Source organism: Perissodus microlepis, chromosome 13 (genome assembly GCF_051167445.1).
Source record: "Perissodus microlepis isolate ML-2025 ecotype Zambia chromosome 13, ASM5116744v1, whole genome shotgun sequence".
Lineage (NCBI taxonomy): Eukaryota > Metazoa > Chordata > Actinopteri > Cichliformes > Cichlidae > Perissodus > Perissodus microlepis.
The window spans coordinates 29,459,253-29,523,843 of NC_140473.1; the positions used below are offsets into that span (position 1 = coordinate 29,459,253).

The following is a 64,591-nucleotide window of genomic DNA, read 5'->3' on the forward strand; positions in this document are numbered from 1 at the left end:
GCTGCGTTGCATGTCAGAAATGGAGAGCACAGCCCATCATTCCAAAAATGTCAGACTTGCCTGCTGCTCGTCTTAGGTTATTCAAACCACCTTTCTACTCCACAGGAATAGACTGCTTTGGACCATACATGGTCAAGACCGGCCGCAGATCGGAGAAAAGGTGGGGAATAATATTCAAATGTCTCACGACTCAGTGTATACATCTTGACCTCCTAAACAGCATGGATACCGACTCCTTCCTCATGGCCCTCCAACGATTCATTTCTCGACGAGGAACACCCCTGGAAATTATATGTGATCAAGGAACTAACTTCAAAGGAGGAGATAAGGAACTACGGGCTGCTTTTGACAACCTTGCTCCGACTCTACAGCCGGTCCTGATGACTAAAAGAATCCATTTCAAATTCAATCCCCCGCATGCACCCCATTTCGGTGGAGCCTGGGAGAGGGAGATACGTTCTGTGAAGAATGCTCTGAAGAGAACCATTGGTGCACAAATGGTCACTGAAGAGGTCTTAAGAACGGTCCTAATTGAGATTGAAGGCATTCTTAACTCAAAACCCCTAGGCTATGTATCCTCAGACATTGCGGATATTGATCCCATAACCCCAAACCTTCTCATTATGGGCCGACATGATTCGTCACTTCCCTTAGTATCCTATTCTGATTCTGACCTCCTAGGTCGACGACGATGGCGACATGCACAAATATTGGCAGATCACTTCTGGCGGCACTTCATAAAGGACTATCTACCATCCCTCCAAAGAAGACACAAATGGCAGAAGGAGAACCCAGATCTCACACTGAACTCTGTCGTAATGATCATGGATTCACGCCTTCCACGTGCCCTCTGGCCCATAGGCAGAGTGACACGCCTCCTGAAAAGCCCAGATGAACGCATCAGAACCGTGGAAGTCTTAGCACAGGATAAAACCTATATCCGCCCTGTCTCCTGTCTTATCCCCCTGCCCCCGCTTCCTGACGAAGACTGATCCTGATCATATCAACATATTTCTCACTAGAAATATGGGGGCGGCTGTTGTAGAGACCCACCTTTTAGCACATCCCAGCACACCCACTCACTTCACCAGATGCACCTTGTTTAGTTCTCTCACCTTTGATTGGGTGTGGTGCTTGTCCTTAATTGCACTCACCTGTCACACATTATATAAGGACTGCATTCACTTTAGGCTCACTCTTTCTTCACTCCCACACGGGGCGGCAGCAGAGGTTCTGTTCTGTTCTGGTTTTTCTTATTTTATGTATTGTTTAAGGTAATGAGTAACTTCTCTGTTTTCTTTCAGCATTGGCAGTCCATGTGTCTTTCTTTCCTTCCTTCTTTGCTTTATTGATTTGAGAATAAAAGGAGAACCCTGTGAATGATTAGATGACTGCTTATTCTTATCCTAATCGGATGAGCCCATGATGCTGATTACTCAACCCTGAGCCTTCCTTTCCTTCTCAACAATCACAGTTTATGTTGTAAAAGAGAAAGAATATTGGAAAGAAAGATCAACATTGTGATATTATTTCTTCCAAACTGACCAGAAACATGCTTGTCAGACTCTCACAGCAAAGGATCAGACTCACTGTGCATGACGGCTCAGGCCAATGATGTCTGTTAGATTGTCAGTTGTTTAGTGCTTCTGTACAGTTAGGGTCACCGTCTCTATTTCAGAATAATTAATATGCGGAAAACACTAAAAGTTGATTGTCTTCCAATATTCTAGCATAACTAAAAAACTTTGACTTTGTAAGTACATATTATTAGTCCTAATGCCAATATGATTCTTCATAACTCCTGCTTTGAAATACTGAACTTTAAAATTTACCTGATGAAAGATGATTTACAGTGGCACTCTGTCAGGATCATTCTGACTGTAAGATCACTGTATTAATCTGAATCCTTCTGAAATGTGCTGTGAATGAATGCTGATGCAACTCACTGTGGGAAAGCTGTTAATAAAATGAATCTGTGACACATGCAACACATTCACAGAGGAAGAGGACACAAAGGGAGGACACGCAGAGGCTGTGTTGAAGTCAGAAATCCAAATCTTTATTAAAAAACAGGCGGCGGTAACAAACAGGAAGACAAGAAGTCCATCAAACAGTCTACAGGGTCAAACATACAGAGAATTCAAACAGCAGTAAAAAATAACTGGACACTGAAAAACTTAAAGCAATGTGTGACGCAATAAAAGGAAGCAGCGCAGTATATTCACTGAATTAAAATAATCTAATTCTACTCTACCGTATGTGCTGAGACACTCATCCTTTTTACCAGAGACCTCGCGCTTCGTTCTCGCCCACGGCCTGAAGTCACTAAGGATCACGAGTGGTGTAAGTGGCGTATCAAACAGCGCCGGGCCGGCCTGACCTCCGTGCTCAGACAGTTTTCCCTTGTCGGCCTGCAAAAAATAAACCAAAAAACATATAGCTGTGATTAAAAACATCATCGACATTAAACCTATGGTATTATTGAACATTGTGATAGCCTTTTGAACTCTTTTCTCGTCACGAGTATCTGATTGTTGTGATGGCATGGTGTTGTGTGTAAGTTATGTTGTAGCAAAAAGTTCAAAGCCCTTTTTAGATGCTCAGTTTGGTGCCGCTCCCTTTCGCTGGCGCGGCGACTTCCTCCTAGGCTGCTCTTCTTTCTTCGACCTCCCGGGTAGACCACCGGTTGGCCCGTTGCACAGGTGTGAGGGTTTATTCTGCCTCTGAGTTTCACCTGTGTTGGGTGGAGATTGATTTCTCCCCACCAAGTCCTCGTGCGCCGCTGCGCACTGCGTCCAGTGATACCAGGCGTCGCCTTTCCCTCTCAGTTGAACCGCTGTAGCTGTCCGAGCCGACACCTCGTATGGACCAGTCCAACGGGGTTCCTTCCACTTGCGTTTGATGACCTTCAGCCACACTGCCTTTGCGTCCGGGACCTCTCCTCCTCCTGTGGGCTTTTCACAAGCCACCTGTTTGGTGAAACTGGACACCAGCGCCTTTAACTCGTTCCAATAGTCTGCGTGAGACCTGTTCCCTCTGGTGTCCTGTCCCACCGAGCCCACCGTCCAAGGGGCCGGAAACTGTCTCCCAGTTTGCAGCTCGTACGGTGTGAAGCCCACTTCCGGTTTGACCGCTGGCTTGGGATTGTGTGCGCCACAGATTAAACACATCCTGGCCTTTTCCCTTATCATTTCTTTCAACTCAGGATGCCACCAATGACACAAGTTTCTCTCCATCTGTGCTACCCCCACGTGGGCAAGTCCGTGGGCCTCCTCCACCTTCTGTTTTGCCATTTTGGCTGTCAACACGGGGCGCCCGTCTGGCCCCCTCCACAAGTGTCCATCCTGCCAGGCTCCTTTGTTTTTCCACACCCCCTTTTCCTCTGGGGATGCCTCCTCCTGAGCCTGTTTGACTTCCTCCGTCATGTTAGTGGATACTTCCTCTTCTGCAGTTACCTGTATCATTTGTTTCCGTCCTTTGTAGTCTGCCGCCTCTTTTGCGGCTTCATCTGCTTTCTGGTTTCCTTTTGCCACCATGCTGGTTCCTTGTGAGTGCGCTTTGCATTTTATGATACTCACTTCATCTGGGTCAGCCAAGGCCTTTTCCAGTTCCTCCATTTCACTTTTGTGGCAGATAGGTGCATTGGTTGCTGTTCTGAATCCTGCTCTTTTCCATTGAGCCAGCTCCACATGAGCTGCTCCGAATGCATACGCTGAGTCAGTGTAGATGTTCACTCTCCTATTCTTAGCTAATCTCAAGACTCGAGCTAGGGCTATCACTTCAGCTCTCTGTGCCGACTGCTGTCCCCCAATTCTTCCTGCTTCTTTGACCTGATACTCCTCTCCTACTCTGCAGACTACCGCATATCCTGCTTTCAGTCCTTCTTCGTCTCTGTGGCAACATCCATCAGTGAACCAGTCCTCAGCTCCAGGTATAGGTTCTGCCTTCAGGTCCTCTCTAATTTTTTCTTCAACCTGTGCTCTTCTGATGCAGTCATGGGGTTCCCCTGCTCCCATTAAATCTGCCATGTTTGCTCCTTCATGTGTGAATGTTAGATTTGGGGCCTCTAAGACTTTGCTCAATCTCTGTTGTGCCCGTGGTGACATACTAAATGCTTGTGAGTTCACGTATGCCACTATGCTGTGTGTAGCTCTACGTCACTTTACCTGGATGATGACTCCTCTCCCCCTCACTCAGAAACACTCCTAATATAACCAAGCAAATAAATAATATTGAAGATTTACTTACATCATTACAAAAACAGCAAAAACATCTCCCTTTGATTCTATTTCTCCATTCCTGCTGAACATCAGGCAACAAATATCTCAATAAATCACAGTAAAATGTAAAGCACATATTTTCTCTGCTTTGTCTAACCTCTGCAGAGCCTCTGTCAAGAAAAACATAACTGTAAGCATAAAACAAATATACATTTCATAACACGTCACTGGACAAACCTTGGTCAGTTGATTTCCTCTGTGCAGTGCAGACGAACATCAGTCAGCAAGTGACTCTGCTGGTTCTTCTGAGGAAACACCACCGTCTCTCCACACCGTCACCATCTGTGAGCACAAACTGCCGCTCTGCTCTGCCAGCATGTAGGAAATCACATATCACACACAGGGGTGAAGAAACATCAGAGCTCAACTTTGGATACTTTAGATCTTAACAGATCAAAGTAGCTCTTAGTTTCAGCAATCAGTGAGCAGACAAACAATGATACCATACTGATTCTGTATGAATACAATATGGTATTTTCAATACAGGTGTCAAATTAATTTATTAAAACTAATACAGATATATGTATATATTTTTTGATAAATTAGTTTGCTAAATTATAAGAATATTTTTTTTTTTTTTTTTTTCATTTAACAATTGCAACTGAAAGAAATTAAATATTGAACAAAAATATATTGTCACATTCTGAGCATGCTCAGCATGCTGACAGACTTGAAGTTGCTACAGATTTTAAGAAGTGATAATTATAGGGAAGAAACTTCTCTTTTTCATCCGTTTAATCAAACATTTGATGCCTCAGCTGTCTCAGTCCTATAGCGTTCTGCAACTACAACTAACCTGAAGCTTGGATTTGGCTGCAGGTGCCCCTGTACATCCTTCTCAGCAGCACACATGTGGGTACCATTTAATCACACTTCTTCCTGAGCTTTGCTTCATCACAAGACCAAAGGTGGCATCCCGTGTCACAGTCTTATCATCATCCAGAAGAAACATTTGAAGAAACATCATGGAGAAGAAACATTTACGCGCCTCCTGGTTTTGTTTTCTGATCCTGCGAAAAGACTGAGGACAACAAAGCCCAGAGAACACGAGATACACAACATCCAACATTCAGACTCAACAGCCTCCATAAATGAAGAGCACCAGGTTGGTTCAGTTATAGTAGATATAAGCATACTTCACATTACTGGGTATGAATAATAATGAGGAGGCAAACTTTGAAGATGCAGAGCATGATGTCCCATCATCAGACTGTAAACAAACATCCACCAGGCTTCTTTGTTGGCAAAATTGATGATTCTCCTATCAGGGATCAGTAGCGTGTATTAACCTGTGGTATAAGCAGCAGTCACTGAAATATTACTCTTTCAGATAAGAAATCTAGCACATAAAAGCCAGGGTGGGAGGGATCTCTGCAAACTGACTTACCTCTGCAAGTGTGAAGCTCAACAAAAATCTGACTCTCCAGTCACAGACAAACAAAAACCTCCAGTTGGGAGATAGAAAACGCTGTCTGGGTCTTGCTGGATGTTGCTGGTCAGAGTCCACACATTAGCAGAGTGCTTCTTGGTCCCACTGACCCATGTGGACAGCGACTGTGGAGAACTGTTCTGGAAAACAGAGAAGAGAATTAAAATAACAAAAAGCCAAACAGGATTTCCACAAAGACTCTCTTGGAATCAGCAATCAAAAAAACCACTGGTTCATATTTCAATTAAATATGAACAGGTTCCTCAAATGTAAGCAGTTCAGATCTGATTTAATTTAATTTCCTTCACACAGCACATTCGTCCAGGCTGACAGGTAAACATAGAATTAATCTCAGGTAACATGACTCATAGTAGAGATTCAGTAAGAAAGATTGCAGGCTCTAATAGTATTACCACACAATCCAAGGACACACCAACAGCTCAGATTTGTAGAACTATTTAAACAAATGTCTTCTGAATATTCAATTCAGGTTCACAGTGGGAGGGTGGGAGGTGTCGTGGAATTTTTTAAATAAAGTCTGCAACACAGAAAGAGCTGTGATCAAGCTATTTATTACTGCGCCAACACACATCAAACATCACAGTTCAGTCATGTCAGCGCTGCCGCAGAAGTGGTGCTCCTACTCCTTTATGCATTCCAAGGAAGAGGGAGGAAGTTACAAACTGATCCTACCACACTTCACGTGCCTCGCTATGAAACCTAACCGATCAATGGTTAAGCTGTTTTGTGCCCTTGGCCTTATCAGCACCTGTAAAGGGAGTTGTTTTCTCAAACTGCTGACGCTGAAGTAAGTTCATCTAGTTTTAGAAACTTTCACTGAACAGTCTATAACAGTGTCACAACTAAGCATATGCATAAGCACTTAAATACTTTAAATGAGAATAACAGAAAATTTCTATTAAAAAGGCTAGAGCCTGTCCCAGTAGTCATAGGTAGAGCACACCTGGACAGGTCACCAGTCTGTCAGAGGACTAACACAGAGACAGACATCAGAGTAACAAATCTATTTAAAATTAATGTAAGTTTGCTGCAGCTGTATGTATGAACATGTGTTTCTGTGCTCACAGTCCACCTCTCAGGAACCTGCAGTTCACTTTTAGTCTACTTTAAACAGACCTCACAAAAGGCTGATGTGGCTGGATCAGTAGTCTGATTTAAGTACGATAGCTTTGGCCAGGGATTAATCTGGTGCATCGCTTCACTGCAGTCTTACGTATTTTCCCCACACCTGAATGAAAAATACTGATATATACAAATAACAGCTTCAGCTGATGCAGCCTGACTCAATCCTAGATGTTCAGCACACAGAGACACAGAGGTGCCGTTTAAAGTTTAGTGTTAACCTGAGTCACTGATCATTTGCAGTATTACAGAGTCTGGCAGTCTTTGCATGATGTCCACGTCACTGTACGTTTCTAGCTGACTCTCAGGTGTGACAGGTGTGCCAGCAGGAAAGAGTAATAATAACCTGCATCCTGAGGTTTGTCATGCAGGATTAAAGGAGCCAGGCTTTGTTCACACAGCTAGGATTGTATTTTACACTGACCCTGGGTCAGTATAAGTATCATACAGTTTAAACGAAGCACTGAAACTTGCACATATTTATTACAGATGCACTGAAGCTAATCGAGATATTTGCTGTCAGTCTGTGGCTGCGATTAAACACTTTACTGGAAACTTTATTAACTAGTACCTTCATCAGTCATGACAGAAGCTAATATTTCTGTGCTAACATCGTTTAACCAGTAACAGCTTTCCTCCAATATAAGCTAACGTTTACACCGTAACTTTAAGCTAGCACCACAAAGACGGTAAAACACGTAATAATATCTACAAATGCATCTTAAAGCTGTTATATTAGCACTCGGTGTATTACTAAGATAACCACATTAACATTACTGACACTCGCTGACTTTTAATAGTCATTCTATAAATGCTGTCCGTTTAAATGGTCTTACCTGTACACACTGCATATCCACCGGATTCCAGCCAGAGTGGATTCTGGAGTCTTCCCACGCTCCTGTTAGTGATCCTCCATCTGGATGGATGAGAACAACCTTCTGAACAATCTAGCAGGAGATGGCCCATATCTATGGGACTGATTTGTGCTAATAACGCCCATTGTATGGACTGATAACAGCCGAAGCGGGTGAATAAAGTCACCCAGTAGCTAGCTGTGCCATTACCCAGCATACATCACTCCCTCCATAAATGCAATAAACGATAGAAAAGTATCGTTCTACCTGTTTTTCAGGTAGTTGTTTACATTATATAATTTATTGTGTTCCGTATACGTCACTACAATGTGATTTGGAAAATGTCTAAATATACCGACAACAGGCACTTCCGCAGCAATCTCTTCAATCGGAGGAGCCTTCACGTCAATTCCCGACGCGAGGGGGGTACCCTGCGCGTCCATAAGCGAAGCAGAGGGAGCCTGACCATGCGTCACACGTTTGACGAGTTGGGAGTGAGAACGTGTTGGACGATGACGTACACCTAAAAGAGCTCAAAATCAGAAAACGTTGCTCTAAAACATGTTGACATGGTAAATGAAAATGAACAATAATCAAAATTGATCATGCAAACTGAAAGACTACTTACTATGTTTCTCTTGTTACTTCATTAGCCTCAGTGTTCTCAGATCATTCTTTACATAAAAGCACCCAGTTGTCTTGCAAAGAATGTGTAGGATTAGTGAAATCACACACATTCAAAGATACTGGTAGTTATTGTTTCAAATGCCTATTTCATGACAACCAGGCTAAATTCATCGAAAGAGATGATGAAAGAGATTATCTGGATGCTGAAATGATTGTTAAAATACATTAGGCCAATAATAGTAAACCTGTGCTACATTTGTCCAGCTAGGCAACACATATTTCTGCATAAGAGATACATGAGACACCCTTTAAATAAGCAAATTTCATGTTTAAAACATGGAAATGCAGCCAAAATGGACCATACAATGGCCTCAGTGAACACATCAGCACATAAGTAGAGATGAGGAAACTCAATCACATTAGATATTAATATTACTATGAGTAAATTATATATATTATATATTCTGTTACATGGTTTAAAGAATACAATGTGATAATCAGACATGAGAACGCTGTTTCCAGTTATACAAATTTATTTTATTTCACTATTAAAGAAACCAATTATGTGAATAAAAGCTCACCACAAGAACATCTCCCAACCCAGTCTTACAAAGTTGCAGTTACAATAAAAACTGGGTATGGAACATGAACTGTTGCTGAGCTAAAAAACAATCCTGGTGCTGATGCTTGTCATTGAACGTTTTGGACAGAGCTCTTGATTGAAATGCCTACCGTTGTGTGTAGGCATTTCAGTCCAGATGTTATGGAGTTCAGTTCAGCTAAGATGTATTTCTAAAGCACCGGATCGCAAAAATAGCCGCTTCTCGGCTGTTTATATTGTAAGGTAAAGACCATACAATATAAGAGAGAAAACCCCCCAACAATCAGATGATCCCCTGTGAGCAAACCCTTGATGACAGTGTCTGTGAAGGTTATCAGTCATCAAGGCCATAGTAGTCTAAGGAGCTTGGAAAGAAAAGCGCCTGGACTTCTTTAAGTTAAAGAAGTCCAGGCGCTTTTCTCCAAGCTCCTTAGACTTGGTGACGGTGGGAAAGAAAAACTCCCTTTTAACAGGAAGAAACTTTCGGCAGAACCAGGCTCAGTGAGGGGCGGCCATCTGCCTCGACCGGTTGGGGGGGGGCACAGCTGTTATAACCCCTGACGCAGCATAGCTTCTAATTCTGAAAGATAGGTAAATACCTTAAACCTGCACTCTATGCAGGACACCAAGTGATGACACGACTTGCAGTACTATAGGAGTCTATGCAGAAACAGTTTTCTCTCTTGAATCTCTGTAATTTTTTTGCTACTGAGTGTCTGGGTGCAGTCACTCATTTTGGGCCAATTAAATCAAATGAATTGAACCTGCGTTAACCAGGTTTAATAGGGAGGGCCAAAGTCGTAGTTGTGCTAAATTTCCTCGAATTCTCCTCGGAGATTTTCGAGTAGCTTCCTTTGTTCTTGAAAGTTCTTTTCCATTTGTCTCATCGCTTCCCGTCCATTCCACATCTTTTTGGTAAGGTCACTAACCTTATTTTCTAAGGCCTTATTTTCTTGTTTGAGTATGTCAACTTGGACATCGTAGTTGTTTATCAGATTGTTATGTTCTTCCTGTGAAACTTTGAGAGTCTGAGCTTGGGTTTGCAACGCCATGTCTTCTGTTTTCAAGGCTTCCTGTACATCACACAGATTTTTCTTGACCTCTTCAAGCTCTCTTTTCAGTGCCTCAAATTCATGGCACAACAACTCCTTTTCTCTGTTGGTCACGTTAAAATCATGTTCGGAGTCTTTCTCAGTGGCTTTGAAGATCCGTGATTCTCCTTTCACACCCTCATCGTGTGGTTTCAGTTCTTTTTGAGAATCACCACTCCTTTTGGAAAGCTCCTGGAGGTCCTGTTCAAGAAGTTCGTTATGCCTCGATATGTCAATTTCACGTGCAAAGCATTGGAGTTCCAGGGTCTGTCTGAGCTGTTCACTGTCCGTTGTTTTGTTGTCCTCATTCATGATCCTTTTTCTTTCTTCACTCTCTTGTAACTCTTTAAAGGCTGTGTTTGCCTGATGGAGTTTATCTTTAACAGCCTGTATTTCCTGTTGCATGTCATCTTTTTCCTTTTCAAAGTCCCTTTTCAGCTCACACATGCGTTTTATCGTCACATCATTTTCCTTTCTTAAAGACTGGTTGTCCTTTTCCATGTCTCCCACTTTTATAACCAAGCCTGTCTTGCTGCTTTGCAACTCTCTGATTTCTGCCTCCATTTCCTGCATCACCTCTTTCTGTTGCTGGATCTCTTTGGTTTTGGAGCTGTTTAAATCCGTTAGAATTTGGTTCCAATATTCCAGGTCTTGAATTTTGAAGTGAATTTTTTCATTCTCTAGTTGCAGGTCTCTTTTCCTCTTGTTTTTAGAGAACCCACTTCGTTTGAAGAGAACTTCAATGTTTTTTTGGAGAATTTTGTTCTCATTTATGAGCTCTCTTTTTTGCTCCTTAAGGTCGGCGTTCTCGACTTTAAGGTCACGTATGGTAGAGCTTTGTTGTTTGAGAGTTTTATTCTCATTTTTCAGCTCTTTGATTTGCTGGTTAAGTTTTTCGTTCTCGGCTCTCAGGTTGCACACAACAGGATTTGACAGACTCATATTTCAAATTGAAGTTGATGTTAAATCTCTGTACTAACTAAAAGATTTTTTTAAAAATACGGTCAACTGTGTCAGAAACTGAAGTTTCGAGTAGTTTAACTGCCTAGTGAATTCTTCCACTATCTTTGAAAGACTGACAAGAATGAGAACCTTTCCCCTCTTTAAGGGTTTTAGTGTGCTGATGTCATAAAGAAGATCAGAGATCAAAGGGATTCTGGTGGAATGTCACTGTGTCTGGTCTGGGCAGTTCTGAATTGAATAATAACAAAAATTGATGGTAATTGTAACTGATAATGGTTACATGAATTATAAACACCCAATAAATATTATTTAGAAATCCAAACTGTGGTGGAGGTGTGGTCCCTGGCTCAGCCGCAGGGGAGGAGTGATGCAGTGAGCTCAAGGGGGCGGTGCCAGGGAGGCTGCAGGGACAGGTGGTGATGATCTTCCTAACGAGGTTTTCCTTTTTATATAGTCAAGCCGGAGACCAGAATGAGCAGGAGCATGTGCAGAAGACAAACCGGAGAGTTGGCGAACAGGTTGGCAAACCATGAAAGCCATATGTGTGGTGCTTAAACAAACACTCGTCCAGAGTGATCAACATAACAGTGTGTCGGGTTGACTTTTATGCAAACAAACCCAAAAAAACAAAAACATGTCATTGTGAAGCTTTGGCAAATACTAGATTGGTCAACTGATGTGCCGTAAGCATCTGTCAGGCTCTCTGACAGTTAGTTAGTGTTGCCTACAGTTAAAATATGTAATTGTGGTGAAGAGTTAGTATGATTTTACATAAATGGAATCCACATTTAGGAGCCCTTCAGTAAATCCAGGCCAAGCTAAGAAGATGAGCAATGGGAGAAAGACCAAGGACAGAACACATGGAGATGACTGACCAGCGAGCTTTTAATGCTTAAACCTCGTCAAAGTAACTTTTTGTTGTGACTAAATTGTAAAGAGGGATGTGTGTGTATAGAAAGATGGCTGTTAGAGTAGCAGATGTTTAATTTTGTCTAAATTCACTATTAATTCAACACGTTCTCACTCCCAACTCGTCAAACGTGTGACGCATGGTCAGGCTCCCTCTGCTTCGCTTATGGACGCGCAGGGTACCCCCCTCACGTCGGAAATTGACGTGAAGGCTCCTCCGATTGAAGAGATTGCTGCGGAAGTGCCTGTTGTCGGTATATTTAGACATTTTCCAAATCACATTGTAGTGACGTATACGGAACACAATAAATTATATAATGTAAACAACTACCTGAAAAACAGGTAGAACGATACTTTTCTATCGTTTATTGCATTTATGGAGGGAGTGATGTATGCTGGGTAATGGCACAGCTAGCTACTGGGTGACTTTATTCACCCGCTTCGGCTGTTATCAGTCCATACAATGGGCGTTATTAGCACAAATCAGTCCCATAGATATGGGCCATCTCCTGCTAGATTGTTCAGAAGGTTGTTCTCATCCATCCAGATGGAGGATCACTAACAGGAGCGTGGGAAGACTCCAGAATCCACTCTGGCTGGAATCCGGTGGATATGCAGTGTGTACAGGTAAGACCATTTAAACGGACAGCATTTATAGAATGACTATTAAAAGTCAGCGAGTGTCAGTAATGTTAATGTGGTTATCTTAGTAATACACAGAGTGCTAATATAACAGCTTTAAGATGCATTTGTAGATATTATTACGTGTTTTACCGTCTTTGTGGTGCTAGCTTAAAGTTACGGTGTAAACGTTAGCTTATATTGGAGGAAAGCTGTTACTGGTTAAACGATGTTAGCACAGAAATATTAGCTTCTGTCATGACTGATGAAGTTACTAGTTAATAAAGTTTCTAGTAAAGTGTTTAATCGCAGCCACAGACTGACAGCAAATATGTCGATTAGCTTCAGTGCATCTGTAATAAATATGTGCAAGTTTCAGTGCTTCGTTTAAACTGTATGATACTTATACTGACCCAGGGTCAGTGTAAAATACAATCCTAGCTGTGTGAACAAAGCCTGGCTCCTTTAATCCTGCATGACAAACCTCAGGATGCAGGTTATTATTACTCTTTCCTGCTGGCACACCTGTCACACCTGAGAGTCAGCTAGAAACGTACAGTGACGTGGACATCATGCAAAGACTGCCAGACTCTGTAATACTGCAAATGATCAGTGACTCAGGTTAACACTAAAGTTTAAACGGTACCTCTGTGTCTCTGTGTGCTGAACATCTAGGATTGAGTCAGGCTGCATTGACTGTGGGACTTTAATGTGTTAAAAGCAGGTTGAAGACGGCTCAGAAACATTTGAAGATTAAAATTTAGCATTGTGGCTGCTGGTGGTTTGTAAAGCCTCTACTCAGCTGTATTTTTGTTACTAATTTATGTTTGTTGTTGTTTAACACAGATTTCAGAAGAGCAAATATGCTTAATAGTTTAACTAGATTTCATTTGTCAGTGTGGGACTGCTGAGTCACCTGAAGAACTCATTTCATTCATTCTCCACATGATGTTCATTTACAGAAATGTTTCACAGGAACTGATTTCTCCCAAAGGTTGAACTAGTGTGTTTCCATAGATTACCTCTGTATGAATGTACTTCTTAAATGAAGGCAAGTGTTTGTCCTTTTTTGTTCCTCAGGTACAGTACGTGATATCAAGGGCAGGCGGTCAACACTGGGGGTAGACAAGAAGCAGACGTACTTCCAAGAGGGAGCTGCAGTGAGGACACAGCCAGGTCACTGAGGTCAGAGGTCAGAATCTGAAACAGCTCAGGTTTATATTTTAGAGGTTATAAAAAATCAAAATGTATTTATAAAGAAACCTTTAAATAATAGTCATAATTATGATTATTATAAGAAATATCAAACATTTAAGTGGATTTTCTGTTACACATATTGTGTTAGCCCTGCAATAAACTGGCAGCCTGTCTTTGTCCTGTATCAGCTGGGATAGGCTTCATCCTCCCGCAACCCTGAATTGGATACATTGTATTCCAATTATGTAATCTGATCATTTACAAACTCAAGGTATCTAATCAAAATGTAAGTAATAATTATAAAATGGGAAAGCAGAAATAAGTGTGACATGAATGTAAATGTGTGAGCTGACATAGAGGACAGCTACATGCAGTCAGAAAAACCTTTGTTGTCAAGTTTGCAGGTATATCAGCACGAGACATTCTTACATAGAAGAGACTGTTAAAGTCTCTAACTCAGTGAAGCATTATTGGTCCCGTCTGTTTGGATAAATATAGTAAGTTGATGTATGTCCATTTATTGACACATTTTCTTAAGTGCTTATCCAGTTCAGGATCACAGTGGAGCTGCAGCTGGATATGTTCACTAAATAAACCTTACAAAAGTTAACAATAAACCTGCATCCATGTACGTTGTTGTCCACAGGATGAGAAAATCAAACTGGAAGACTGTGGAACATGTTAATAAATGTTTGTGTGTTTATGCCTGTGTCTTTCACAGGAGGCGCTGGAAGGTTTCCCTAATAGTTCCTGGTGAATCAAAGCAGAACCATAAAGGTTGCTGGACTGCATGATGGCCTTACCCCTGAGCAGTCATCCTGTTAAAGGAGGAACCACTTAGAAGCTGTTTTCAAAGTAGCTGAGCAGATTTCATCTCAAGTAAGCAATTAACTGTTTGTTCGTTTGTTCTGCCACTTAAAGAGCATTTAAGGACGTCTTTTGAGTGTCCAGTTGAATTAATTCTACTGGCTCTCATGGTCATTTGTTATTATAGACATATTTTTCATGTTCATCCAGCTATTTAGTAAATTCTATCTATTTAGTAATATCCGTCAGCTATAAAATGTAATATAAATATAAAAATATCTAAATATCTCCTGTCCTTTATGTTTTAATGATGTAAGACCAGACGTCTGTTATCGTGTTACATTAGCATTCCTCACATATCAATGAGATGCTGCACAGTACAATCCTACTGACACAGCAGAGGGATAACGACGGCTATTCAACATCGTTACACGACACATTCGAGCTGCATGACGCAGACAAAGTGACTAAATCATCTTTTTGTGGTTTATTGTCTTCAAACCAGCAGACAAAGCTGATGGCAGAAGATGTCAGAGAAGAACTTCAGGCCGTGGACTGAAAAGGTATTTTTTTCTTGTTATCAAAAGACATTTGGAGTGGCAGCTTCTACAACTGGTTGTGCTAAAGTAAAGCTTACAGTCTAAGAAATCACAGTGTTGATATTCAGCACAAAGAGAAAAGCTCACTTGTTTGAATTCATTTACAATCATAGTTTTATAAATTCTGACTGTAAACAGCTTTTACAGCTTTGATATTGTTTGACACTCGATATCAGGTGATAGGGTTTAATTTAAAGGTTTCTGTGTCCCAATGAGCCATTTACACTGATCAGTGTCAGTTTAACTGTAACACATTCATTATTTAGATTCAACAAAGAAATAAGTGAATGTAAAAAATGGCAGCCCTCAGGCCAGGTTTATAGAGATATATGCATGCATTATGAAATTTATGTATCCCAGATCATTGTTATTCATCTAGTCATGGCAGACCTACCTCTTCCTCCCAAGTTAACTGCAACCCAAAAGAACTAGTGGGGCTATTTACACACTCACAACCAGTGTGGGGTAAAAAGAGCCACCAAAAAGCTGTCAGCCACAGATGTGCTATAAGAGTTAGAAACTCTACTTATGGAGAAACTTTCTAAGTCTAACAGAGGACAGGTACTCCTGCCCAAATAACATGATATAACCCCACATACAGCCCAGCCATAAAATGAACCAAGTCATTTAGTTAAAGACAGCATGGGACCAAATGCATGTAGCCAGCCTGCATCAACCTGACATTTCTTCCTCCTGAATTAAATGAATGAATGGATGAAAGTTAAATGACTACAAACCTAAAGCCACTAGTTCCCACACTGGAGCTCCCTGACACTGTGTGTTAACCGTATTTAGCTTGTATCAACAGTTGTAACAGGCTAAGCCACCTGAGACACTGCATTGAATGATTGTTCCTGTCTTAATGATTTCAGCTGACTGGTTTCAGCTCAGATGTTCTGCTTTTTCCTTTCAGTAGATCAAAGCAGCTCGTGCTCCTTCTGCTTCCAATTTAGAAGAAGAAGAAGAAGGCGAAGGCTTCAGCGAAGTGGCGTTCATGGTCTCAGTGAACAGTCACGGTCACACACTGCATGTGGTTTTAAAAGCAACATGTCTGTTCACCACAACAATGGAGATGTGTAATATTAGTGCAGCTACGGTTTGTTTTTGAACATCAGTTCTGTTTTCTACTTTGATCACTTAGACCAAAAAAGTGTTGTTTTCAGATTCTTTCTTTTACATCTATAAACCACCTGTTCATTTTTTTATTACAATTAGTTTCACATAAATGTTAGTGTTTCCTTTATGATCTTTTAATGCTTACACTACACTGTACATGTCTACATTAGAGACATTTCTGTTACCTGTTTCTGTTGACTCAGAGTTGTGAAATGTTCTTTTATTTGATGCACAATATGAAGTTCATAATTTTCTTACAAATAAAACTCTAATGACAAACATGAACAGCTGTGCTTATTTCTGAGACATGAGTTTTGAATGTGTTGATATTTAGACAGTGTGCATCTGTATGCTGAAACTGTAATGGTGAACCTGAGGTGATGGTCAACAGAAGGCAAATATATATCAATATAAAACAATATTGAAGTAATGTCTTTACCCTCTGCAGCGTGTGGACGCTGTGCACGCAGTCACCTTATTCACTGTAGTAAACATGCACCGCTAGCTCACGTGACTGACTGTCTCCATGGTTACATCGTATATTATTAGCTATGTAAACAGCTTCCAAAGATACCGCCATAGCTCTCTGCAGCTGTAACACTTAAACACTTTGCAAATCATTTCACGTGTTTGATAGTTATGAAGACAGAATATGTTTTTAAGGTCATGCTAGGCGGTTGCTATGGTGGTTGCTGTGGACTTGGGTGGACCGCGTCCGATTCCTGTTATTAGCTGTCCGCCGTAGGAAGGCTGCGTTCCATTTACAAGTAGTGACAGTCTGCCGCAACTCGAACTCAAACCCCGCTTTGTTCTTTAATTATAGGCCTTTTATAGCCGTTCATGACACGCACACACACACATAAAGCACTTTGCCTCACCATGAGAATGCAAGTTTACCTAACCTAACCTTTAAAGTATCTGATATAGGATAGAAAAATGAAGCAACCAGAGATTTAATGATGAAGACTCTGGGTTCTGTAGTTCACGTTTTACAGTCCTGAATGACTCTTTGCATATGATTTATTGAAGAGGAGTTTAGAATGCACTTTACATTTAGACTGTTGCTGTTTCATTTTTTACATTGTTGCCGTGTTATGTCATGAATAAGGTTCACCTGCTGGGGGTTTGATGGATCAGCTGGACAATACAGTCAAAGACAGACTTCATTCATCATATGCAAGAATCCTAGTTGGATTTTTGTTGTCACTCATGTTTTTGAACCAAATATTGAAAACAATTCTGACAGACTGGATACCTGGTCAGGGTGTACATTACCTTGTACTCAAGCATCCCAGGACAGAGCCCTGCCCCACCATGAGCCTGGGTGGATACGTGGTTATTAATATAAGGACCAATACTGAATATGAATATTTCATGAAAATTGAATTATAATACAAATTAGTAATAAGGGTTTCTCTGCGCCCTTATCTACCCCATACTCAAAGAGCTGCGGGCAGAGAGGGTGACAGGAGAGGATGGCACTGAAGAGAAGATGCTCGGTTTCTGGAGTCTCCTGGTCCTGTCAGTATTAGTAGGATGCATCTGCTGTGTCTTCTCGTGGATGCTCACCTACCTTGACTCGTCCCAGCCTGGTATGGATTTCCCAACACTGCGGACAGTGGCCCACGTCAGAGACGTTTAATATTGATTACATATGTCTGAATTGCTAACCCTAACCCTAGCCCTAGCTCAACAGACCACAATGCCCTGGACTGTCAGTATTATTACACGCTGTGAACATAAGTACCTTTGATCACTGTTGTAGAGACCCACCTTTTAGCACATCCCAGCACACCCACTCACTTCACCAGATGCACCTTGTTTAGTTCTCTCACCTTTGATTGGGTGTGGTGCTTGTCCTTAATTGCACTCACCTGTCACACATTATATAAGGACTGCATTCACTTTAGGCTCACTCTTTCTTCACTCCCACACGGGGCGGCAGCAGAGGTGAGGTTCTGTTCTGGTTTTTCTTATTTTATGTATTGTTTAAGGTAATGAGTAACTTCTCTGTTTTCTTTCAGCATTGGCAGTCCATGTGTGTCTTTCTTTCCTTCCTTCTTTGCTTTATTGATTTGAGAATAAAAGGAGAACCCTGTGAATGATTAGATGACTGCTTATTCTTATCCTAATCGGATGAGCCCATGATGCTGATTACTCAACCCTGAGCCTTCCTTTCCTTCATAACATGGTCTTCCGAGCCGGAGCAGTGTTAGCGTCATGGATTCAAAGCAGCCATTGACTGAAGGTTTGAGAAGATCCAGTCGTGATAGTCGACCTCCTGCCCACCTGCAGCAGTATGACGTTCAGTATCATGGAAGTAGAAGAGCTACATGTGAGACAGAGTCAAACCGAATGCCAGCATAGTGACAAAGACACACATGGGCTGCAGGATCCTGTCGGAGAGTCAGAAAGTCAACCAGAGACCCGCCCTGCTCCTTTACCTACCAACCAAGATGAGGTCATGAGGGAACTCCTGACGACGATGAGGGAGATTAGGCAATTTATGATTCAATCATGTCCTTCCCATTCTTGTAGCTCCAGATCTTCAATTCGCACTGTCTCATCTGATGGAATCACTTCTTCAGTATGCAGTTTATGAGCCAGTCCTCAAACACATCAACAACATGAGCAGCTCCCAGTGATTGATACAGCAACCTGTCAATCACCCTTCCAGCCCCCACAGATTAGCCGTCAGTCTGGCTTAGTTACAGCTGCCAGCCCTCCTTTACCTAATTCAACAATATTAGATGCTGCAGTCCCTTCAACTGGTTTAACTAGACCAGTCCTTGCTACAGAAGATGAGACTCCCTTTGATTTCCTGGCCTTATCACAGCAGGATCCCCACCAGGTTTCATGTGTTCAACCTGCTGTTCCTTTAGCTGAAGACCCTGTTCAACCTCTCATTTGCATATCTGACCACAAGTATTGCCCTCCTCTAGAGCAGCAACCAGCTACATCCAATGCCTCACATGAACAGAAACCTTTGATACCTGTTACTGCTAGCTCGGGTCACTCCTCTAGCACGAGAACACATGTATATAAGCTTGAAGGTCCTTCGTTTCCAGACCTTAGTAGAGAAGACGAAATGCAATACAGGATGTTATGGATGGCCCTTACAAACCTTCTTGATCCTCATGAGACAGAGCACTTCAAATATCATGTCCTTCTTGATCACCTCAAAGTAGACCAAGCTAAACGATTAGCTCTTGCCTTTTCCTACGCTCCTGACCCATACACTCAAGCCATCAAAGCCCTTGATGAGCGTTATGGGCAACCAAGACAGCTGGCATTGAAAGAGCTAAAGAATATACTGGAACTGCCTCCTATCAGAGCAGGTGATGGTCAGAGTCTTGATAATTTTGCTCTTCGTGTACAGGCTTTAGTTGGGTTGCTTAGCACTATGGGAGAACAAGGACGTGCAGAACTAGATTGTGGCTCCCATGTTGATCGCTTGTTAGCGAAGTTGCCTGCAGAGCATTTCAGTCGCTTCAAACGGCACGTTTACAGGGAACAGGGAGAAATAACGTATACCTTGCCTTTGTTCTCATCCTGGTTGCAAATGGAATGCAAGTGTCAACCCAGAAAGGCCAGTCCTGTTTCATCCTTCAACCAGCCACAACCTGCCCGTAAGTACACCTCTCCACTTACAACAATATTACATGGGGCAAATACATCTGATGATCCTGTACAGGCAGCACAACCGATCATAACAACTAAGGCAACATGTGCATATTGCCGCTCACCTGAACACCACATTAGTAAGTGTCCCGAGTTCATTCAGAAGACAAAGGATGAGAAAATAAACTGGATAAAAGCAAACAAACGGTGTTGGCGTTGTGCTAGCACTCATCAGGCCGCAAAGTGTGACCTGAGGAAAGCATGTGCCACCTGTATGGGACGACATCTACAGATCCTATGTGATGTAAATAAGAGATCTACAACTGAATCTAATCCTGTAGTGAGGACACTGTACTTTGATAGACCTAGTGATTGTCCTAGTGTCCTTTTAAAGGTTGTGAAAGTGCTCCTGCGAAATGGCAAAAGAACTCTTGAAACATATGCAGTACTTGATGATGGCTCCCAGCGTACCATTCTTCTACCATCAGCGGCGCAGCATCTCAACCTAACTGGGGAAGCAGAGAGATTATCACTTAGAACTGTCCGTCAAGAAGTTGAAACTATTCAAGGTTCTTCCGTAAGTTTCAAAATCTCACCCATCGCACACCCAGAGAAAACCTACACAATTAATAATGCCTTCACTGCAAGTCACCTAGCACTTTCAGACCACACCTACCCTGTATCATCTCTCCAACGGAGATACAAGCATCTTCACGGTATCCCATTACCCATTATTAATAAAGCAGCGCCACTCCTGCTCATAGGCTCAGATCATACTCACCTCATCACGCCTACTGCTCCATTGAGACAGGGACCATATGGGTCTCCTGCAGGAGTTAAAACCCAATTAGGATGGACACTTCAAGGTCCGATCACAGATTTTCAGCCCCAGAGCAGTACAGAGCATGTGCAGTGTTTGTTCACATCTCTCAGTTCATCTGCAGACGTACTGCGTTATCATGTTGAGAAGCTATGGCAACTAGACACTTTACCTGAATACAGTGAGAAATCTGTGATCCGATCAAAGCAAGATCAACTGGCACTGGAACTCCTTGAACATGCCACAAAAAGGGTTGAGATCAATGGTGTTAATCGCTACGCCACTCCTCTTCTTCGGATGGCAAACTTTCCTCCTTTGAATGTCCCTCCAACTGTAGTCATGTCTAGACTCCGCAACACTGAGGCTCGGTTAGCTAAAGATCCTGACAAAGCCATGTCTTACAAGGATCAGATTTTGAAATTGGAGCAAGCAGGCTATGTAGTTAAACTTAGCCCGGAGGAGATGCACAATAGCAAAGAAGCCTGGTATATTCCTCATCATATGACAAGTCACAACAATAAAGATCGCATAGTCTTTGACTGCTCTTTCACATTTCAAGGTCAGTGTCTCAATAAGTACCTATTGCCAGGACCAATCCTTGGGCCAACACTTCTCGGTGTTTTGTTGCGTTTTAGGCAACATTCAGTGGCAATAAGTGGCGACATCAAAGGCATGTTTCACCAAGTCCGTCTTCTGCCTCCTGATAAACCACTCCTCCGATTCCTGTGGCGTGACATGAGCAAAGCAGCTCCCCCTTCAGTGTATGAGTGGCAGGTACTCCCCTTCGGTACGACCTGCAGCCCTTGTTGTGCAATCTATGCACTGCAGAAACATGTGAAGGAATATCAATCTGACAAAGATGTGCAGTCTTCAGTAATGCAGTGTTTCTATGTTGATAACTGCTTGCAGAGTATTCCATCAGCAGAGTTAGCTCGAACACTCCTAGACAAATTAAGAAACCATCTATCAGAAGGAGGCTTCGATCTTCGCCAGTGGGCCAGCAATAATCCTGTTGTGATTAGCCATCTACCATCTGAGGTAAGAATGGCAAGTAATGAACTTTGCCTGACTGAAGACAAGCCATCTGGCCCACATGAACGCACATTAGGATTATTGTGGAATTGTGAGACTGACTTGTTTGCCTATAAATACAGAACTCTAGCCTCACACCCCACCACAATGCGTCGTATCTATGCAGTACTTGCTCGTCTGTATGACCCATTAGGCTACTTACTCCCATTCACAACACGCGCCAAAACCTTGGTGCAAGAGCTATGGAGAAAGGAGAGAGATTGGGATGACCCTTCCCTTCCATACAACCTCTTAGAGGCATGGAAGTCCTGGGAAGAAGAACTTTGTTATCTTCCACAAATTGCCATCCCACGTTGCTATACTTCTAAGGAAATGAATGTTTCTACCACAGTTCGAGACATTCATATCTTCTGTGACGCTTCGGAGCGAGCATATGGTGCTGTCGCATATTTGAGATCAGATGATCTTGAAGGTCATGTGGAACTGAGTTTCTTGTTAGCTCGCTCACGTGTTGCTCCTAAACGGAATTTAACAATACCCAGACTGGAGCTATGCGCAGCCCTACTAGGCGCACGCCTCTGTGAGCTCATACAAACAGAACTCACCTTACCAGTCAGAACTACCACCCTTTGGACTGACTCAACAACTGTACTTCACTGGCTTCAGTCAGATTCCTGCCATTTCAAGGTATTCGTAGGAGCCAGAGTCTCAGAAATTCAAAACCTCACAAACAGTCAAGACTGGAGATACATCAATTCAGCCACAAATCCTGCTGATGATGTTACGAGAGGTAAATCCCTGAAAGAGTTCCTTAGCCCAAACAGGTGGACCGAGGGTCCCTCGTTTCTGCATGAACCTCCGAATAACTGGCCCACAGTTACAGATCTCCATCCTGATGATGATCAGACTGAGTTAAAGAAATCCTACTTTTTTGGTATTGTCAGTATACCCTCCCATACATACACACCCAGCTTCAGAATCTATCAAGAGCTATTGGATTTCACGGCTCGTTCACTCTCCAACCAAAAGGGTAAATTTCCTTCTGCAGCTGATTATCTAACAGCAGAACAAGAAATCCTTCGTCAGGCGCAACTGGACAGTTTCGGTGAAGATTTAGCCCGTTTACAGTCAGACAAACCCCTCTCATCCGACAGCCGTCTATTGTGTTTGTCACCAGTGTTGTGCAGGAATTCTGGACTTATCCATGTAGGAGGCCGACTACGGCAAAGCCCAGACTTGGAATTGAATGTCATTCACCCAATAGTACTTGATCCTGCTCATCCAGTGACCAAACTGATCATACAAGATTATGATGACAAACTGCATCATGCTGGTTCAGAAAGACTTTTTGCTGAACTACGTCGGAAATTTTGGATTCTCAGAGGAAGGGAAGCCGTACGCAGGCATCAGTATAGCTGCGTTGCATGTCAGAAATGGAGAGCACAGCCCATCATTCCAAAAATGTCAGACTTGCCTGCTGCTCGTCTTAGGTTATTCAAACCACCTTTCTACTCCACAGGAATAGACTGCTTTGGACCATACATGGTCAAGACCGGCCGCAGATCGGAGAAAAGGTGGGGAATAATATTCAAATGTCTCACGACTCAGTGTATACATCTTGACCTCCTAAACAGCATGGATACCGACTCCTTCCTCATGGCCCTCCAACGATTCATTTCTCGACGAGGAACACCCCTGGAAATTATATGTGATCAAGGAACTAACTTCAAAGGAGGAGATAAGGAACTACGGGCTGCTTTTGACAACCTTGCTCCGACTCTACAGCCGGTCCTGATGACTAAAAGAATCCATTTCAAATTCAATCCCCCGCATGCACCCCATTTCGGTGGAGCCTGGGAGAGGGAGATACGTTCTGTGAAGAATGCTCTGAAGAGAACCATTGGTGCACAAATGGTCACTGAAGAGGTCTTAAGAACGGTCCTAATTGAGATTGAAGGCATTCTTAACTCAAAACCCCTAGGCTATGTATCCTCAGACATTGCGGATATTGATCCCATAACCCCAAACCTTCTCATTATGGGCCGACATGATTCGTCACTTCCCTTAGTATCCTATTCTGATTCTGACCTCCTAGGTCGACGACGATGGCGACATGCACAAATATTGGCAGATCACTTCTGGCGGCACTTCATAAAGGACTATCTACCATCCCTCCAAAGAAGACACAAATGGCAGAAGGAGAACCCAGATCTCACACTGAACTCTGTCGTAATGATCATGGATTCACGCCTTCCACGTGCCCTCTGGCCCATAGGCAGAGTGACACGCCTCCTGAAAAGCCCAGATGAACGCATCAGAACCGTGGAAGTCTTAGCACAGGATAAAACCTATATCCGCCCTGTCTCCTGTCTTATCCCCCTGCCCCCGCTTCCTGACGAAGACTGATCCTGATCATATCAACATATTTCTCACTAGAAATATGGGGACGGCTGTTGTAGAGACCCACCTTTTAGCACATCCCAGCACACCCACTCACTTCACCAGATGCACCTTGTTTAGTTCTCTCACCTTTGATTGGGTGTGGTGCTTGTCCTTAATTGCACTCACCTGTCACACATTATATAAGGACTGCATTCACTTTAGGCTCACTCTTTCTTCACTCCCACACGGGGCGGCAGCAGAGGTTCTGTTCTGTTCTGGTTTTTCTTATTTTATGTATTGTTTAAGGTAATGAGTAACTTCTCTGTTTTCTTTCAGCATTGGCAGTCCATGTGTCTTTCTTTCCTTCCTTCTTTGCTTTATTGATTTGAGAATAAAAGGAGAACCCTGTGAATGATTAGATGACTGCTTATTCTTATCCTAATCGGATGAGCCCATGATGCTGATTACTCAACCCTGAGCCTTCCTTTCCTTCATAACAATCACAGTTTATGTTGTAAAAGAGAAAGAATATTGGAAAGAAAGATCAACATTGTGATATTATTTCTTCCAAACTGACCAGAAACATGCTTGTCAGACTTTCACAGCAAAGGATCAGACTCACTGTGCATGACGGCTCAGGCCAATGATGTCTGTTAGATTGTCAGTTGTTTAGTGCTTCTGTACAGTTAGGGTCACCGTCTCTATTTCAGAATAATTAATATGCGGAAAACACTAAAAGTTGATTGTCTTCCAATATTCTAGCATAACTAAAAAACTTTGACTTTGTAAGTACATATTATTAGTCCTAATGCCAATATGATTCTTCATAACTCCTGCTTTGAAATACTGAACTTTAAAATTTACCTGATGAAAGATGATTTACAGTGGCACTCTGTCAGGATCATTCTGACTGTAAGATCACTGTATTAATCTGAATCCTTCTGAAATGTGCTGTGAATGAATGCTGATGCAACTCACTGTGGGAAAGCTGTTAATAAAATGAATCTGTGACACATGCAACACATTCACAGAGGAAGAGGACACAAAGGGAGGACACGCAGAGGCTGTGTTGAAGTCAGAAATCCAAATCTTTATTAAAAAACAGGCGGCGGTAACAAACAGGAAGACAAGCAGTCCATCAAACAGTCTACAGGGTCAAACATACAGAGAATTCAAACAGCAGTAAAAAATAACTGGACACTGAAAAACTTAAAGCAATGTGTGACGCAATAAAAGGAAGCAGCGCAGTATATTCACTGAATTAACATAATCTAATTCTACTCTACCGTATGTGCTGAGACACTCATCCTTTTTACCAGAGACCTCGCGCTTCGTTCTCGCCCACGGCCTGAAGTCACTAAGGATCACGAGTGGTGTAAGTGGCGTATCAAACAGCGCCGGGCCGGCCTGACCTCCGTGCTCAGACAGTTTTCCCTTGTCGGCCTGCAAAAAATAAACCAAAAAACATATAGCTGTGATTAAAAACATCATCGACATTAAACCTATGGTATTATTGAACATTGTGATAGCCTTTTGAACTCTTTTCTCGTCACGAGTATCTGATTGTTGTGATGGCATGGTGTTGTGTGTAAGTTATGTTGTAGCAAAAAGTTCAAAGCCCTTTTTAGATGCTCAGTTTGGTGCCGCTCCCTTTCGCTGGCGCGGCGACTTCCTCCTAGGCTGCTCTTCTTTCTTCGACCTCCCGGGTAGACCACCGGTTGGCCCGTTGCACAGGTGTGAGGGTTTATTCTGCCTCTGAGTTTCACCTGTGTTGGGTGGAGATTGATTTCTCCCCACCAAGTCCTCGTGCGTCCAGTGATACCAGGCGTCGCCTTTCCCTCTCAGTTGAACCGCTGTAGCTGTCTGAGCCGACACCTCGTATGGACCAGTCCAACGGGGTTCCTTCCACTTGCGTTTGATGACCTTCAGCCACACTGCCTTTGCGTCCGGGACCTCTCCTCCTCCTGTGGGCTTTTCACAAGCCACCTGTTTGGTGAAACTGGACACCAGCGCCTTTAACTCGTTCCAATAGTCTGCGTGAGACCTGTTCCCTCTGGTGTCCTGTCCCACCGAGCCCACCGTCCAAGGGGCCGGAAACTGTCTCCCAGTTTGCAGCTCGTACGGTGTGAAGCCCACTTCCGGTTTGACCGCTGGCTTGGGATTGTGTGCGCCACAGATTAAACACATCCTGGCCTTTTCCCTTATCATTTCTTTCAACTCAGGATGCCACCAATGACACAAGTTTCTCTCCATCTGTGCTACCCCCACGTGGGCAAGTCCGTGGGCCTCCTCCACCTTCTGTTTTGCCATTTTGGCTGTCAACACGGGGCGCCCGTCTGGCCCCCTCCACAAGTGTCCATCCTGCCAGGCTCCTTTGTTTTTCCACACCCCCTTTTCCTCTGGGGATGCCTCCTCCTGAGCCTGTTTGACTTCCTCCGTCATGTTAGTGGATACTTCCTCTTCTGCAGTTACCTGTATCATTTGTTTCCGTCCTTTGTAGTCTGCCGCCTCTTTTGCGGCTTCATCTGCTTTCTGGTTTCCTTTTGCCACCATGCTGGTTCCTTGTGAGTGCGCTTTGCATTTTATGATACTCACTTCATCTGGGTCAGCCAAGGCCTTTTGCAGTTCCTCCATTTCACTTTTGTGGCAGATAGGTGCATTGGTTGCTGTTCTGAATCCTGCTCTTTTCCATTGAGCCAGCTCCACATGAGCTGCTCCGAATGCATACGCTGAGTCAGTGTAGATGTTCACTCTCCTATTCTTAGCTAATCTCAAGGCTCGAGCTAGGGCTATCACTTCAGCTCTCTGTGCCAACTGCTGTCCCCCAATTCTTCCTGCTTCTTTGACCTGATACTCCTCTCCTACTCTGCAGACTACCGCATATCCTGCTTTCAGTCCTTCTTCGTCTCTGTGGCAACATCCATCAGTGAACCAGTCCTCAGCTCCAGGTATAGGTTCTGCCTTCAGGTCCTCTCTAATTTTTTCTTCAACCTGTGCTCTTCTGACGCAGTCATGGGGTTCCCCTGCTCCCAATAAATCTGCCATGTTTGCTCCTTCATGTGTGAATGTTAGATTTGGGGCCTCTAAGACTTTGCTCAATCTCTGTTGTGCCCGTGGTGACATACTAAATGCTTGTGAGTTCACGTATGCCACTATGCTGTGTGTAGCTCTACGTCACTTTACCTGGATGATGACTCCTCTCCCCCTCACTCAGAAACACTCCTAATATAACCAAGCAAATAAATAATATTGAAGATTTACTTACATCATTACAAAAACAGCAAAAACATCTCCCTTTGATTCTATTTCTCCATTCCTGCTGAACATCAGGCAACAAATATCTCAATAAATCACAGTAAAATGTAAAGCACATGTTTTCTCTGCTTTGTCTAACCTCTGCAGAGCCTCTGTCAAGAAAAACATAACTGTAAGCATAAAACAAATATACATTTCATAACACGTCACTGGACAAACCTTGGTCAGTTGATTTCCTCTGTGCAGTGCAGACGAACATCAGTCAGCAAGTGACTCTGCTGGTTCTTCTGAGGAAACACCACCGTCTCTCCACACCGTCACCATCTGTGAGCACAAACTGCCGCTCTGCTCTGCCAGCATGTAGGAAATCACATATCACACACAGGGGTGAAGAAACATCAGAGCTCAACTTTGGATACTTTAGATCTTAACAGATCAAAGTAGCTCTTAGTTTCAGCAATCAGTGAGCAGACAAACAATGATACCATACTGATTCTGTATGAATACAATATGGTATTTTCAATACAGGTGTCAAATTAATTTATTAAAACTAATACAGATATATGTATATTTTTTTTTGATAAATTAGTTTGCTAAATTATAAGAATATATTTTTATTTTTTTTTTCATTTAACAATTGCAACTGAAAGAAATTAAATATTGAACAAAAATATATTGTCACATTCTGAGCATGCTCAGCATGCTGACAGACTTGAAGTTGCTACAGATTTTAAGAAGTGATAATTATAGGGAAGAAACTTCTCTTTTTCATCCGTTTAATCAAACATTTGATGCCTCAGCTGTCTCAGTCCTATAGCGTTCTGCAACTACAACTAACCTGAAGCTTGGATTTGGCTGCAGGTGCCCCTGTACATCCTTCTCAGCAGCACACATGTGGGTACCATTTAATCACACTTCTTCCTGAGCTTTGCTTCATCACAAGACCAAAGGTGGCATCCCGTGTCACAGTCTTATCATCATCCAGAAGAAACATTTGAAGAAACATCATGGAGAAGAAACATTTACGCACCTCCTGGTTTTGTTTTCTGATCCTGCGAAAAGACTGAGGACAACAAAGCCCAGAGAACACGAGATACACAACATCCAACATTCAGACTCAACAGCCTCCATAAATGAAGAGCACCAGGTTGGTTCAGTTATAGTAGATATAAGCATACTTCACATTACTGGGTATGAATAATAATGAGGAGGCAAACTTTGAAGATGCAGAGCATGATGTCCCATCATCAGACTGTAAACAAACATCCACCAGGCTTCTTTGTTGGCAAAATTGATGATTCTCCTATCAGGGATCAGTAGCGTGTATTAACCTGTGGTATAAGCAGCAGTCACTGAAATATTACTCTTTCAGATAAGAAATCTAGCACATAAAAGCCAGGGTGGGAGGGATCTCTGCAAACTGACTTACCTCTGCAAGTGTGAAGCTCAACAAAAATCTGACTCTCCAGTCACAGACAAACAAAAACCTCCAGCTGGGAGATAGAAAACGCTGTCTGGGTCTTGCTGGATGTTGCTGGTCAGAGTCCACACATTAGCAGAGTGCTTCTTGGTCCCACTGACCCATGTGGACAGCGACTGTGGAGAACTGTTCTGGAAAACAGAGAAGAGAATTAAAATAACAAAAAGCCAAACAGGATTTCCACAAAGACTCTCTTGGAATCAGCAATCAAAAAAATCACTGGTTCATATTTCAATTAAATATGAACAGGTTCCTCAAATGTAAGCAGTTCAGATCTGATTTAATTTAATTTCCTTCACACAGCACATTCGTCCAGGCTGACAGGTAAACATAGAATTAATCTCAGGTAACATGACTCATAGTAGAGATTCAGTAAGAAAGATTGCAGGCTCTAATAGTATTACCACACAATCCAAGGACACACCAACAGCTCAGATTTGTAGAACTATTTAAACAAATGTCTTCTGAATATTCAATTCAGGTTCACAGTGGGAGGGTGGGAGGTGTCGTGGAATTTTTTAAATAAAGTCTGCAACACAGAAAGAGCTGTGATCAAGCTATTTATTACTGCGCCAACACACATCAAACATCACAGTTCAGTCATGTCAGCGCTGCCGCAGAAGTTGTGCTCCTACTCCTTTATGCATTCCAAGGAAGAGGGAGGAAGTTACAAACTGATCCTACCACACTTCACGTGCCTCGCTATGAAACCTAACCGATCAATGGTTAAGCTGTTTTGTGCCCTTGGCCTTATCAGCACCTGTAAAGGGAGTTGTTTTCTCAAACTGCTGACGCTGAAGTAAGTTCATCTAGTTTTAGAAACTTTCACTGAACAGTCTATAACAGTGTCACAACTAAGCATATGCATAAGCACTTAAATACTTTAAATGAGAATAACAGAAAATTTCTATTAAAAAGGCTAGAGCCTGTCCCAGTAGTCATAGGTAGAGCACACCTGGACAGGTCACCAGTCTGTCAGAGGACTAACACAGAGACAGACATCAGAGTAACAAATCTATTTAAAATTAATGTAAGTTTGCTGCAGCTGTATGTATGAACATGTGTTTCTGTGCTCACAGTCCACCTCTCAGGAAGCTGCAGTTCACTTTTAGTCAACTTTAAACAGACCTCACAAAAGGCTGATGTGGCTGGATCAGTAGTCTGATTTAAGTACGATAGCTTTGGCCAGGGATTAATCTGGTGCATCGCTTCACTGCAGTCTTACGTATTTTCCCCACACCTGAATAAAAAATACTGATATATACAAATAACAGCTTCAGCTGATGCAGCCTGACTCAATCCTAGATGTTCAGCACACAGAGACACAGAGGTGCCGTTTAAAGTTTAGTGATAACCTGAGTCACTGATCATTTGCAGTATTACAGAGTCTGGCAGTCTTTGCATGATGTCCACGTCACTGTAAGTTTCTAGCTGACTCTCAGGTGTGACAGGTGTGCCAGCAGGAAAGAGTAATAATAACCTGCATCCTGAGGTTTGTCATGCAGGATTAAAGGAGCCAGGCTTTGTTCACACAGCTAGGATTGTATTTTACACTGACCCTGGGTCAGTATAAGTATCATACAGTTTAAACGAAGCACTGAAACTTGCACATATTTATTACAGATGCACTGAAGCTAATCGAGATATTTGCTGTCAGTCTGTGGCTGCGATTAAACACTTTACTGGAAACTTTATTAACTAGTACCTTCATCAGTCATGACAGAAGCTAATATTTCTGTGCTAACATCGTTTAACCAGTAACAGCTTTCCTCCAATATAAGCTAACGTTTACACCGTAACTTTAAGCTAGCACCACAAAGACGGTAAAACACGTAATAATATCTACAAATGCATCTTAAAGCTGTTATATTAGCACTCGGTGTATTACTAAGATAACCACATTAACATTACTGACACTCGCTGACTTTTAATAGTCATTCTATAAATGCTGTCCGTTTAAATGGTCTTACCTGTACACACTGCATATCCACCGGATTCCAGCCAGAGTGGATTCTGGAGTCTTCCCACGCTCCTGTTAGTGATCCTCCATCTGGATGGATGAGAACAACCTTCTGAACAATCTAGCAGGAGATGGCCCATATCTATGGGACTGATTTGTGCTAATAACGCCCATTGTATGGACTGATAACAGCCGAAGCGGGTGAATAAAGTCACCCAGTAGCTAGCTGTGCCATTACCCAGCATACATCACTCCCTCCATAAATGCAATAAACGATAGAAAAGTATCGTTCTACCTGTTTTTCAGGTAGTTGTTTACATTATATAATTTATTGTGTTCCGTATACGTCACTACAATGTGATTTGGAAAATGTCTAAATATACCGACAACAGGCACTTCCGCAGCAATCTCTTCAATCGGAGGAGCCTTCACGTCAATTCCCGACGCGAGGGGGGTACCCTGCGCGTCCATAAGCGAAGCAGAGGGAGCCTGACCATGCGTCACACGTTTGACGAGTTGGGAGTGAGAACGTGTTGGACGATGACGTACACCTAAAAGAGCTCAAAATCAGAAAACGTTGCTCTAAAACATGTTGACATGGTAAATGAAAATGAACAATAATCAAAATTGATCATGCAAACTGAAAGACTACTTACTATGTTTCTCTTGTTACTTCATTAGCCTCAGTGTTCTCAGATCATTCTTTACATAAAAGCACCCAGTTGTCTTGCAAAGAATGTTTGGGATTAGTGAAATCACACACATTCAAAGATACTGGTAGTTATTGTTTCAAATGCCTATTTCATGACAACCAGGCTAAATTCATCGAAAGAGATGATGAAAGAGATTATCTGGATGCTGAAATGATTGTTAAAATACATTAGGCCAATAATAGTAGACCTGTGCTACATTTGTCCAGCTAGGCAACACATATTTCTGCATAAGAGATACATGAGACACCCTTTAAATAAGCAAATTTCATGTTTAAAACATGGAAATGCAGCCAAAATGGACCATACAATGGCCTCAGTGAACACATCAGCACATAAGTAGAGATGAGGAAACTCAATCACATTAGATATTAATATTACTATGAGTAAATTATATATATTATATATTCTGTTACATGGTTTAAAGAATACAATGTGATAATCAGACATGAGAACGCTGTTTCCAGTTATACAAATTTATTTTATTTCACTATTAAAGAAACCAATTATGTGAATAAAAGCTCACCACAAGAACATCTCCCAACCCAGTCTTACAAAGTTGCAGTTACAATAAAAACTGGGTATGGAACATGAACTGTTGGTGAGCTAAAAAACAATCCTGGTGCTGATGCTTGTCATTGAACGTTTTGGACAGAGCTCTTGATTGAAATGCCTACCGTTGTGTGTAGGCATTTCAGTCCAGATGTTATGGAGTTCAGTTCAGCTAAGATGTATTTCTAAAGCACCGGATCGCAAAAATAGCCGCTTCTCGGCTGTTTATATTGTAAGGTAAAGACCATACAATATAAGAGAGAAAACCCCCCAACAATCAGATGATCCCCTGTGAGCAAACCCTTGATGACAGTGTCTGTGAAGGTTATCAGTCATCAAGGCCATAGTAGTCTAAGGAGCTTGGAAAGAAAAGCGCCTGGACTTCTTTAAGTTAAAGAAGTCCAGGCGCTTTTCTCCAAGCTCCTTAGACTTGGTGACGGTGGGAAAGAAAAACTCCCTTTTAACAGGAAGAAACTTTCGGCAGAACCAGGCTCAGTGAGGGGCGGCCATCTGCCTCGACCGGTTGGGGGGGGGCACAGCTGTTATAACCCCTGACGCAGCATAGCTTCTAATCCTGAAAGATAGGTAAATACCTTAAACCTGCACTCTATGCAGGACACCAAGTGATGACACGACTTGCAGTACTATAGGAGTCTATGCAGAAACAGTTTTCTCTCTTGAATCTCTGTAATTTTTTTGCTACTGAGTGTCTGGGTGCAGTCACTCATTTTGGGCCAATTAAATCAAATGAATTGAACCTGCGTTAACCAGGTTTAATAGGGAGGGCCAAAGTCGTAGTTGTGCTAAATTTCCTCGAATTCTCCTCGGAGATTTTCGAGTAGCTTCCTTTGTTCTTGAAAGTTCTTTTCCATTTGTCTCATCGCTTCCCGTCCATTCCACATCTTTTTGGTAAGGTCACTAACCTTATTTTCTAAGGCCTTATTTTCTTGTTTGAGTATGTCAACTTGGACATCGTAGTTGTTTATCAGATTGTTATGTTCTTCCTGTGAAACTTTGGGAGTCTGAGCTTGGGTTTGCAACGCCATGTCTTCTGTTTTCAAGGCTTCCTGTACATCACACAGATTTTTCTTGACCTCTTCAAGCTCTCTTTTCAGTGCCTCAAATTCATGGCACAACAACTCCTTTTCTCTGTTGGTCACGTTAAAATCATGTTCGGAGTCTTTCTCAGTGGCTTTGAAGATCCGTGATTCTCCTTTCACACCCTCATCGTGTGGTTTCAGTTCTTTTTGAGAATCACCACTCCTTTTGGAAAGCTCCTGGAGGTCCTGTTCAAGAAGTTCGTTATGCCTCGATATGTCAATTTCACGTGCAACGCATTGGAGTTCCAGGGTCTGTCTGAGCTGTTCACTGTCCATTGTTTTGTTTTCCTCATTCATGATCCTTTTTCTTTCTCCACTCTCTTGTAACTCTTTAAAGGCTGTGTTTGCCTGATGGAGTTTATCTTTAACAGCCCGTATTTCCTGTTGCATGTCATCTTTTTCCTTTTCAAAGTCCCTTTTCAGCTCTCTGATTTCTGCCTCCATTTCCTGCATCACCTCTTTCTGTTGCTGGATCTCTTTGGTTTTGGAGCTGTTTAAATCCTTTAGAATTTGGTTCCAATATTCCAGGTCTTGAATTTTGAAGTGAATTTTTTCATTCTCTAGTTGCAGGTCTCTTTTCCTCTTGTTTTTAGAGAACCCACTTCGTTTGAAGAGAACTTCAATGTTTTTTTGGAGAATTTTGTTCTCATTTATGAGCTCTCTTTTTTGCTCCTTAAGGTCGGCGTTCTCGACTTTAAGGTCACGTATGGTAGAGTTTTGTTCTTTGAGAGTTTTATTCTCATTTTTCAGCTCTTTGATTTGCTGGTTAAGTTTTTCGTTCTCTGCTCTCAGGTTGCACACAACAGGATTTGACAGACTCATATTTCAAATTGAAGTTGATGTTAAATCTCTGTACTAACTAAAAGATTTTTTAAAAATACGGTCAACTGTGTCAGAAACTGAAGTTTCGAGTAGTTTAACTGCCTAGTGAATTCTTCCACTATCTTTGAAAGACTGACAAGAATGAGAACCTTTCCCCTCTTTAAGGGTTTTAGTGTGCTGATGTCATAAAGAAGATCAGAGATCAAAGGGATTCTGGTGGAATGTCACTGTGTCTGGTCTGGGCAGTTCTGAATTGAATAATAACAAAATGCAGATTGATGGTAATTGTAACTGATAATGGTTACATGAATTATAAACACCCAATAAATATTATTTAGAAATCCAAACTGTGGTGGAGGTGTGGTCCCTGGCTCAGCCGCAGGGGAGGAGTGATGCAGTGAGCTCAAGGGGGCGGTGCCAGGGAGGCTGCAGGGACAGGTGGTGATGATCTTCCTAACGAGGTTTTCCTTTTTATATAGTCAAGCCGGAGACCAGAGTGAGCAGGAGCATGTGCAGAAGAGCAACCGGAGAGTTGGTGAACAGGTTGGCAAACCATGAAAGCCATATGTGTGGTGCTTAAACAAACACTCGTCCAGAGTGATCAACATAACAGTGTGTCGGGTTGACTTTTATACAAACAAACCAAAAAGAACAAAAACATGTCATTGTGAAGCTTTGGCAAATACTAGATTGGTCAACTGATGTGCCGTAAGCATCTGTCAGGCTCTCTGACAGTTAGTTAGTGTTGCCTACAGTTAAAATATGTAATTGTGGTGAAGAGTTAGTATGATTTTACATAAATTAAATCCACATTTAGGAGCCCTTCAGTAAATCCAGGCCAAGCTAAGAAGATGAGCAATGGGAGAAAGACCAAGGACAGAACACATGGAGATGACTGACCAGCGAGCTTTTAATGCTTAAACCTCGTCAAAGTAACTTTTTGTTGTGACTAAATTGTAAAGAGGGATGTGTGTGTATAGAAAGATGGCTGTTAGAGTAGCAGATGTTTAATTTTGTCTAAATTCACTATTAATTCAACACGTTCTCACTCCCAACTCGTCAAACGTGTGACGCATGGTCAGGCTCCCTCTGCTTCGCTTATGGACGCGCAGGGTACCCCCCTCGCGTCGGGAATTGACGTGAAGGCTCCTCCGATTGAAGAGATTGCTGCGGAAGTGCCTGTTGTCGGTATATTTAGACATTTTCCAAATCACATTGTAGTGACGTATACGGAACACAATAAATTATATAATGTAAACAACTACCTGAAAAACAGGTAGAACGATACTTTTCTATCGTTTATTGCATTTATGGAGGGAGTGATGTATGCTGGGTAATGGCACAGCTAGCTACTGGGTGACTTTATTCACCCGCTTCGGCTGTTATCAGTCCATACAATGGGCGTTATTAGCACAAATCAGTCCCATAGATATGGGCCATCTCCTGCTAGATTGTTCAGAAGGTTGTTCTCATCCATCCAGATGGAGGATCACTAACAGGAGCGTGGGAAGACTCCAGAATCCACTCTGGCTGGAATCCGGTGGATATGCAGTGTGTACAGGTAAGACCATTTAAACGGACAGCATTTATAGAATGACTATTAAAAGTCAGCGAGTGTCAGTAATGTTAATGTGGTTATCTTAGTAATACACCGAGTGCTAATATAACAGCTTTAAGATGCATTTGTAGATATTATTACGTGTTTTACCGTCTTTGTGGTGCTAGCTTAAAGTTACGGTGTAAACGTTAGCTTATATTGGAGGAAAGCTGTTACTGGTTAAACGATGTTAGCACAGAAATATTAGCTTCTGTCATGACTGATGAAGGTACTAGTTAATAAAGTTTCCAGTAAAGTGTTTAATCGCAGCCACAGACTGACAGCAAATATCTCGATTAGCTTCAGTGCATCTGTAATAAATATGTGCAAGTTTCAGTGCTTCGTTTAAACTGTATGATACTTATACTGACCCAGGGTCAGTGTAAAATACAATCCTAGCTGTGTGAACAAAGCCTGGCTCCTTTAATCCTGCATGACAAACCTCAGGATGCAGGTTATTATTACTCTTTCCTGCTGGCACACCTGTCACACCTGAGAGTCAGCTAGAAACGTACAGTGACGTGGACATCATGCAAAGACTGCCAGACTCTGTAATACTGCAAATGATCAGTGACTCAGGTTATCACTAAAGTTTAAACGGCACCTCTGTGTCTCTGTGTGCTGAACATCTAGGATTGAGTCAGGCTGCATTGACTGTGGGACTTTAATGTGTTAAAAGCAGGTTGAAGACGGCTCAGAAACATTTGAAGATTAAAATTTAGCATTGTGGCTGCTGGTGGCTTGTAAAGCCTCTACTCAGCTGTATTTTTGTTACTAATTTATGTTTGTTGTTGTTTAACACAGATTTCAGAAGAGCAAATATGCTTAATAGTTTAACTAGATTTCATTTGTCAGTGTGGGACTGCTGAGTCACCTGAAGAACTCATTTCATTCATTCTCCACATGATGTTCATTTACAGAAATGTTTCACAGGAACTGATTTCTCCCAAAGGTTGAACTAGTGTGTTTCCATAGATTACCTCTGTATGAATGTACTTCTTAAATGAAGGCAAGTGTTTGTCCTTTTTTGTTCCTCAGGTACAGTACGTGATATCAAGGGCAGGCGGTCAACACTGGGGGTAGACAAGAAGCAGACGTACTTCCAGGAGGGAGCTGCAGTGAGGACACAGCCAGGTCACTGAGGTCAGAGGTCAGAATCTGAAACAGCTCAGGTTTATATTTTAGAGGTTATAAAAAATCAAAATGTATTTATAAAGAAACCTTTAAATAATAGTCATAATTATGATTATTATAAGAAATATCAAACATTTAAGTGGATTTTCTGTTACACATATTGTGTTAGCCCTGCAATAAACTGGCAGCCTGTCTTTGTCCTGTATCAGCTGGGATAGGCTTCATCCTCCCGCAACCCTGAATTGGATACATTGTATTCCAATTATGTAATCTGATCATTTACAAACTCAAGGTATCTAATCAAAATGTAAGTAATAATTATAAAATGGGAAAGCAGAAATAAGTGTGACATGAATGTAAATGTGTGAGCTGACATAGAGGACAGCTACATGCAGTCAGAAAAACCTTTGTTGTCAAGTTTGCAGGTATATCAGCACGAGACATTCTTACATAGAAGAGACTGTTAAAGTCTCTAACTCAGTGAAGCATTATTGGTCCCGTCTGTTTGGATAAATATAGTAAGTTGATGTATGTCCATTTATTGACACATTTTCTTAAGTGCTTATCCAGTTCAGGATCACAGTGGAGCTGCAGCTGGATATGTTCACTAAATAAACCTTACAAAAGTTAACAATAAACCTGCATCCATGTACGTTGTTGTCCACAGGATGAGAAAATCAAGCTGGAAGACTGTGGAACATGTTAATAAATGTTTGTGTGTTTATGCCTGTGTCTTTCACAGGAGGCGCTGGAAGGTTTCCCTAATAGTTCCTGGTGAATCAAAGCAGAACCATAAAGGTTGCTGGACTGCATGATGGCCTTACCCCTGAGCAGTCATCCTGTTAAAGGAGGAACCACTTAGAAGCTGTTTTCAAAGTAGCTGAGCAGATTTCATCTCAAGTAAGCAATTAACTGTTTGTTCGTTTGTTCTGCCACTTAAAGAGCATTTAAGGACGTCTTTTGAGTGTCCAGTTGAATTAATTCTACTGGCTCTCATGGTCATTTGTTATTATAGACATATTTTTCATGTTCATCCAGCTATTTAGTAAATTCTATCTATTTAGTAATATCCGTCAGCTATAAAATGTAATATAAATATAAAAATATCTAAATATCTCCTGTCCTTTATGTTTTAATGATGTAAGACCAGACGTCTGTTATCGTGTTACATTAGCATTCCTCACATATCAATGAGATGCTGCACAGTACAATCCTACTGACACAGCAGAGGGATAACGACGGCTATTCAACATCGTTACACGACACATTCGAGCTGCATGACGCAGACAAAGTGACTAAATCATCTTTTTGTGGTTTATTGTCTTCAAACCAGCAGACAAAGCTGATGGCAGAAGATGTCAGAGAAGAACTTCAGGCCGTGGACTGAAAAGGTATTTTTTTCTTGTTATCAAAAGACATTTGGAGTGGCAGCTTCTACAACTGGTTGTGCTAAAGTAAAGCTTACAGTCTAAGAAATCACAGTGTTGATATTCAGCACAAAGAGAAAAGCTCACTTGTTTGAATTCATTTACAATCATAGTTTTATAAATTCTGACTGTAAACAGCTTTTACAGCTTTGATATTGTTTGACACTCGATATCAGGTGATAGGGTTTAATTTAAAGGTTTCTGTGTCCCAATGAGCCATTTACACTGATCAGTGTCAGTTTAACTGTAACACATTCATTATTTAGATTCAACAAAGAAATAACTGAATGTAAAAAATGGCAGCCCTCAGGCCAGGTTTATAGAGATATATGCATGCATTATGAAATTTATGTATCCCAGATCATTGTTATTCATCTAGTCATGGCAGACCTACCTCTTCCTCCCAAGTTAACTGCAACCCAAAAGAACTAGTGGGGCTATTTACACACTCACAACCAGTGTGGGGTAAAAAGAGCCACCAAAAAGCTGTCAGCCACAGATGTGCTATAAGAGTTAGAAACTCTACTTATGGAGAAACTTTCTAAGTCTAACAGAGGACAGGTACTCCTGCCCAAATAACATGATATAACCCCACATACAGCCCAGCCATAAAATGAACCAAGTCATTTAGTTAAAGACAGCATGGGACCAAATGCATGTAGCCAGCCTGCATCAACCTGACATTTCTTCCTCCTGAATTAAATGAATGAATGGATGAAAGTTAAATGACTACAAACCTAAAGCCACTAGTTCCCACACTGGAGCTCCCTGACACTGTGTGTTAACCGTATTTAGCTTGTATCAACAGTTGTAACAGGCTAAGCCACCTGAGACACTGCATTGAATGATTGTTCCTGTCTTAATGATTTCAGCTGACTGGTTTCAGCTCAGATGTTCTGCTTTTTCCTTTCAGTAGATCAAAGCAGCTCGTGCTCCTTCTGCTTCCAATTTAGAAGAAGAAGAAGAAGGCGAAGGCTTCAGCGAAGTGGCGTTCATGGTCTCAGTGAACAGTCACGGTCACACACTGCATGTGGTTTTAAAAGCAACATGTCTGTTCACCACAACAATGGAGATGTGTAATATTAGTGCAGCTACGGTTTGTTTTTGAACATCAGTTCTGTTTTCTACTTTGATCACTTAGACCAAAAAAGTGTTGTTTTCAGATTCTTTCTTTTACATCTATAAACCACCTGTTCATTTTTTTATTACAATTAGTTTCACATAAATGTTAGTGTTTCCTTTATGATCTTTTAATGCTTACACTACACTGTACAAGTCTACATTAGAGACATTTCTGTTACCTGTTTCTGTTGACTCAGAGTTGTGAAATGTTCTTTTATTTGATGCACAATATGAAGTTCATAATTTTCTTACAAATAAAACTCTAATGACAAACATGAACAGCTGTGCTTATTTCTGAGACATGAGTTTTGAATGTGTTCATATTTAGACAGTGTGCATCTGTATGCTGAAACTGTTATGGTGAACCTGAGGTGATGGTCAACAGAAGGCAAATATATATCAATATAAAACAATATTGAAGTAATGTCTTTACCCTCTGCAGCGTGTGGACGCTGTGCACGCAGTCACCTTATTCACTGTAGTAAACATGCACCGCTAGCTCACGTGACTGACTGTCTCCATGGTTACATCGTATATTATTAGCTATGTAAACAGCTTCCAAAGATACCGCCATAGCTCTCTGCAGCTGTAACACTTAAACACTTTGCAAATCATTTCACGTGTTTGATAGTTATGAAGACAGAATATGTTTTTAAGGTCATGCTAGGCGGTTGCTATGGTGGTTGCTGTGCACTTGGGTGGACCGCGTCCGATTCCTGTTATTAGCTGTCCGCCGTAGGAAGGCTGCGTTCCATTTACAAGTAGTGACAGTCTGCCGCAACTCGAACTCAAACCCCGCTTTGTTCTTTAATTATAGGCCTTTTATAGCCGTTCATGACACGCACACGCACACATAAAGCACTTTGCCTCACCATGAGAATGCAAGTTTACCTAACCTAACCTTAAAGTATCTGATATAGGATAGAAAAATGAAGCAACCAGAGATTTAATGATGAAGACTCTGGGTTCTGTAGTTCACGTTTTACAGTCCTGAATGACTCTTTGCATATGATTTATTGAAGAGGAGTTTAGAATGCACTTTACATTTAGACTGTTGCTGTTTCATTTTTTTACATTGTTGCCGTGTTATGTCATAAATAAGGTTCACCTGCTGGGGGTTTGATGGATCAGCTGGACAATACAGTCAAAGACAGACTTCATTCATCATATGCAAGAATCCTAGTTGGATTTTTGTTGTCACTCATGTTTTTGAACCAAATATTGAAAACAATTCTGACAGACTGGATACCTGGTCAGGGTGTACATTACCTTGTACTCAAGCATCCCAGGACAGAGCCCTGCCCCACCATGAGCCTGGGTGGATACGTGGTTATTAATATAAGGACCAATACTGAATATGAATATTTCATGAAAATTGAATTATAATACAAATTAGTAATAAGGGTTTCTCTGCGCCCTTATCTACCCCATACTCAAAGAGCTGCGGGCAGAGAGGGTGACAGGAGAGGATGGCACTGAAGAGAAGATGCTCGGTTTCTGGAGTTTCCTGGTCCTGTCAGTACAGGGAGTGGATGCATCTGCTGTGTCTTCTCGTGGATGCTCACCTACCTTGACTCGTCCCAGCCTGGTATGGATTTCCCAACACTGCGGACAGTGGCCCACGTCAGAGACGTTTAATATTGATTACATATGTCTGAATTGCTAACCCTAACCCTAGCTCAACAGACCACAATGCCCTGGACTGTCAGTATTATTACACGCTGTGAACATAAGTACCTTTGATCACTGTTGTAGAGACCCACCTTTTAGCACATCCCAGCACACCCACTCACTTCACCAGATGCACCTTGTTTAGTTCTCTCACCTTTGATTGGGTGTGGTGCTTGTCCTTAATTGCACTCACCTGTCACACATTATATAAGGACTGCATTCACTTTAGGCTCACTCTTTCTTCACTCCCACACGGGGCGGCAGCAGAGGTGAGGTTCTGTTCTGTTCTGGTTTTTCTTATTTTATGTATTGTTTAAGGTAATGAGTAACTTCTCTGTTTTCTTTCAGCATTGGCAGTCCATCTGTGTCTTTCTTTCCTTCCTTCTTTGCTTTATTGATTTGAGAATAAAAGGAGAACCCTGTGAATGATTAGATGACTGCTTATTCTTATCCTAATCGGATGAGCCCATGATGCTGATTACTCAACCCTGAGCCTTCCTTTCCTTCATAACATGGTCCTCCGAGCCGGAGCAGTGTTAGCGTCATGGATTCAAAGCAGCCATTGACTGAAGGTTTGAGAAGATCCAGTCGTGATAGTCGACCTCCTGCCCACCTGCAGCAGTATGACGTTCAGTATCATGGAAGTAGAAGAGCTACATGTGAGACAGAGAGTCAAATCGAATGCCAGCATAGTGACAAAGACACACATGGGCTGCAGGATCCTGTCGGAGAGTCAGAAAGTCAACCAGAGACCCGCCCTGCTCCTTTACCTACCAACCAAGATGAGGTCATGAGGGAACTCCTGACGACGATGAGGGAGATCAGGCAATTTATGATTCAATCATGTCCTTCCCATTCTTGTAGCTCCAGATCTTCAATTCGCACTGTCTCATCTGATGGAATCAGATCTTCTGTATGCAGTTTACGAGCCAGTCCTCAAACACATCAACAACATGAGCAGCTCCCAGTGATTGATACAGCAACCTGTCAATCACCCTTCCAGCCCCCACAGATTAGCCGTCAGTCTGGCTTAGTTACAGCTGCCAGCCCTCCTTTACCTAATTCAACAATATTAGATGCTGCAATCCCTTCAACTGGTTTACCTAGACCAGTCCTTGCTACAGAAGATGAGACTCCCTTTGATTTCCTGGCCTTATCACGGCAGGATCCCCACCAGGTCTCATGTGTTCAACCTGCTGTTCCTTTAGCTGAAGACCCTGTTCAACCTCTCATTTGCATATCTGACCACAAGTATTGCCCTCCTCTAGAGCAGCAACCAGCTACATCCAATGCCTCACATGAACAGAAACCTTTGATACCTGTTACTGCTAGCTCGGGTCACTCCTCTAGCACGAGAACACATGTATATAAGCTTGAAGGTCCTTCGTTTCCAGACCTTAGTAGAGAAGACGAAATGCAATACAGGATGTTACGGATGGCCCTTACAAACCTTCTTGATCCTCATGAGACAGAGCACTTCAAATATCATGTCCTTCTTGATCACCTCAAAGTAGACCAAGCTAAACGATTAGCTCTTGCCTTTTCCTACGCTCCTGACCCATACACTCAAGCCATCAAAGCCCTTGATGAGCGTTATGGGCAACCAAGACAGCTGGCATTGAAAGAGCTAAAGAATATACTGGAACTGCCTCCTATCAGAGCAGGTGATGGTCAGAGTCTTGATAATTTTGCTCTTCGTGTACAGGCTTTAGTTGGGTTGCTTAGCACTATGGGAGAACAAGGACGTGCAGAACTAGATTGTGGCTCCCATGTTGATCGCTTGTTAGCGAAGTTGCCTGCAGAGCATTTCAGTCGCTTCAAACGGCACGTTTACAGGGAACAGGGAGAAATAACGTATACCTTGCCTTTGTTCTCATCCTGGTTGCAAATGGAATGCAAGTGTCAACCCAGAAAGGCCAGTCCTGTTTCATCCTTCAACCAGCCACAACCTGCCCGTAAGTACACCTCTCCACTTACAACAATATTACATGGGGCAAATACATCTGATGATCCTGTACAGGCAGCACAACCGATCATAACAACTAAGGCAACATGTGCATATTGCCGCTCACCTGAACACCACATTAGTAAGTGTCCCGAGTTCATTCAGAAGACAAAGGATGAGAAAATAAACTGGATAAAAGCAAACAAACGGTGTTGGCGTTGTGCTAGCACTCATCAGGCCGCAAAGTGTGACCTGAGGAAAGCATGTGCCACCTGTATGGGACGACATCTACAGATCCTATGTGATGTAAATAAGAGATCTACAACTGAATCTAATCCTGTAGTGAGGACACTGTACTTTGATAGACCTAGTGATTGTCCTAGTGTCCTTTTAAAGGTTGTGAAAGTGCTCCTGCGAAATGGCAAAAGAACTCTTGAAACATATGCAGTACTTGATGATGGCTCCCAGCGTACCATTCTTCTACCATCAGCGGCGCAGCATCTCAACCTAACTGGGGAAGCAGAGAGATTATCACTTAGAACTGTCCGTCAAGAAGTTGAAACTATTCAAGGTTCTTCCGTAAGTTTCAAAATCTCACCCATCGCACACCCAGAGAAAACCTACACAATTAATAATGCCTTCACTGCAAGTCACCTAGCACTTTCAGACCACACCTACCCTGTATCATCTCTCCAACGGAGATACAAGCATCTTCAAGGTATCCCATTACCCATTATTAATAAAGCAGCGCCACTCCTGCTCATAGGCTCAGATCATACTCACCTCATCACGCCTACTGCTCCATTGAGACAGGGACCATATGGGTCTCCTGCAGGAGTTAAAACCCAATTAGGATGGACACTTCAAGGTCCGATCACAGATTTTCAGCCCCAGAGCAGTACAGAGCATGTGCAGTGTTTGTTCACATCTCTCAGTTCATCTGCAGACGTACTGCGTTATCATGTTGAGAAGCTATGGCAACTAGACACTTTACCTGAATACAGTGAGAAATCTGTGATGCGATCAAAGCAAGATCAACTGGCACTGGAACTCCTTGAACAGGCCACAAAAAGGGTTGAGATCAATGGTGTTAATCGCTACGCCACTCCTCTTCTTCGGATGGCAAACTTTCCTCCTTTGAATGTCCCTCCAACTGTAGTCATGTCTAGACTCCGCAACACTGAGGCTCGGTTAGCTAAAGATCCTGACAAAGCCATGTCTTACAAGGATCAGATTTTGAAATTGGAGCAAGCAGGCTATGTAGTTAAACTTAGCCCGGAGGAGATGCACAATAGCAAAGAAGCCTGGTATATTCCTCATCATATGACAAGTCACAACAATAAAGATCGCATAGTCTTTGACTGCTCTTTCACATTTCAAGGTCAGTGTCTCAATAAGTACCTATTGCCAGGACCAATCCTTGGGCCAACACTTCTCGGTGTTTTGTTGCGTTTTAGGCAACATTCAGTGGCAATAAGTGGCGACATCAAAGGCATGTTTCACCAAGTCCGTCTTCTGCCTCCTGATAAACCACTCCTCCGATTCCTGTGGCGTGACATGAACAAAGCAGCTCCCCCTTCAGTGTATGAGTGGCAGGTACTCCCCTTCGGTACGACCTGCAGCCCTTGTTGTGCAATCTATGCACTGCAGAAACATGTGAAGGAATATCAATCTGACAAAGATGTGCAGTCTTCAGTAATGCAGTGTTTCTATGTTGATAACTGCTTGCAGAGTTTTCCATCAGCAGAGTTAGCTCGAACACTCCTAGACAAATTAAGAAACCATCTATCAGAAGGAGGCTTCGATCTTCGCCAGTGGGCCAGCAATAATCCTGTTGTGATTAGCCATCTACCATCTGAGGTAAGAATGGCAAGTAATGAACTTTGCCTGACTGAAGACAAGCCATCTGGCCCACATGAACGCACATTAGGATTATTGTGGAATTGTGAGACTGACTTGTTTGCCTATAAATACAGAACTCTAGCCTCACACCCCACCACAATGCGTCGTATCTATGCAGTACTTGCTCGTCTGTATGACCCATTAGGCTACTTACTCCCATTCACAACACGCGCCAAAACCTTGGAGCAAGAGCTATGGAGAAAGGAGAGAGATTGGGATGACCCTTCCCTTCCATACAACCTCTTAGAGGCATGGAAGTCCTGGGAAGAAGAACTTTGTTATCTTCCACAAATTGCCATCCCACGTTGCTATACTTCTAAGGAAATGAATGTTTCTACCACAGTTCGAGACATTCATATCTTCTGTGACGCTTCGGAGCGAGCATATGGTGCTGTCGCATATTTGAGATCAGATGATCTTGAAGGTCATGTGGAACTGAGTTTCTTGTTAGCTCGCTCACGTGTTGCTCCTAAACGGAATTTAACAATACCCAGACTGGAGCTATGGGCAGCCCTACTAGGCGCACGCCTCTGTGAGCTCATACAAACAGAACTCACCTTACCAGTCAGAACTACCACCCTTTGGACTGACTCAACAACTGTACTTCACTGGCTTCAGTCAGATTCCTGCCATTTCAAGGTATTCGTAGGAGCCAGAGTCTCAGAAATTCAAAACCTCACAAACAGTCAAGACTGGAGATACATCAATTCAGCCACAAATCCTGCTGATGATGTTACGAGAGGTAAATCCCTGAAAGAGTTCCTTAGCCCAAACAGGTGGACCGAGGGTCCCTCGTTTCTGCATGAACCTCCGAATAACTGGCCCACAGTTACAGATCTCCATCCTGATGATGATCAGACTGAGTTAAAGAAATCCTACTTTTTTGGTATTGTCAGTATACCCTCCCATACATACACACCCAGCTACAGAATCTATCAAGAGCTATTGGATTTCACGGCTCGTTCACTCTCCAACCAAAAGGGTAAATTTCCTTCTGCAGCTGATTATCTAACAGCAGAACAAGAAATCCTTCGTCAGGCACAACTGGACAGTTTCGGTGAAGATTTAGCCCGTTTACAATCAGACAAACCCCTCTCATCCGACAGCCGTCTATTGTGTTTGTCACCAGTGTTGTGCAGGAATTCTGGACTTATCCATGTAGGAGGCCGACTACAGCAAAGCCCAGACTTGGAATTGAATGTCATTCACCCAATAGTACTTGATCCTGCTCATCCAGTGACCAAACTGATCATACAAGATTATGATGACAAACTGCATCATGCTGGTTCAGAAAGACTTTTTGCTGAACTACGTCGGAAATTTTGGATTCTCAGAGGAAGGGAAGCCGTACGCAGGCATCAGTATAGCTGCGTTGCGTGTCAGAAATGGAGAGCACAGCCCATCATTCCAAAAATGTCAGACTTGCCTGCTGCTCGTCTTAGGTTATTCAAACCACCTTTCTACGCCACAGGAATAGACTGCTTTGGACCATACATGGTCAAGACCGGCCGCAGATCGGAGAAAAGGTGGGGAATAATATTCAAATGTCTCACGACTCAGTGTATACATCTTGACCTCCTAAACAGCATGGATACCGACTCCTTCCTCATGGCCCTCCAACGATTCATTTCTCGACGAGGAACACCCCTGGAAATTATATGTGATCAAGGAACTAACTTCAAAGGAGGAGATAAGGAACTACGGGCTGCTTTTGACAACCTTGCTCCGACTCTACAGCCGGTCCTGATGACTAAAAGAATCCATTTCAAATTCAATCCCCCGCATGCACCCCATTTCGGTGGAGCCTGGGAGAGGGAGATACGTTCTGTGAAGAATGCTCTGAAGAGAACCATTGGTGCACAAATGGTCACTGAAGAGGTCTTAAGAACGGTCCTAATTGAGATTGAAGGCATTCTTAACTCAAAACCCCTAGGCTATGTATCCTCAGACATTGCGGATATTGATCCCATAACCCCAAACCTTCTCATTATGGGCCGACATGATTCGTCACTTCCCTTAGTATCCTATTCTGATTCTGACCTCCTAGGTCGACGACGATGGCGACATGCACAAATATTGGCAGATCACTTCTGGCGGCACTTCATAAAGGACTATCTACCATCCCTCCAAAGAAGACACAAATGGCAGAAGGAGAACCCAGATCTCACACTGAACTCTGTCGTAATGATCATGGATTCACGCCTTCCACGTGCCCTCTGGCCCATAGGCAGAGTGACACGCCTCCTGAAAAGCCCAGATGAACGCATCAGAACCGTGGAAGTCTTAGCACAGGATAAAACCTATATCCGCCCTGTCTCCTGTCTTATCCTCCTGCCCCCGCTTCCTGACGAAGACTGATCCTGATCATATCAACATATTTCTCACTAGAAATATGGGGGCGGCTGTTGTAGAGACCCACCTTTTAGCACATCCCAGCACACCCACTCACTTCACCAGATGCACCTTGTTTAGTTCTCTCACCTTTGATTGGGTGTGGTGCTTGTCCTTAATTGCACTCACCTGTCACACATTATATAAGGACTGCATTCACTTTAGGCTCACTCTTTCTTCACTCCCACACGGGGCGGCAGCAGAGGTTCTGTTCTGTTCTGGTTTTTCTTATTTTATGTATTGTTTAAGGTAATGAGTAACTTCTCTGTTTTCTTTCAGCATTGGCAGTCCATGTGTGTCTTTCTTTCCTTCCTTCTTTGCTTTATTGATTTGAGAATAAAAGGAGAACCCTGTGAATGATTAGATGACTGCTTATTCTTATCCTAATCGGATGAGCCCATGATGCTGATTACTCAACCCTGAGCCTTCCTTTCCTTCATAACAATCAGTTTATGTTGTAAAAGAGAAGGAATATTGGAAAGAAAGATCAACATTGTGATATTATTTCTTCCAAACTGACCAGAAACATGCTTGTCAGACTCTCACAGCAAAGGATCAGACTCACTGTGCATGACGGCTCAGGCCAATGATGTCTGTTAGATTGTCAGTTGTTTAGTGCTTCTGTACAGTTAGGGTCACCGTCTCTATTTCAGAATAATTAATATGCGGAAAACACTAAAAGTTGATTGTCTTCCAATATTCTAGCATAACTAAAAAACTTTGACTTTGTAAGTACATATTATTAGTCCTAATGCCAATATGATTCTTCATAACTCCTGCTTTGAAATACTGAACTTTAAAATTTACCTGATGAAAGATGATTTACAGTGGCACTCTGTCAGGATCATTCTGACTGTAAGATCACTGTATTAATCTGAATCCTTCTGAAATGTGCTGTGAATGAATGCTGATGCAACTCACTGTGGGAAAGCTGTTAATAAAATGAATCTGTGACACATGCAACACATTCACAGAGGAAGAGGACACAAAGGGAGGACACGCAGAGGCTGTGTTGAAGTCACAAATCCAAATCTTTATTAAAAAACAGGCGGCGGTAACAAACAGGAAGACAAGCAGTCCATCAAACAGTCTACAGGGTGTTACGGATTCAAATATTGGGGATGGATACAAGAGGAAAAACCACAATAACAACACTGGTCCGGCCGGGTTGAGTCAAACGATGATTTTAATGATCACACGCGTGGGAGATGGACACCGTACGCAGACAGCATCAGATCTCAAAATGGTGGAGCATTGATCAAACTCTTATAGCCTCTAGTGGCCCCCACCTAATCATAAAAGCCTAAACATTCACATTCTTTCTCTCACACAGTGCCTAAGCTACAACCTTGGCTCCCTGTTTATCTGCTCCTGCTGAGATGGGGCAGAAAACTCCAGTGTGTTCTGTTCTCTTCTAATCAGACAAATAAGGCGATGACTTTCTGCAAACAGTATTTCTCATAACTCAGCAGTATAATGCATCATAAAACAATATAATTCATTCACAATAAACCAGCAGTCTAATGTAATGCAACTCAGCTTAACAAATGCAATAGTTATCACCTTCTTCTAATTCAGGAGAATAATGCAAACTAAAACTACATAATAATTCACCATCTTTAATTAAGGGTCTAACATGGCATAAAATAATATTATAATCTGACACTCCCCCTTTTGTGCTCTTTAGAATAAAGAGCACACCTACACCCTGTAGTCCAATGCGGCCGGGTTCATTTCTTCTTACGCCTGAGGCCCTTTGTCCCCCTGTTGGGCGAACCATATGTGAGATGACCTCCATGTTTGCGCAGTCCAGGTGCAAGAAGAACTATTATTCCAACCGTAGCAGGTACAGATGACACTCCCCAGTTCTCCCACAGCTTTATTTTGGTGCTACCTTATACCCTTCAGACGTACTCAGACTAGAACCTCTGTCCGAGGAGCTTTTAGCCTTTATTTTATTGCTGCAGCCACCAGTGTCTTCCAGTTGGGTGATCCACTGCTCTTCTTTCTTTAACCTCAGGGGTTAGACAACCCTTCAGTCGTTGCACAGATCAGGGGATTATTCTGCCCCGATGTCAAACAACAATCTGTGTATCCTCGGGTCCTGTGTATCCCGTGTATTCCCCAGAAAAAGGAACAGGAACGTGTCCCCCTTTTGCCCAAGAGCCTCTCGAACCTCGTTGGTCTGGTGTTCCTGGATCTCCGCCAACCCATTCATGGTTATTGCTGTGTTTATGGGATCCATCCTTTTGAGGTGACTTATCAGAGCCCAAAATGCCATGACACTTGGACCCAGTTGGTGTCTCGGCAGTCACTGTGTCTGCCTCTGCTGCGAAGGATCCTCGTATATCTGTGACCTCGTCTGGTGTTTGTTCCTTTCTCTGTAAGAGACAGAAAACCAAAACACCTCTCTGCCTAGCCCTAATAATCTACTGTTGTTATCTACTGACCTTCTGGTGATTCAGAATTGGTTTAGAATATTCAGAATGTCCCAGGGACTTATTCTAATCATATCCTATGTGTGTGTAAGCGTGTTTGCATTTAGCCCTCTGCACTCAAAGTCAATACCTGCAATATATCAGTCCGGACCATCACGCCGGACGAAGCTTATGACCTTCAAAAGACCAAGTGCCAACTCATTATAAGCACATTTGCAAGGTGTGTAAGAAAATTATTAAAACCACTCATGTGTTTCCTTCCGCCTACTGTCCCACGGTTTCCTCTCCAGTGTGGTACTCAGCTTCTCGTGAACACAGGCATTTTATCTTCTAAACGCTATTCAATTCATTTCAATGATTAATGCTTAAACATGGAAAAATGATTTATGCTTCTCACTGGTTCTCTAAAAAAGTCCGGAGACCTCTTGGGTCACTATTGGCTTAAGCTGTACCATACCTAAGTTATTAAAACACAAATGAAGTCATAAAAATGTTCATATAACCCTTGTTTGATGTTAAAACCCAACTTCCCCCCCTTTTTTGACACATTCCAATGTGTCAAATCAACGGAGCTAGAAAATTAAAAGAAAAGGTTAGTGACCTCATCTCTCAGAAAGTCTCAGACTTTCTCCTATCCAGTGTCGTAGCTCCAGTAGGCTCCGCCCGGAGCCAAGAAAAGCATGATGTTTGTGTTGTGTAAGCGCGTGCGGCCTTCTATGCTCAAAGTCACTCCAGTCCATAGATCAGCCAGACATCGCGCTGACTCTAGCTCTTAACCCTTATTAACTTGAGCACAACTCTATAATGAGCAACAAACTGCAATATGTATAAAAATGATCATGGTTACACCTGCAATGAAAGATCATACGATTATCCTGACACCTGTAAATAGAAGATTAACCTGAGGTTATGACAATCACCGGAACACAAATGTTAATGTAATGTCAAAAGCTTCAATAAATCATTAATGCAATGCTTGTTATATGATTCTGATGCAATAATAATGCTGATGCTAAAATAACAGTAAAACACCCCCTTTTATTCCGTTTACAAACTTCACAAATAAACGTTTATCCATGCCTCTTTTGAATTTTATTTCCCCCTTTTTTCCCCTCACTGACCACAGCAGGGGAACCTATGTTTTGATTCAGCCATGAATCCAGCTCACCTGATTCATCACTGAGCCCCATCGCCACTGGCGTCTGACAGGGTGGTGCTGCATATTCTTCCTTTAATGTCTCTATTTTCAATCTGTTAATTAGAGTGCTTAAACATGAAGTAGACTACGTCCACAACAAGTCAATACAGCTGTAAATGTGGCCAATTATCAATCTATTACCAATCAATAATGAAAAATAGCTTTTATTTTATGCATGCTTTTAGTCAAACACTCACCCAGAGGATCTTCAATCCCAGAAAATTCCTTCTCCTCATTTAATAAGTCAGTCCTCCTTCCATGCCCTGGTAACTGGTCCATCCAGAGCCACATCATCTCGAAATATACATACAACAAGCCAAACCACCCCTTGGTCACACCAACCTTTCTCCGCCCTGAAGATGTCCAACGCCATCTTAGTCTGGATCAGGGTTCTAATAGATTTGCAATTTTCGTTAGTTTTGATTTTGATTTAGTTTCGACTTTATATATTCAATTTTATGTCAGTCGTAATTAGTTTTTACCAATTGTTTGCTAGTTCAGTCTGGTTTTTATTTTCATTTTTTGAAAATCCTTAGTTTCACTTTAGTTTTGATCAGTTTCAGTTATAGTTTTAGTTGTGTTTGCAATAATTAAGTGTAACAAAATCCCAGTTTCATCATATCAGTCATGCTCTTCTGCTTATCCTTGGGTATTGAGACCATTAACTCTTGCAGCACCGGGTGTTCGCAATTTTGGTTCAAGTGAATTGATAACGTTTTTGTAGGCAATTGACTCACACAGTTATGTAGATGTCCCAGTCCTCTTGTCCTGGGATGCATCACGCTGCCTTGCATGGGGTTAGCTTCTGTTTTCTGGGGATGAGGGTTGAGTGGGCGAGCTCTCTGAGCAGGGGGAGTCAAAAAACAAAAGGGGTAGTGTGCTCCCCCTTACCTTTTCAAGGTAAGCTAGGTTAGCCTTCTTGTGTGAGCTTCTCAAGTGCATTTTAAGGTCTGTGGGATTTTTCCGCTTATAAGTGTCCCTCCTAATTTGTCTCTTGTCACTACAAGACACTTGCTTTATACTAAACACAGTTATATTTAAAGTAATCCCAATTGGACTCTGGCGCTTTCTCCCGACTTTTCCTGACATGATTCTGCACGTGGACGGAGCAGCAACACAGACGACTCGCCTAACGTACTGCCACCTGCTGGCATAATGAGACACAGCAAGAAGAAATCTGGAAACTAAACCTCATTTTCACCCATGACTATTGTAGGACACGCACACCTCAATGAAAACTAAACACATTTTGCTATAACTTCAGTTAATTTTAGTTAGTTTTGTGAACGCTCATTACAGTTTTAGTTAGTTTTCCCTTTTTTTGTTTTTTATTTTTATTTCCGTTAACGAAAATGTTTTTCTCTTTCACTTCTAGTTTTCGTTATTTCGTTTACATGTACTCTATTTGAACAGGGATTTATCAGTGTCACATGGGATTTTTTTAATGTGTGTCTGTTAATGCAAATCTATTTATTTATTTATTTTTCTGAAAGACAGATGTTAAACGGGCTCTAACAAATCCACTTCATTGCGTGCTCATAGATTTTCTCTTGTCAGGGTCGCTCACCCAATGTGCTTTATTTAAGCTTATTAATTCTGTCACGCTTATTAGTGGCTCATGATTGCTTAAGGCCTATGTCTGAACTTGACTACAGAGGCAGAGCATCACTCCATCCTTTCAGGGTGAAGGACTCCACTTTCTTTGTGTCAAGGCAGCTCATAATTATCTTAATAGCTTTACCTAATCAAGTTATGGCTTACCATCACTTGTGTTATAAGTATGAAGTGTTCTAAATTCATTCAAATTTTGTTTCCAATTCACTTGCAGCAGTTTAGACCGAATTATGAACGATAATAACCTTGCTCTGGACTGTCAAAGGTGACTTTAACGCTGACTGTTCCGACAATTCATTTTATAACATTTCCTGGTCAGATTAGCCAATCTCTGCACACTTGAATAAACATAATCGACATGGTCAATATTTTCCTGCGTGTTATTTCACCATGTTATCGATTCCAACTCTCCATCCGCATGTGGTTTGGCACATTATATTTATCTAAAACTCCACTCCGTCTCTAAATGTTTTGAAGAATTTTTCAAGCCGGGGGTCAAATTTTGAGAATTTGACCATAAGTGAAAGTTATGGTGTTATCACCCCCTTTTGGGGCTTACCTTTCCCAGTTTTGATGATATTCCTCCCTATTCTTTGCAAGTACCCCCTTTTGGTGGCGAGAAACTGTTGGTGTGGTTAAGTGGGTGCTGTAAAAACAAAAGCTCAGGACAGAACAGTCACCAGTCATGTACTCACATACAAAATTAGCATATATTTGATTTCATATTGATCCTCTGAGTGTAATGGTACATTTTAATTTGAATTTCTCAAAGCTAAACACAAAAATTTTCTTTATTTTTCTCTTGTTCCTGTGCAGCACCACCTCTCAGCACATGCCCCTGTCGGTTATATCTCTACTTTTCTGAATTATTGACTATTTCAATGAAAGGACCTAAAAGATGGGGACCATATCTCCATTTTGAATGTGACAAGCCTATCATTCCCCTGTTATTCATAGACATCAATAGAGGTTTTTTTTGGCTTTTTTCTTTTCTTTTTTCCTCTATAAAAGTTAATTGACTTTTTACAGTGGGCTGCTATGGTTAATAATAACATGTTCAGTCATGAGTGAAATCAAACCTTTTCTTCACTTTAGCATTTAACCTTCCCAACAATATAATGTGATACATTAATCGAAACACAGCTACTAAAACACAATTTTTTTAATGCAAACATCAGTAACTCAAAATTAGCAACCAAAGGGTTCAGTCTGCAGTTCACGCTCATGTGAAGATACAGCCTCCCCCTTTAGTCTCTGTCATCCTTCTGTTCTTGTAAAAACAAATCAAAGCAAGACAAAACATCCACTCTTCTTTTACAGGCTGGTTGAATTGTTTGTGGACATTTACTAATCCTAAAGTCGGTACCGTTTTTGTCTCAGTATCAAGTCAGTTAAAACTTTTAGTCGTCAGTCCATCACAGTCCAGCCACATGCATACATCCACACACATTCATACCAGAAGTTGCTGATAATGGAGTCTCACGCGCAACCTATTCGAGCCTCCCTCACCAGCAAGATGACGTCATCATTTTAAAGGAAAACAGTTCCTTGTTTTTTGACTGGATTGACTCGCTGCAATCCTTTTAGGCTCAGGACTTCTCATGTGATCAGTGTCCCATATAAGTCAATTTCTCCCAAGCCCATTATAATCATGGAGAAAAACACTTTGCGACTGTTTTCAGTAAGAATATTTTATAGCGCTTTAAAGTTCAATCTCTCAGGCCTGGATTAAAGAGCTGATTTGTTAAATCAGGAACTCACAAAATACCAAAATATCACCACCGGTGGATCACACCTCTCAGATGTTCTAATTCAGTGCACTATAACAAAAGCAAAAACAAACGTAACCAATAAAATACTCATATAATAACAAATACTGGGGCCCATTGCAAACATGTCCAAGCATAAAACTATCTTTCTCTCTCTTAGAGAAAGAAAACAATCCAAACCTCACTGATGAAATCAACCTAGTGTTAAGCAAAACCCAAAAATCAACTAAAATTCACCAGAAAGTTTTTCTCCCTCCTGGGACAATATTGTGTAGGGATACAGGGACCGTAACTCCTTTTTGCCCTGACAAAAGCATGTTGGATTTACTTGATTCAATAGTGGACACTGGTTGCACACAAATGTTTTGCTTTTGCAGAAACTTAAACTACTGAGTTAAATCAACACAACCTATTCGTATTCAGCAAACCTGCATTTTGTGTTCATAACACACGATTGAAACATGTTCAGATGGAGTAAGTTGAGCTCCTGGAATATTTTGATCCTTCAATTCTGTCAGTTTATTTCAACACTATTCAATAACTTTTATTCAAATTCTACTTGGTCACTTAAATACTACATGTTGTCTTCATATTGCATGCGGTTCAACAAAGTCTAGATCCTGGTTACCATAAAAATTTAATGGGTCTACAACAACTACCATCCTCCTATCTTTCTCCTGGTTGCACCAGGGCTGGGAAATAACCCTAAAGTGATAGGTTGCCAGGCAGGGTACACCCCGGACAGCTGACCAGTCTATCAGATAGAAACAAACAGCCATTCACACTCACATTCATGGATAATTTAGAATCATCAATTAACCTAGCTCTAATAGCTGCATGACTTTTCACTGTGGCAGGAAACCAGAATACCCAGAGAGAAACCACTGCAAACTAGCCAGACTGTGGATTTGCACCCAGGACCTTCTTACTGTCAAGCAACAGCACTAACCAGCATGCCAACAATGTAGGAAATACAGGAAAGCTATGATTTCCTGTATTTGATGCAGAATTCTTTTGTTCTTGCCCTTCACAGGTTAATCCACAATAAATAGCAATAGCATGCATGTGGTGTGTGTGTCGTTGTCTGCCTCTTATAACTCCAGTGATTTTCCTGCAGTTTGAAATCTTATGCGGTGTTGTGGATTCCATGAGTTCAGCAGCCAACCACTCTTATTAGATTGTATCGTGTCATTTCAATGAGAACAAATTGAGTTGTTGAATTTCGTACAGATCTTTAAAGCCTGAGGCAATTGTGTTAAATACACACGAGATGCTTACGTAAATCCAAGGGGTGGCCCTTTTTTTTTTTTTTTTTTTTTTTTTCAGTGTGTTCCTCCTTCAATTAAATCTCAATCAAAAATGTGGCGCTCTGAAATAAAACTCACACCGTTAATTCATCATTTTCACTCTGTACCACTGCTCCTTATCAGGCTGTGTGAAGCACAGTGAACAATTCAGTCGAGGCCTTGAGCCATAAACAGACATCACGCACAGACATTGTTTTCATAACCAAACTGCCTTAGACCCTGTCCCCTAAATCTACACAAACGCCCTCTGGGTGACATGAAATGCATTTAACCAATAAACAATCAATGGCTTCTTGTTGTTGTAACAGATTCTGTATTTGGACGTTTGTGTGCAGCATTTTGCGTGTCAGCATAAGCATTTGTTAGTAAAGCATTCTTCATTGCAGCAGCGTGTGTGTGTGTGTGTATCACTCTTCATTGCACAAGCGTGTGCATGTGTGTGTGTGTGTGTGTGTGTGGATCACTTCTCAGTGAACTGAATCAGCATCTCGATTTGTGTGCGTGTGTGTGTGCGTCATTTCTCACTCAATTGACTCAGCGCGTGTGTGTGTGTGTGTCAGTGAATCAACGAGTGCATATGTGTTCATATGTGTGTTTCTCTTCATTCTGAGTCAGTGCATGTAGATGTGTGTGTGTTTGTGTGTGTTTGTGTGTGTTTGTGTTCATCACTTTCCTGTTCTGGTGTTCTGGGTAAACCACGGCCTGAGGCGTGCCCTGGGGTCCTGCCCTCCTCCATTTCCATCTGTTTGCATCCATTGGTGCTGCTGCTCAAAGTTCTGTCCATACTGGTTCTGGCCCCAATTGAGGCAGTCCTTTTCTCCAGTGTCTTGCATCTTCTCCTTGTCCAGCTCCTCCTTAACTTGACCCTTTTGCTTCTGTAGCTCCTTCAGGGCTTGCTCCTGCTGTAGGAGCTTCTTGTCAGGTTTAGCGACCTCCTGCTCCAGCAAGCTCCAGCCTGATTTCAAGTCCTGTGTCTGGGACTCCAAGCCTGACTGATGGGTTCGATTATCAGCCAGCTCCTCCTGAGCCATGCTCAGTTTCTGCTCTGATGCCTTGAGCTCTCACTGAGGGCAGAAACCTCAGTCTTTTCCGTACACGTCAGATTGAAGTTTATTGATGTTTTCCTTGCTTTGCTCCACGGCCTTCTGCAGCTCTGCTGTCCGGCTCTTCTCAGAGGTCAGCTCCTGGCCGAGCCCCGACACCTGTGCCTTCAGCTTATTTTCTTCTGGTGCTTTTGTCCATTCTGAAGTGCCTCCTGACCTCAGTTACTCCTCCTGTCTCTGGCACGCCCTTTTTGCTGCCCGATCATCCGTGTTGGTCAGTCACTGTCCTGCACAGTTTTAATGCAGAGTTGTTAAGGTCAGCATTCTTTTGCTCGGCCTCACTTTTCCTCTGGGCTTAATGGGCGTCTCATCACAGCTCTGTCAGCTGAAGCTGTCTGGAAATCTCCCCCGTGTAGTGAAACGGGCCTTGGATTTAACGCTCTCCGTCTCCACTGCATGAGATTGTTTTCCTGCAGCACTGTTGACATTTTCAGGTTGTTGTTGTGGGTCCAGCTGCTGTAGCATTTGGTCAGGGTCACATCAAAGATGGTAGAGGAGTGAGCAAAGATGGTAGAGGGGAGAGCAGGAGTCCAGGTCAGCCTCGGCAAAGCAGCCTGTAATCAAGCATAAAGAGAAAAAACAAAAACAAAACAAAAACAAACGAACAGGAAAATGATGTTGTGTTGGCTGTGTTATTCAGAGAGGGGAGAAACACCGGGCCAGGCCCTGTGTCAGCCTTCTCTCCCCCTTTTTTTTTTGTTTTTTCTAACTATATAATCAACTCATAACCCACAAAGCTGACAGGACAACACAGGTACATGTTAAAATTCTTAAAATCATGTTTAAAAGCCCAAAAAGGAATTTTCTTTCATTCAGTAATCACTTGTATTAATCAATCAGCGGGAAATATGTCACAATTTGAATCTTTTAACCACTAAATTTGTCTTGTCGTCACTGGTTGGTCAGACCAGTGTCTCTCTTTGAAGTTAAGTTGTTGTCCTGCAACCCAGAAAGTTTATTTGTTAGTAGTGGATAAACTTTATCATTCAGCAACAGGTGTGTGTTAAGTTTCGCTGCTTTAACCTTGCTGGAAAATCTTCACGTGTTCATGAATGTAAGCTGTTTCTTCATTGCGTGTGTGTGCGTTTGTAGGCGGGTTAATTTAACTTTTTTCTCAAACGAGACATTTCTCTAACACGTGCCTTTCTCATACATTTCTCTGGTTATGTGTGTGAGTCCACACATTAGCAGAGTGCTTCTTGGTCCCACTGACCCATGTGGACAGCGACTGTGGAGAACTGTTCTGGAAAACAGAGAAGAGAATTAAAATAACAAAAAGCCAAACAGGATTTCCACAAAGACTCTCTTGGAATCAGCAATCAAAAAAACCACTGGTTCATATTTCAATTAAATATGAACAGGTTCCTCAAATGTAAGCAGTTCAGATCTGATTTAATTTAATTTCCTTCACACAGCACATTCGTCCAGGCTGACAGGTAAACATAGAATTAATCTCAGGTAACATGACTCATAGTAGAGATTCAGTAAGAAAGATTGCAGGCTCAAATATTATTACCACACAATCCAAGGACACACCAACAGCTCAGATTTGTAGAACTATTTAAACAAATGTCTTCTGAATATTCAATTCAGGTTCACAGTGGGAGGGTGGGAGGTGTCGTGGAATTTTTTAAATAAAGTCTGCAACACAGAAAGAGCTGTGATCAAGCTATTTATTACTGCGCCAACACACATCAAACATCACAGTTCAGTCATGTCAGCGCTGCCACAGAAGTGGTGCTCCTACTCCTTTATGCATTCCAAGGAAGAGGGAGGAAGTTACAAACTGATCCTACCACACTTCACGTGCCTCGCTATGAAACCTAACCGATCAATGGTTAAGCTGTTTTGTGCCCTTGGCCTTATCAGCACCTGTAAAGGGAGTTGTTTTCTCAAACTGCTGACGCTGAAGTAAGTTCATCTAGTTTTAGAAACTTTCACTGAACAGTCTATAACAGTGTCACAACTAAGCATATGCATAAGCACTTAAATACTTTAAATGAGAATAACAGAAAATTTCTATTAAAAAGGCTAGAGCCTGTCCCAGTAGTCATAGGTAGAGCACACCTGGACAGGTCACCAGTCTGTCAGAGGACTAACACAGAGACAGACATCAGAGTAACAAATCTATTTAAAATTAATGTAAGTTTGCTGCAGCTGTATGTATGAACATGTGTTTCTGTGCTCACAGTCCACCTCTCAGGAACCTGCAGTTCACTTTTAGTCTACTTTAAACAGACCTCACAAAAGGCTGATGTGGCTGGATCAGTAGTCTGATTTAAGTACGATAGCTTTGGCCAGGGATTAATCTGGTGCATCGCTTCACTGCAGTCTTACGTATTTTCCCCACACCTGAATAAAAAATACTGATATATACAAATAACAGCTTCAGCTGATGCAGCCTGACTCAATCCTAGATGTTCAGCACACAGAGACACAGAGGTGCCGTTTAAACTTTAGTGTTAACCTGAGTCACTGATCATTTGCAGTATTACAGAGTCTGGCAGTCTTTGCATGATGTCCACGTCACTGTACGTTTCTAGCTGACTCTCAGGTGTGACAGGTGTGCCAGCAGGAAAGAGTAATAATAACCTGCATCCTGAGGTTTGTCATGCAGGATTAAAGGAGCCAGGCTTTGTTCACACAGCTAGGATTGTATTTTACACTGACCCTGGGTCAGTATAAGTATCATACAGTTTAAACGAAGCACTGAAACTTGCACATATTTATTACAGATGCACTGAAGCTAATCGAGATATTTGCTGTCAGTCTGTGGCTGCGATTAAACACTTTACTGGAAACTTTATTAACTAGTACCTTCATCAGTCATGACAGAAGCTAATATTTCTGTGCTAACATCGTTTAACCAGTAACAGCTTTCCTCCAATATAAGCTAACGTTTACACCGTAACTTTAAGCTAGCACCACAAAGACGGTAAAACACGTAATAATATCTACAAATGCATCTTAAAGCTGTTATATTAGCACTCGGTGTATTACTAAGATAACCACATTAACATTACTGACACTCGCTGACTTTTAATAGTCATTCTATAAATGCTGTCCGTTTAAATGGTCTTACCTGTACACACTGCATATCCACCGGATTCCAGCCAGAGTGGATTCTGGAGTCTTCCCACGCTCCTGTTAGTGATCCTCCATCTGGATGGATGAGAACAACCTTCTGAACAATCTAGCAGGAGATGGCCCATATCTATGGGACTGATTTGTGCTAATAACGCCCATTGTATGGACTGATAACAGCCGAAGCGGGTGAATAAAGTCACCCAGTAGCTAGCTGTGCCATTACCCAGCATACATCACTCCCTCCATAAATGCAATAAACGATAGAAAAGTATCGTTCTACCTGTTTTTCAGGTAGTTGTTTACATTATATAATTTATTGTGTTCTGTATACGTCACTACAATGTGATTTGGAAAATGTCTAAATATACCGACAACAGGCACTTCCGCAGCAATCTCTTCAATCGGAGGAGCCTTCACGTCAATTCCCGACGCGAGGGGGGTACCCTGCGCGTCCATAAGCGAAGCAGAGGGAGCCTGACCATGCGTCACACGTTTGACGAGTTGGGAGTGAGAACGTGTTGGACGATGACGTACACCTAAAAGAGCTCAAAATCAGAAAACGTTGCTCTAAAACATGTTGACATGGTAAATGAAAATGAACAATAATCAAAATTGATCATGCAAACTGAAAGACTATTTACTATGTTTCTCTTGTTACTTCATTAGCCTCAGTGTTCTCAGATCATTCTTTACATAAAAGCACCCAGTTGTCTTGCAAAGAATGTGTAGGATTAGTGAAATCACACACATTCAAAGATACTGGTAGTTATTGTTTCAAATGCCTATTTCATGACAACCAGGCTAAATTCATCGAAAGAGATGATGAAAGAGATTATCTGGATGCTGAAATGATTGTTAAAATACATTAGGCCAATAATAGTAGACCTGTGCTACATTTGTCCAGCTAGGCAACACATATTTCTGCATAAGAGATACATGAGACACCCTTTAAATAAGCAAATTTCATGTTTAAAACATGGAAATGCAGCCAAAATGGACCATACAATGGCCTCAGTGAACACATCAGCACATAAGTAGAGATGAGGAAACTCAATCACATTAGATATTAATATTACTATGAGTAAATTATATATATTATATATTCTGTTACATGGTTTAAAGAATACAATGTGATAATCAGACATGAGAACGTTGTTTCCAGTTATACAAATTTATTTTATTTCACTATTAAAGAAGCCAATTATGTGAATAAAAGCTCACCACAAGAACATCTCCCAACCCAGTCTTACAAAGTTGCAGTTACAATAAAATCTGGGTATGGAACATGAACTGTTGGTGAGCTAAAAAACAATCCTGGTGCTGATGCTTGTCATTGAACGTTTTGGACAGAGCTCTTGATTGAAATGCCTACCGTTGTGTGTAGGCATTTCAGTCCAGATGTTATGGAGTTCAGTTCAGCTAAGATGTATTTCTAAAGCACCGGATCGCAAAAATAGCCGCTTCTCGGCTGTTTATATTGTAAGGTAAAGACCATACAATATAAGAGAGAAAACCCCCCAACAATCAGATGATCCCCTGTGAGCAAACCCTTGATGACAGTGTCTGTGAAGGTTATCAGTCATCAAGGCCATAGTAGTCTAAGGAGCTTGGAAAGAAAAGCGCCTGGACTTCTTTAAGTTAAAGAAGTCCAGGCGCTTTTCTCCAAGCTCCTTAGACTTGGTGACGGTGGGAAAGAAAAACTCCCTTTTAACAGGAAGAAACTTTCGGCAGAACCAGGCTCAGTGAGGGGCGGCCATCTGCCTCGACCGGTTGGGGGGGGGCACAGCTGTTATAACCCCTGACGCAGCATAGCTTCTAATTCTGAAAGATACGTAAATACCTTAAACCTGCACTCTATGCAGGACACCAAGTGATGACACGACTTGCAGTACTATAGGAGTCTATGCAGAAACAGTTTTCTCTCTTGAATCTCTGTAATTTTTTTGCTACTGAGTGTCTGGGTGCAGTCACTCATTTTGGGCCAATTAAATCAAATGAATTGAACCTGTGTTAACCAGGTTTAATAGGGAGGGCCAAAGTCGTAGTTGTGCTAAATTTCCTCGAATTCTCCTCGGAGATTTTCGAGTAGCTTCCTTTGTTCTTGAAAGTTCTTTTCCATTTGTCTCATCGCTTCCCGTCCATTCCACATCTTTTTGGTAAGGTCACTAACCTTATTTTCTAAGGCCTTATTTTCTTGTTTGAGTATGTCAACTTGGACATCGTAGTTGTTTATCAGATTGTTATGTTCTTCCTGTGAAACTTTGGGAGTCTGAGCTTGGGTTTGCAACGCCATGTCTTCTGTTTTCAAGGCTTCCTGTACATCACACAGATTTTTCTTGACCTCTTCAAGCTCTCTTTTCAGTGCCTCAAATTCATGGCACAACAACTCCTTTTCTCTGTTGGTCACGTTAAAATCATGTTCGGAGTCTTTCTCAGTGGCTTTGAAGATCCGTGATTCTCCTTTCACACCCTCATCGTGTGGTTTCAGTTCTTTTTGAGAATCACCACTCCTTTTGGAAAGCTCCTGGAGGTCCTGTTCAAGAAGTTCGTTATGCCTCGATATGTCAATTTCACGTGCAAAGCATTGGAGTTCCAGGGTCTGTCTGAGCTGTTCACTGTCCGTTGTTTTGTTGTCCTCATTCATGATCCTTTTTCTTTCTCCACTCTCTTGTAACTCTTTAAAGGCTGTGTTTGCCTGATGGAGTTTATCTTTAACAGCCCGTATTTCCTGATGCATGTCATCTTTTTCCTTTTCAAAGTCCCTTTTAAGCTCTCTGATTTCTGCCTCCATTTCCTGCATCACCTCTTTCTGTTGCTGGATCTCTTTGGTTTTGGAGCTGTTTAAATCCGTTAGAATTTGGTTCCAATATTCCAGGTCTTGAATTTTGAAGTGAATTTTTTCATTCTCTAGTTGCAGGTCTCTTTTCCTCTTGTTTTTAGAGAACCCACTTCGTTTGAAGAGAACTTCAATGTTTTTTTGGAGAATTTTGTTCTCATTTATGAGCTCTCTTTTTTGCTCCTTAAGGTCGGCGTTCTCGACTTTAAGGTCACGTATGGTAGAGCTTTGTTGTTTGAGAGTTTTATTCTCATTTTTCAGCTCTTTGATTTGCTGGTTAAGTTTTTCGTTCTCGGCTCTCAGGTTGCACACAACAGGATTTGACAGACTCATATTTCAAATTGAAGTTGATGTTAAATCTCTGTACTAACTAAAAGATTTTTTTAAAAATACGGTCAACTGTGTCAGAAACTGAAGTTTCGAGTAGTTTAACTGCCTAGTGAATTCTTCCACTATCTTTGAAAGACTGACAAGAATGAGAACCTTTCCCCTCTTTAAGGGTTTTAGTGTGCTGATGTCATAAAGAAGATCAGAGATCAAAGGGATTCTGGTGGAATGTCACTGTGTCTGGTCTGGGCAGTTCTGAATTGAATAATAACAAAATGCAGATTGATGGTAATTGTAACTGATAATGGTTACATGAATTATAAACACCCAATAAATATTATTTAGAAATCCAAACTGTGGTGGAGGTGTGGTCCCTGGCTCAGCCGCAGGGGAGGAGTGATGCAGTGAGCTCAAGGGGGCGGTGCCAGGGAGGCTGCAGGGACAGGTGGTGATGATCTTCCTAACGAGGTTTTCCTTTTTATATAGTCAAGCCGGAGACCAGAGTGAGCAGGAGCATGTGCAGAAGACCAACCGGAGAGTTGGGGAACAGGTTGGCAAACCATGAAAGCCATATGTGTGGTGCTTAAACAAACACTCGTCCAGAGTGATCAACATAACAGTGTGTCGGGTTGACTTTTATGCAAACAAACCAAAAAAAACAAAAACATGTCATTGTGAAGCTTTGGCAAATACTAGATTGGTCAACTGATGTGCCGTAAGCATCTGTCAGGCTCTCTGACAGTTAGTTAGTGTTGCCTACAGTTAAAATATGTAATTGTGGTGAAGAGTTAGTATGATTTTACATAAATGGAATCCACATTTAGGAGCCCTTCAGTAAATCCAGGCCAAGCTAAGAAGATGAGCAATGGGAGAAAGACCAAGGACAGAACACATGGAGATGACTGACCAGCGAGCTTTTAATGCTTAAACCTCGTCAAAGTAACTTTTTGTTGTGACTAAATTGTAAAGAGGGATGTGTGTGTATAGAAAGATGGCTGTTAGAGTAGCAGATGTTTAATTTTGTCTAAATTCACTATTAATTCAACACGTTCTCACTCCCAACTCGTCAAACGTGTGACGCATGGTCAGGCTCCCTCTGCTTCGCTTATGGACGCGCAGGGTACCCCCCTCGCGTCGGGAATTGACGTGAAGGCTCCTCCGATTGAAGAGATTGCTGCGGAAGTGCCTGTTGTCGGTATATTTAGACATTTTCCAAATCACATTGTAGTGACGTATACAGAACACAATAAATTATATAATGTAAACAACTACCTGAAAAACAGGTAGAACGATACTTTTCTATCGTTTATTGCATTTATGGAGGGAGTGATGTATGCTGGGTAATGGCACAGCTAGCTACTGGGTGACTTTATTCACCCGCTTCGGCTGTTATCAGTCCATACAATGGGCGTTATTAGCACAAATCAGTCCCATAGATATGGGCCATCTCCTGCTAGATTGTTCAGAAGGTTGTTCTCATCCATCCAGATGGAGGATCACTAACAGGAGCGTGGGAAGACTCCAGAATCCACTCTGGCTGGAATCCGGTGGATATGCAGTGTGTACAGGTAAGACCATTTAAACGGACAGCATTTATAGAATGACTATTAAAAGTCAGCGAGTGTCAGTAATGTTAATGTGGTTATCTTAGTAATACACCGAGTGCTAATATAACAGCTTTAAGATGCATTTGTAGATATTATTACGTGTTTTACCGTCTTTGTGGTGCTAGCTTAAAGTTACGGTGTAAAC

The 64,591-nt window shown here is 42.0% G+C and overlaps 2 protein-coding genes and 2 long non-coding RNA genes across 11 annotated transcripts; 2 read left to right on the plus strand and 2 right to left on the minus strand.

Annotated features, from left to right (window-relative positions):
* Positions 1-2,037: 2,037 nt before the first annotated feature.
* Positions 2,038-6,946, minus strand: LOC146375318 (uncharacterized). Of its 4 annotated transcripts, none has more exons than XR_014802027.1 (2): positions 4,458-6,946; positions 2,038-2,411 (listed from the first exon to the last, which is right to left on the minus strand). XR_014802027.1 is itself a non-coding variant. In XM_084949226.1 (2 exons), exon 2 carries the CDS (start codon positions 4,104-4,106, stop codon positions 2,601-2,603), a length of 1,506 nt encoding a protein of 501 aa, XP_084805352.1. In that variant the 5' UTR covers positions 4,107-4,583; positions 5,077-5,871; the 3' UTR covers positions 2,038-2,600. The 4 variants fall into 4 exon arrangements, 3 of the variants coding, with proteins under 3 accessions (XP_084805352.1, XP_084805351.1, XP_084805353.1); XM_084949226.1 differs by having other exon boundaries at positions 2,038-4,583; positions 5,077-5,871; XM_084949225.1 differs by having other exon boundaries at positions 2,038-4,588; positions 5,077-5,871.
* A 6,079-nt stretch (positions 6,947-13,025) lies between these two features.
* LOC146375319 (uncharacterized) lies at positions 13,026-16,522 on the plus strand. Of its 2 annotated transcripts, XR_014802110.1 has the most exons (3): positions 13,026-13,710; positions 14,437-14,594; positions 15,028-16,522. It is a non-coding gene; the product is annotated as an uncharacterized LOC146375319 (long non-coding RNA). The 2 variants fall into 2 exon arrangements; XR_014802109.1 differs by lacking the exon at positions 13,026-13,710 and having other exon boundaries at positions 13,717-14,594.
* Positions 16,523-25,161: 8,639 nt separating this feature from the next.
* LOC146375320 (uncharacterized) lies at positions 25,162-29,919 on the minus strand. 4 transcript variants are annotated; one of them, XM_084949201.1, is made up of 2 exons: positions 28,777-29,919; positions 25,162-28,678 (listed from the first exon to the last, which is right to left on the minus strand). In XM_084949201.1, the coding sequence occupies exon 2, from the start codon at positions 27,213-27,215 to the stop codon at positions 25,725-25,727; it is 1,491 nt and encodes a 496-aa protein (XP_084805327.1). In that variant the 5' UTR covers positions 27,216-28,678; positions 28,777-29,919; the 3' UTR covers positions 25,162-25,724. The 4 variants fall into 4 exon arrangements, with proteins under 4 accessions (XP_084805327.1, XP_084805326.1, XP_084805325.1 ...); XM_084949200.1 differs by having other exon boundaries at positions 25,162-27,692; positions 28,186-29,919; XM_084949199.1 differs by having other exon boundaries at positions 25,162-27,697; positions 28,186-29,919.
* Positions 29,920-36,724: 6,805 nt separating this feature from the next.
* LOC146375321 (uncharacterized) lies at positions 36,725-39,530 on the plus strand. The gene is made up of 2 exons (XR_014802114.1): positions 36,725-37,602; positions 38,036-39,530. It is a non-coding gene; the product is annotated as an uncharacterized LOC146375321 (long non-coding RNA).
* The last annotated feature ends 25,061 nt before the right edge of the window (positions 39,531-64,591 follow it).

What these genes read in the sequence shown, in the direction of transcription:
- LOC146375318 (XM_084949226.1), bottom strand. Translation starts at nt 4,106, where the DNA reads ATGTCACCACGGGCACAACAGAGATTGAGCAAAGTCTTAGAGGCCCCA.
- LOC146375320 (XM_084949201.1), bottom strand. Translation starts at nt 27,215, where the DNA reads ATGTCACCACGGGCACAACAGAGATTGAGCAAAGTCTTAGAGGCCCCA.